Here is a 60948-nt window from a genome sequence, read left to right on the forward strand (position 1 = left end):
TGAGGTCAGTCAACTGTGGCAAAGCATGAGATGCCCAGATCAACTTGTGATACAAACACCTGTATCGACCGTCGATCACGGATCATAGCAAAGTCCAGACATGTATCTCACACTTCTCTAGGTGTAAAGATAAATATCAGGAGGGAGAGGAGACAAAAGTGTTGCGTTTATATTTTTGTTCAGTGTAGATAGTGAGAGTTCACCCAGTGTTGTGGGGGTTACCTATCCAGGGTAGACCCCAATCTTCCATCTTAATGTCAGTCAACATTAAAATACACTAGCTGTGTCTCAATTCAGGGGCTGCAGCCTTCAAGGACGCGGCCTTTGCGGCCCACGAAGGCCGGGTGGTTCATGGTTCATAACAAAGTCCAGACATGTATCTCACTCTTCCCAAGGTGTAAAGATCAATATAAGAAGGGAGAGGTTGACTCCTCACCAGAAGTTAGGGCAGGTGTCAGCAACCTTTACTATCAAAAGAGCTATTTTTTTACCGCAAAACACATTTGTGTCTTATAATGAAGGTAACACAGCCTAGAAAGTCGAACTTAGCTTTTCAGGAGTATTAATAGGCCTAAATGAGCAGTCATTTACATTTTCACATGATAGTACTTGAATCTTCGATTTCCATTTCAATGATGCCATGTTTTGGTGCATTTATGAAATAAAAGAACTAACCTATACAATAATAGAAATAGAGTAGTGTTACGTGTGGGCCTGTAGGGGCTCTGCTGCACCCGGCTGGTTGCTTTCTCTCTCCCTCTGCCTTTTTCTCTCTCGCTATCTCTTTCCCTCTGTTGCTCTCTGGCGCCCTCCCTTCCTTTGTCTGTGTTTTTATCTTCCAGGAAGACACACCTGCCCTGTGTTGCAATTATCTGATGACAGCATTTGAGGAGGATTGAGTGGAAAGCTCACTCTCTCTTGAGCCACTGTCCAGCTCACATCAGAAGGGGGATATTTTTCCCTTTTTCTCTTTGTTGTCTTTTTCCCCTGCAGGTTTTTCAGTGCTGGGGTTTTGTTTTGTTAGTTTGTTTTTAGTTTGGGTTGGAGATCACTGGTAGTCAAGTTTTAAGGTTTTCTTTGGTTCATTTAGGGTTAGATTACTTTGTTCTTTCCCTTTTTGATAGTTTAGAAGGGATAGCTGGGTGCGACGGCCCACTGCATGGCTGCCTCAGTGATTTCCCCTTCTTTTTATTTCAGCTTGGATCTCCATCCTCTTTTGGTAGGTACTTTGCTTGAGCTTCATTGATTGATTTAAAATAAACTTTTGTTTACTGTTCATCTGGTGTCTGTGTCTTTTAAAAATGTTACACCCTCTCTGCAAGCCTTTGTGTTAGAGGGTCCGCAACAAGTAGCAATACAGACGTACATATGCAGACCTACTTTAGTCCTCCCTATGTTTGTGAAAATGTACAAAAAGTAGCCTCATTTAACACATAGCAGCAGCCTAGATTTAAAAACAGTAAAAACAAAATATCGCTTGATCGCTGTATGTGTCCTCAGCCACATACAGCGATCAACCCTCGGGCTTGAGCAAAAACACAATGATATTAACTCAGGATCATTCGATTAATCACAACTTGATAGAACAGATACAATTCTGTGTGTATGCTGCAAATGTTTATTGTCAGAATATCATAATCACTGTAGGCTGTGACATTCTTTATAAAAGTAGTCCCCCTCAGTCGAGAGACGAGCAACACATGTGGTATGAAACCACATGGTGCATGTGGTGCACTCAATCTGAAAGGGAAACAGAAAAACATGTCAGATTTTGGCAAACAGGTAAGCATCACAGTCAGAGAAGGATGTGTACAATGAATGAAGTAGTCTAACACTGAGTACACATCAATACTGTGTATCAGTACTCAAGATATTGTGACAATGTGTGCTGGATTCTGGCTTTAAATCCTAGCTTGGGTCAGTCCTGTCAGTGTGGAGTCAGTGTTCCTTCAGTTGCATCAGTGTCCTCGGGAAGTGCAAAGACATGCAAGTGAGTTTATTTAAACTATGCATTTTCAATAGCCTTGTGATAGTGAGAGTTCACCTAGTAATGTGGAGGTAACCTATCCAGGGTGGATCCCAATCTTCCATCTTAATGTCAGTCAACATTAAAATACACTGTCTTACCCACTCATCCACATCAGCCCCTGAGCTCTCCTCCCCACAAGCCTGACACAGCTCTGACAGGTCATCTGTAAATACAGACAAAAAAAATGACAAGTATTTATGTATGTAATGTCAATACAGACACAATGTTTCAGTATATCTGGTGGAGTAGTACATACCAGTGTCAGTTATCAGGGCCGTTGCCATTTCCAGCCTCATGTGGTCCACACCCTGCTGGTCCACAGGGAAGTTAATTTAGTCCCCCTGCAGGATCTGCTCTGCAAGCTAAAAAGTGACTGCTCAGTATCAGAAAATTGACTCATCCTGATGATGGATTGGCAAAGACATAGTCAAATTGTTACCTTGCATACGAACACACCACATGATGTGGAGTCTACCTGTTTTGGGTGGTTCACTGAGGAGCAGGCCCATCGTCCAATTGCCAGACAATATCTACGGACCAATGCTCTACACAGACAAGACATTGATCACAGCTCATTATTTCTAACCTCAGCCCATTTAAGGTCTTCACCCATTCAGTGTCCATTAACTGATGTTAAAACAACTTCACAAGGACAAGCTCATGGTAGATAAGTTAAACAGTGGTCACTAAGGGAATGATGTAATGTGTTGTGTTGCTGCCACAATATCATCCAATGTGCAGGAATACATCATCATTAGAGTTAAACTTAAATTTAAACTTAAACTTTATTTATTTATATAGCACCTTTCATACATATAAAATGCAACACAAAGTGCTTTACAAGTTAAAAGACCCGACCCCCCGCCCCCCTCCACGGTTGTGGAGATGGCCGTGGTGCAGTGCCACCCCATCCATCCAGGCCAGGACAGCCCCCAGGGCATCTTTGTAATATTTTTAATATGAGGAATAAAATCAAGCTCAGAATCAAAAATGACGTCCAGGTTCTTGACACATTGTGAAGGTTTAAAGTCTTGTAGTTTTGGTAAAAGTTTCTCTTGCTTGGCTTCAGGACCAATAATTAAAACTTCTGTTTTGTCGCGGTTGAGCTGCAAGAAACTCTCTGCCATCCATGATTTTCTATCTAAAATGCAGTTAAGAAGAATGTCAACTGGCCTCGTGTCTTCAGGAGACACAGCGATATAGAGCTGTGTGTCATCAGCATAACTATGAAAATTTACGCCGTGTCTCCTGATGACGTCGCAAGTGGAAGCATATATATGTAGTGGTATGAGGCATCACTGCACCCTTAGCTTTGCTGCACCATCGCCCCTCTGGCTTATTGGCCAATAGTGGCTCATACAGAGGGGATAAAAGTAGGCCGTGTCCTCCCTCCTGACCTCTCGCTTCCTGCCTCTTCGGCCCGCCCACTTCCGGGTCGTTGGACTCGCCGATAGCAGCTGAGCACAGATCCGGCGTCTCCACCGCGGTTGTGGCGATGATCTGCGGTTGTTCGCCGCTGTCAACTAGAGCATTGTCGGCTGGTTGTGGGCTGCATGGTGGCTGTCTTCCCCTGCTGGGCATGTTTTCTTCACACCTCTCCCTCTTTGGATGGGACTACAATACACCCGGACAGATAACCGGAGTTATGGCTGCTAACGCTAATTAAGCTAAGTAAGCGCAGCTGCGCAATCACTGCTACTGGGCCACTGCTACGCTACTGCTGCTGCTTCGCCACTGAACTGTCACTGTACTGTTGCTGCTGCCGCTTTGCTGTCATTGTTTTGCTGCCGCTGCTTTGCTGTCGCTGCTCCGACGGCTTGGTTTGGTCGGCCGCCTTCGATCAGCCTGCTTCCTGCTACTGGCTCCACATACTGCTGCTACCTGTGGTGCTGCTGTGTGTGTGTGTGTGTGTGTGTGTGTGTGTTTGTGTTTGTGTTTTAAAGACAGTCTGCTGAGGTTTGGTGATGTTTATTTGTTTATCTTCTGTTTAATGGTTGAATTCCTTTTGGTAATCTCTTAGTAGTTTGGGTGGTTTTCTTTGGAGTAATTAATTGGTTTATTTTTGGGAGTTTCTGGTATTTTCGTCTGGGGAGGGAATTTCCCAAGAAATGTTTGAGCTCCCCTGTTATTTGTGTTAAGATCGATTTAATTATTATAAGTTGATATCTCTGGCCAGAGACTCTTTGATTTCTGTTGTGTGATTGATTTATAATTAATTCAATTCAATACTTAATTTATCTATTGATTATTTATATTTTGTTGGCACATGTTATGAAATAGTTTGGTTTTTCATAATTGTGGGCCCTCCTAATTGTGTTTTTCCTCTTCCCCTAGTGCTGAAGGCCGGTATTGGTGGTGGTGGTTCCCCTGGGTGGTGGTGATCCCTTGTGTGCTGTGTGCTGTGTGATCCCTGTTCAAGATTTTCTTTGTTGCACGTCACATTTTTGCTGTATGAGTGGGGTGCTCTCCTTTTTCTTTTGGATGTCACTCCCCTGATAAACCCCTCCTCCAGCCGGTAAGCCTCAGCCTGTACCCCCCTTTAAGTTGGGCTCTTTTCTTTCTTTTCTTTTCTTTTACAGTGCCAAACCATGTCTATTTAATAATAATAAAATTTTGTATCAAAATAATTGAACCACGTCTCCTGCTCTCCCTGAATGAACCAATCTGTGTCCTTTTATAATAGAGTAATTTACCTTTAGTACGGGTCCTTGGGCCCTAACCCAAGGTGGCGTTGTCGGTATTGAGTACATTAGTAGTAAACACCCTCGTGTTGCCACACTTGCCGTTGTCGGCAGGATTAATTCACTTGAGGCGGAGACGTGTGTTCCTTATCTAGGTATATATATATTTTGTTTTTTTTCATTCCCTTGATTTCAGTTGGATGAGCAGAGTGTATGGTGTGAGCGAATGTGTGTGAGTTAAAGGCGAAGCAGCAGTGAGTCTCTTCTTTGTAAGTATAATATTGGTGTCCGTAGTTTAAATCTCAGCAGCAGAAAACATGGAGGGAGAGATGCAGGAGTTGAGGGACCTAGTAGCTCAGTTGAGGGCGGACAATGAGAGGTTACAGAGGGAGCAGGCGGAAGTTTTGCCTGGTCCTAGTTCTGTACCTCCCATTGCCCGCGAACCTCCTTCAGCACCACCCCCTTCTAGCGCCTCTGTGACAGAGCGACTTATCTTAGTACCTAGAGACAGGAAGTGTCCTGTGTTTAGGGGTAGATCAGGCCTAGGGCTAGAAGAGTGGGTTGAGGAAATTCAGGCGTGCATGAGGGCCCGTCACCTGTCCACAGCTGATCAAGCCTTTTTCCTTTTTGACCACTTGGAGGGAGAAGCGCGTGAGGAGATAAAATATCGTTCGACCGCAGAAAGAAGCGACCCGGCCAAGATTATTACTGTATTGAGAGAGCTATACGGTTGTACCGACTCCTATGTTGCCTTGCAGGAGGCGTTCTTCTCAAGGCGACAGCAGGAAGGGGAGACGCTCCAAGAGTTCTCCCTTGCTCTGATGAGCTTGATGGCTTCCATAAAACAACAGGCTCCGAGCGACATGCCAAACACCGAGTTTTTGATGCGCGACCAGTTTGTCGAATATGTCACCAATGGTTCCCTCCGACGAGAGCTAAAACAGTTAGTGCACAGACAGCCTGCAGCCTCCCTCCTGGAGGTAAGGGCAGAGGCCATCAGGTGGGAGCGGGAGGGGCTACCAGGGGGTGCGCGCGGCCGTAGCCACTCAGTCCCCTCAGTCATGGGTTTGCAGTACGGTGTTCAGGGTGTTCCCCCAGCGGTTAGCTCAAGTTCAACTTCTGAATTGCTGGAAGTGAAGGAGATGTTGAAGCTTCAACAGGAGCAGTTAAACAGACTCACCGAATCTCCTTCTCAGCTGCAGAATAACTCTCAGCGTAATCACCCTCCTCCCTATGGTCCATTGATCTGCAGGCGGTGTCATCAACCTGGCCATTTTGCCAGGGAGTGCGGGGGGGCGCGTGGCCCTCCTCATCCCCGGTCCCTTGCGCCTGCTCCCTCCCGGCCGAGTAGGCAGCAAGGCCCCGCGCAGCATCTGGGAAACTAGCACCCACCGAACTGTGGAGCCAAAGTTCGGGGGGGGCAACCACCGGCTCATCAGACATTTCAGGCACTGAGGGGGGAGCTAAGCTAATTTCTGCTTGTCCGCACGTGGACGTAGTCATGGGGGGAGTGAAAATTCCTTGTTTAGTGGACACAGGATCAATGGTTTCCACTATTTCGGAAAGCTTCTTCCGACAGCACTTTCAGGCTGGAGTGCAGGGGAAGCTCCAACCTTGCCAGTGGCTGCAACTTCAAGCCGCCAATGGCTTGCCCATCCCATATCTCGGGTACTTGGAGCTTGAAGTCACACTCTGCGATAGATCGTTGCCAGGGTGTGGGTTACTGGTGGTCAAGGACCCCCCGGTGGGTGGATCACCTTACTCCCCTGGCATTTTGGGGATGAACATCCTACGCAGGTGTTACAGCACGCTTTTTGGGCAACATGGCAAAGCCTTGTTTGCTTTGCCCACGGTCATAGGGGCACCACAATCGGTGGTGCAGGCGCTGCAGAAATGCCACCGAACCTCCTTGGATCCTCCTCTCAAGGTCACCGGCAGAGTCAAAGTTCTTGGCAAGAAGGCTTGTCGGATTTCTGGTGGCACAATGCAAATCGTTTCAGCCACATGTTCAGCCCAGTATTCTGGGACTACTGTACTCTTTGAGCCTTTGGAGAAGGGCCTCCCTGCCGGACTGCTGGCCTCTCCAGCATTGGTTAGAGTCGAAGGTGGCACCGCCTACATCCCAGTCGTCAACGTGGGATCCTCTGATGTGCTGCTTTACCCACGAACAGTCGTTGGTGCTTTGAGTGAGGTTCATGTAGTGAGTCTGCCCTCTGGGGTGAAGGAGGTCCCATCTTACTTGGCCACAGTGGCATCACAAGCCGCGACTCCAACGCTTCAGGACCAAATAGGTGCGGTGGATCTGTCCGCCTTGCCCATTGACGAACAGAATGAGGCGCGTCTTCTTCTCTGGAAATATGCTTCCGTCTTTTCATCCTATGAGGGCGATTTAGGCTGTACTAGTCTAATTTCCCATGAAATTCCCCTTTTGGATGACACACCAATTCGCCAGCGCTATCGGCGCATACCACCATCAGACTATGAAGTGGTCAAGGAGCATATCAATCAGTTGGTTGAGACGCAGGTTATCAGGGAGAGCTGCAGCCCATTCGCCTCGCCAATTGTTTTGGTCAAGAAGAAAGATGGTAGCCTACGCCTATGCGTAGACTACAGACAACTCAATAGCCGGACCAGGAAAGATGCTTTTCCGCTTCCTCGTATCGAGGAGTCGCTGGATGCGCTTACTGGTGCCCGCTGGTTTTCCACCATGGATTTAGCCAGCGGGTACAACCAGGTTCCGGTCGCCGAAGTTGACAGCCCCAAGACGGCATTCTGCACTCCTTTCGGCCTTTTCGAGTGGAACAGAATGCCATTCGGGTTATGTAACGCACCTAGTACGTTCCAGCGGCTAATGCAGCGCATTTTCGGGGACCAGCAATGTCGGACTCTGCTGTTATACCTCGATGACATTGTGGTCTTCTCGTCCACCTTCCAACAACATCTGGAAAGACTGGAAGTGGTTTTGCAGCGGCTACAGCGAGAGGGTTTGAAGGCCAAATTGTCTAAATGCTCCTTTTTTCAGCAAGAAGTGCATTATTTGGGGCATGTCATCTCAGCCCAGGGCGTTTCAACTGACCCCGGCAAAGTGGAGGTGGTAGCCAGCTGGCAGCCCCCGACCACTATCTTGGAGCTGCGATCCTTCCTCGGGTTCGCAAGTTATTATCGCCGCTTTGTGGAGGGTTTCGCCAAGCTGGCTGCCCCTCTCCATCGCCTTGTTGCTGAGCTTGAGAGGTCAAAGGCCAAGCGGTCTGAACCCCGTGTTTCAGAAAGGTGGTTGATAGAGCATCAGCAGAGTTTCGACGCCCTAAAATCTAACCTTACCACCGCCCCCGTGCTTGCGTACGCCGATTTCTCCCTTCCCTTCATCTTGGAGGTCGACGCAAGTCACGGAGGTCTGGGCGCTGTACTCGCACAAGAGCAGGGAGGGGAAGTGCGGCCCATAGCATTTGCCAGCCGAAGCCTGAGACCACAAGAGCGTAACCCAGTCAACTACAGCTCCATGAAGCTGGAGTTTTTGGCATTAAAATGGGCTATGACGGAGAAATTCCGTGAGTACTTGTTGGGCCACAAGTGCGTTGTATTCACGGATAACAATCCTCTTAGCCATTTGTCCTCAGCTAAACTTGGAGCCTTGGAACAGCGTTGGGCAGCACAGTTGGCATCGTTCGATTTCGAAATTCGGTATCGGCCTGGCAAAAACAACACTAACGCAGATGCGTTGTCCCGCTTGCATCCACCGATGGACGCCGACTTGGGGGTATTAGTGTCTGGTACTCCACTTCCACACCCTCTAAAAGAGGCCCTTCAGGCCCAACGGCCTCCAGCGTGTCAGTCGGCTGTCTGGGCCTTGCCACAGTATCCGCCAGCTGACATTGGCGCACTTCAGCAAGCCGACCCAGTGATCCTTGAAGTGTTGGCTTTTTGGCGGCGGAAGCAATATCCGGGTCGTGAAGAACGCCAGCAACTGTCTCAGCGCTCTTTGGTTCTGCTCAAGCAGTGGGGCAGACTGATTGAGCAGGCCGGAGTTGTTTATAGAAAAGTCTTGCGCCCAGATGGGGGGGAAACGGTTCTGCAGGTACACCTGCCTGTTGCATTGCAGAAGACAGTTCTTACGGAGGTGCATCAAAACCATGGCCACCAAGTTGTCGAGAGGACTTTGGAGTTGCTGCGACAACGGTGTTACTGGCCAGGGATGTCTGAGGACGTGAGAGATTGGTGTCGGGCCTGTGAACGGTGCTTAGTGGCCAAGGATGGTGGGCCACCTGCCCGTAGCTTTATGGGACATCTGTTGGCTTCGGAGCCAAATGAGATCTTGGCGATGGATTATACCATGCTGGAGCCAACCCAAAATGGGTTGGAGAACGTCCTCGTCCTCACCGATGTGTTTAGTAAATACACCCTTGCTATCCCTACCCGTGACCAACGGGCCTCTACTGTTGCTCATGTCCTTGTCACTGAATGGTTTTCAAAGTTTGGCGTCCCAGTACGGATGCATTCCGATCAGGGCCGAAACTTTGAAAGCACCCTCGTCCGGCAGCTATGTTGTTTGTACGGCATTGAAAAATCCCGTACTACACCGTACCACCCAGCGGGTAACGGTCAGTGCGAGCGTGTTAACCGCACCCTGCACGACTTGCTGCGCACTCTACCAACATCACGAAAACGTGACTGGCACTCTTGTTTGCCACAGTTGTTGTACGCATACAACACCACCCCACACCAATCTACAGGAGAACCGCCCTTTTTCCTCCGTGAGGCCAGACTTCCAGTCGATTTCTTGCTTGGGCGAGTGAAGGACCCCATTAGTGGCTCGGTTAACGACTGGGTCCAGGAACATCAGACCCGGCTTCATCTGGCTTTCGAGGGTGTCCGCGACCGGCTGAAGGACGCGGCCCAGCGCCGGAAAGAACGCCACGATCAGACGGTGCGGTCAGAGCATTTGGCAGAAGGCCAATTAGTGTTGTTGCGGGAATTTGGTTGGAAAGGCCGACACAAGATTCAGGATAAGTGGAACCAGGTGGTACATCAGGTGGTTAAAGCTCCCTCTGGAGATGGTTCGGTGTACACAGTGGCACCAGCAGAGGACCTCGCTAAGGTCAAACGAGTGCATCGCACTCTGCTTAAAGCTCTGGCCGGGTTGCCTGCCCTGGACAACACTTCTGCTCCTTCGACCAGTTCAGCCACCAGTCTGCCAGTCAGGCCTGATGAACTGTCGGACGAAGAAGACTTGTTGGCCTTGGTAAGGGAACCCCCTCTTCCTCCAGCTGACTGTGGTGCTGGGGAGGGGCAATGTGCACCGGCGCTGACATTGCCTACCACCTCGATAGAACCCTTGCCCCCGGCACAATTCGCTCCTTCAATTGCCCCGCGGCAACTGATACCGCCATCAGCACCTTCCTCTGGCTCAGCGGTATCATTACCATCTCAGCCTGCTCCATCACGAGTCTCTCCCTCAGAAGAAGCCGTCTGGCGACGGACGACCCGATCTACAGCTGGTCAACATTCGAACCTTCATCACTTGCCCAGGCCTGCCAATGAGGTGGCTCAGGAGAGGCCTTCAGCCGTTCAGTCAAGGGCTGTGTCTGCTTTCTTTAGACCGTGGTCTGAGAGGTGATCTTTTAAGCGCATCGTTGGGTCGACGATGAAAATGGGGGGGATGGATTGTAGTGGTATGAGGCATCACTGCACCCTTAGCTTTGCTGCACCATCGCCCCTCTGGCTTATTGGCCAATAGTGGCTCATACAGAGGGGATAAAAGTAGGCCGTGTCCTCCCTCCTGACCTCTCGCTTCCTGCCTCTTCGGCCCGCCCACTTCCGGGTCGTTGGACTCGCCGATAGCAGCTGAGCACAGATCCGGCGTCTCCACCGCGGTTGTGGCGATTATCTGCGGTTGTTCGCCGCTGTCAACTAGAGCATTGTCGGCTGGTTGTGGGCTGCATGGTGGCTGTCTTCCCCTGCTGGGCATGTTTTCTTCGCACCTCTCCCTCTTTGGATGGGACTACAATACACCCGGACAGATAACCGGAGTTATGGCTGCTAACGCTAATTAAGCTAAGTAAGCGCAGCTGTGCAATCACTGCTACTGGGCCACTGCTACGCTACTGCTGCTGCTTCGCCACTGAACTGTCACTGTACTGTTGCTGCTGCCGCTTTGCTGTCATTGTTTTGCTGCCGCTGCTTTGCTGTCGCTGCTCCGACGGCTTGGTTTGGTCGGCCGCCTTCGATCAGCCTGCTTCCTGCTACTGGCTCCACATACTGCTGCTACCTGTGGTGCTGCTGTGTGTGTGTGTGTGTGTGTGTGTGTGTGTGTGTTTGTGTTTGTGTTTGTGTTTTAAAGACAGTCTGCTGAGGTTTGGTGATGTTTATTTGTTTATCTTCTGTTTAATGGTTGAATTCCTTTTGGTAATCTCTTAGTAGTTTGGGTGGTTTTCTTTGGAGTAATTAATTGGTTTATTTTTGGGAGTTTCTGGTATTTTCGTCTGGGGAGGGAATTTCCCAAGAAATGTTTGAGCTCCCCTGTTATTTGTGTTAAGATCGATTTAATTATTATAAGTTGATATCTCTGGCCAGAGACTCTTTGATTTCTGTTGTGTGATTGATTTATAATTAATTCAATTCAATACTTAATTTATCTATTGATTATTTATATTTTGTTGGCACATGTTATGAAATAGTTTGGTTTTTCATAATTGTGGGCCCTCCTAATTGTGTTTTTCCTCTTGGTAAGGGAACCCCCTCTTCCTCCAGCTGACTGTGGTGCTGGGGAGGGGCAATGTGCACCGGCGCTGACATTGCCTACCACCTCGATAGAACCCTTGCCCCCGGCACAATTCGCTCCTTCAATTGCCCCGCGGCAACTGATACCGCCATCAGCACCTTCCTCTGGCTCAGCGGTATCATTACCATCTCAGCCTGCTCCATCACGAGTCTCTCCCTCAGAAGAAGACATATAGATTAAAAAGTATTGGGCCTAAAATTGAGCCTTGGGGCACCCCACAGTTTATTTCATAGGTTTTTGAGGAACATGCATCCATACTTACAAAAAATTGTCGGTCATTAAGGTAGGAGTTGAACCAGTTTAAAACAGTGCCAGAGAGGCTCACCAGGTTTTTGAGTCTGTTTATCAAGGTGTGGTGATCTACTGTATCAAAGGCAGCGCTAAGATCCAGTAGCACCAGGATTGAAAGTTTCTATGAGTCCATGTTACACCCGATGTCATTAACAATTTTCAACAGGGCTGTCTCGGTGCTGTGGTTCAACCTAAAAGCCGACTGATCATTCTCTAAAATATTGTTTCTATTTAAAAATTCATTGAGTTGAATAAAAAACAGTTTTTCTAAAATTTTGCTTAAAAAAGGTAAGTTGGATAAAGGTCGGTAGTTGTTAAGAGTGTTGGGATCTAAGTTACTCTTCTTCAGAAAGGGCCTCACCACTGCTGTTTTGAAGGGAGCAGGGAAGACACCAATCTGGAGGGGTAATTTGACAATGCTTAACAACTCATCCTCAAAAAATCCATAAAATGTTTTAAAAAGTGATTTGGGAATGGGATCTAAAAGGCAGGTTGTTGGGTTAACTTGGGAGAAAACTCTACCAAGCATCCCTGCATCAACCAGGACAAAACACTCCAGTGTTTCCTCAGGTAAAAAGAATGGTTCAGAAGTGTCACACACTGTCTTCTGTTGGGATAAAAGATTGGATCTGATAAAATCGATCTTACTTCTGAAGTGGTCTGCAAAGTCCTCACATAGAGAGACACTGTTGGGACGCTAGAGGACTGTTTAAAATCAGGGTTGGTTTAAAGGTCAATAGTGGAAAAAATAATTTTGGGGTTGTTTTTGTGGTCTGTAATGAGTTTTGAAAAGTGGGATATTATTGCCTGTTTGACAGTGTTATTGTAGATTTTGAGTCGTTCACAGAGTATTTCAAGATGGATTGTCAACTTAGTGCTTCTCCATTTCCTTTCTGCACTCCTGCATTTTCTTTTCAGTTGTTTTATCTCATCATTTCTCCACGGGGGTATGAGTTTATGTTTAACTATTTTAGTTACTAGTGGAGCTACTGAGTCAAGGCTTGACTTCAGTTTACTGTTAAAATTATCAACAATAAAACCACAGGGTGCAGGTACAGTGACAGCGGGGGAGTTGTGTATGATCTCAATAAAATTTGCAGCCACTTCAGAAGTAGGATAGCGTTTCCTCACGGTTCTCACTGGGGCCTCCTCATGGCTAGAACAAGTGATATTAAAAAAGATGCAGTAGTGGTCGGACACAGCCAAGTCAACAACAGAGGACACATTGGTGGACAGGCCATGTGTTATGACCAGGTCCAGGGTGTGTCCTCTGTTGTGAGTGGGCTGTGAAGCATGTTGGTTAAAATCCAAGCAGATAAGAAGGTTTAAAAAATCATTTGAGATGGAGTCCGACTTGTTATCAATGTGTAAGTTAAAATCACCAGGTAAAATGATTCTGTTGTATGTAGGGTGCACAAGTGATAGTAAGTCAGAGAATTTGCTGATAAAACCAGTGGAATGCTTGGGTGGCCTAAAATAGGAGGGCTGCTAAAAACACTGGCGTGGTACTCAAAGGTGGTGTAGTGGTGTAGTGAAATTTCCTTGGATGTTAATGATTCTGAAATAATTGAGGCAGTACCACCGCCTTTTTTGTACATCCTAGGAGAAAATAAAAAATTAGAATAGAATAGAATAGAATAGAATAAACCTTTATTAATCCCCCAAGGGGGAAATTCACTTTGTCACAGCAGCAACAGATACAAAGACAAGGCACACAAAAAAGGTAACCTATCACTAATAGATAAAATAAATAGATAAAAAATAAATAAAAAATAAATAAAGGCTTATGAGTTGATAAAGTGCTCGGATCTCTCTGTGTGTGTGCGTGCATGTGTGCATGTCTCCATTTCATTCAATCACTATTGAACAGTCTGATGGCTGTGGGGAGAAAGGAGCGCCTAAACCGCTCCGTTCTGCACCTGGGGAGAGTGAGTCTCTGGCTGAAGGTGCTCCCCCTCAACCACAGCTCCTCGTAGAGGGGGTGGGAGGGGTTCTCCAGGATGTTGTTGATCTTGACCTTTGTCCTCCTCTCCGCCACTGCCTCCAAACTGTCCAGTTTGCAGCCCACCACACTGCTGGCCTTCCTCACCAGCCTGTTGATCCTATTCCGCTCTCCTTCCTTGATGCCTCCACCCCAGCACACCATGGCGAAAAACAACACACTGGCCACCATGGATTGATAAAAAGTGGCCAACAGATTGCTACACACATTAAAGGACCTGAGCCTCCGCAGGAAGTACATGCGGCTCTGTCCCTTCTTGTATGCAGCATCTGTGTTGTCCTTCCAGTCCAGCCTGTTGTTGATGTGGACCCCCAGAAACTTATAGGAGTCCACTATCTCCACCTCCTCCCCCTGGATGGTAATGGGGGCCCCCCATGCTTCTGGAAATCGATCACCAGCTCTTTGGTTTTGGTGATGTTGAGCCTGAGATGGTTCTCCTCTGACCAGCGGACAAATCTCTCCACCACACCTCTGTACTCCTCCTCATCTTCCTCGCTGACACAGCCAACAATAGAGGAGTCGTCAGAGAACTTCTGAAGGTGACACTTGCTGGAATTGTGCCTGAAGTCTGAGGTGTAGATGGTGAAGAGGAACGGTGACAGCACCGTTCCCTGGGGTGCACCAGTGCTTCCTGTCACGACATCTGACAGTGACGACTGTAGTTTGACATATTGTGGCCTGCCGGATAAGTAGTTGGTTATCCAGGCCACTATGTCATGGTCCACCTGCATGGCATTCTCTGCTAGCAGGGAGGGCTGGATGGTGTTGAATGCGCTGGAGAAGTCGAAGAACATCACTCTCACTGATGCCTCAGTGAGAAAAACTGGTGTGTCAGTGCCCAGCCAAGTTTCTGTTAAAAATAGACAGTCAATCTTATTGTCTACTATCAGATCGTTAATAATAAAAGTCTTGTTTAAAAGAGAGCGCACATTCAGAAGTGCCATGTTAATGGTCTGTGCTGGCTTGGGGTCCTTGGATGATAGTGTGATGGATGTCTGTGGTTTGATATGAACCAGATTTTTACTGGTCGCACTGCCAGTCCGGTACCGATGGAGTCTATTGGAGATGACGGGGGGAATGGGGAAAGAGTTACATGGCGGATGGCAAACAGAAGATGCGGTGGTTTGGAGGTCTGTGGTGGAAAGTGATGGTGGGTGAGAAGAAGTGGGCTGCTGGTGCCTGTAGGGGGGGCTGTTACAGGAGGGAGTACAGAGGGAGGGAACCATAGAAGAAGGATGACAGGGACAGGAAGGTGATGAGGGGGTTTGGCAGGTAAAGCACGTGGAGTTGTTTGGATGGCATGCTGAATATTAGCCGTAAGCATCTGGATACCTAAGGAGCTCAGATGGACTCCGTCCCTGCTAAAAAGGGTTGGGCGTTTCCAAAACAAATAAAAATTGTCAATAAAACCAAAGTTGTGGATCCTGCATGCGTGGAGAGCCACAGCCGCCTCGCTGTCTGGTGGTGGAGAGGGAGCCATGGAGCCCATGGGAGACGGTGGCACGGAGGGAGTCGCAGCAGCCACTGGAGCCAGGTCTGAGCTCCAGCACTGACCATCGCCCAGGTCCTCACCAAGCTGCGACAGAGCCTCGAAGCGATTGGAGAGCCGGAGGGGAGGCGAGCCAGCCCTGAGTGAGGTCCTCTTACAGCCGTGAGCAACCACCTCAGCCCATGATCGCTGGAGGTGGGGAGTGGAGCCGGTGGATGTCCTCCAACAGGTTAGCAATCTTCTTATGTGCTTTCTCGAGTTGAGAGTCATCTCCAGGGGGCACGGAGGTAGCCATAGCACATAGCTTAGCTGTGTAGCTTAGCTGTGTAGCTTAGCTTCAGACTCCCGTCTTTAAACTCTCAGCTTCCACTAACAATCTGCAACACTTATACAATTGGTCCTCTTTTTGCAACCAACTCTTTTGTTGCCCCAAATGGGTCCAAATACAGAGCCCTGTTCTCTTTGAGATACATGTTCTATGGAAATGCAATTGATGATTACAGCCAACCTCTTCTACACCAGATAGTCACATGATTTGTATCTACTCACTTAACAATTACTCACAGTAAGAGTCCAGTGTCCCTGGTGGCATACAGCTCCAGCTGCCACATCATGGTTAACAAGATCCAGCTAAAAACAAAAAAAAAACATTTTACACACAAACATCTCAATGTATAAAATGTCACTACATAGGATATGGTAGACATCGTACTACCTCTTTTATATTCCCTTTGTGATCCCTGCCAGACTGCAGACATGGTGTTATGACTCCACAACTCTTGTGGCTGTCCGCTTACCAATCATATTCAGATATGCATTGACAATCTGTGAGTACAAGAGTGACCGACGTTACACTTAGCTACCTGAGAGAAAAATATTCAAACGACAATGAGCACTTAAAACAAGACACTACTTCCGTCTCCAACTCCTTTCCTGGGGCCAGGTGTCTAAGTGTTTGGGAATAGACCTTGTATGGCCCAACCTTGGACCATAGGGCCTCCCTTCGCCACCTGCCCATATGTCTCTGATCAAGCCTGGATTAAGAGTTCAGAGGCCCTGAGGCCAGATTCTTAGAGGCCCTCACGCGCGCGCACACACACACACACACACAACAGACAACTAGTTTACTAGTGCACAAGTGTGGATGTAGTAGTTGTTGGAAACTCCTATACTTACACAGGATTCACACTGACTGATAAATTCAACACAAGACTCTCAGCACATGCAGTGTACAGTACCTGTGTATTATCAAAACAGTCTACACTCAGATATGCAGACACACTTCAAAGAATAGTAAACAACCTGTTTTTAGGATCTCCACAATATCAAACATCCCAACAACAAATGTTTTCTGAGTCATAAAAAAACAATGCACATTAACAACACTTGGGAGGCAAGAATACACACACACATTAGAGTAGCTCCCTTATCACTGGCAGGTCCCTGCTGTCATCTGTTGCATCATACGCAGCATTGTCCGCAGGATCACTCACCGGATCCTCCGCCGCATTATTGGCCTCACCACGGCCTTCAGGCGGGCCCTCCAGGCTGGTCAAAGATGCGAGTGGGGCCGCTGATGAACAGGTAACTGTCACTGTCTCAGTCAAGGCACCCCGCTGTGGATGAGCTGGTGAAGTGGAGGCATCTGCCGGATAACGGTCCTGACCGTCCTGCTCTTCACTGTCGCTGATGCCGTCAACATTCTCATCCTCTACTGCTGGCTCTCCACTAACGGTTAAGCTCCCACAAGACTTAAAGTTAGATGCGGTGAAAAAGCTTGAGATGTTCAGAATGCTCTGCCGGAGTTGCGACTGTCTTTTATCCCTCTCCTGTTTTACTTTTAATTTAGAGGCCCCACTCTCCCACTGTTTTAATTTTTTTTCCATGTTTTTCCTTTTAGACTAGCTAACAATCATCTCAACAGCAATAAGTGTCTAGATTCAAATTTCGTGGTCATCTGTCATCTGTCTCTTTTTTTCTTTTTCTTTTTATCTGTCATCTGTCATCTGTGTGTACGTGCGTACGTGTGTGTGTGTACGTGCCTACGTATGTGTGTACATAGCGTCCCATAGACTGTGTAAAAGAGGTGCCTACGTCCCCGTCATTATCACCCTGTTATCGCCCGGACACAGACAGCAAAACAAACAATCATTCATATTTTTATTTGCAAATAAATCGGGTAGGCTATAACTTTGTAATTCATCACACACTTAATGAGGTCTACTCACAAGAAAAAAAAAAACACTAAGTGACGGAGGCCTCTGGGAGCTCAAGGCCCCCCGGAGCTCGAGGCCCAGATGGCCCGGTTCAGGGATCCGGGCTTGTCTCTGATTACTGCAAGGATGAAGATCAATGACCGTTATTTGTGAAATGCATGATTTATGTTGTACTTTAATGAATCATTACTCACAATGCTTGGCATCCTTTGCAGGTCCTGGGACTTTTTGGCAGCCTGGTGTCCCTGTGGATGGCTGGTCATATGTGATGCATGAATGTGTGCTGTGTGTGTGTTTGTTGTGCAGTTGTCTGTGATGGACCAGCCAGAGGAGAGGAAACCAACACTTTTCTTAGTTTGGCAGGGACCCTCTCCTCTGGCTGGACATAATGTGTGAGCTGGTCAATGTTTATGTTTATTTTCTTCTTTCCTTTCTGGGACAACAGGTCTGCACTTTTCCCCTCGATTCTCACCATTTTCAGGGCGCCAAGCAAATCGGCCTCCAGCTTGCCCCCTTTCCTTTGCTCCTGCCTGACATTTTTTCAGAGGACAAGCTCTCCCACTCTGAAATGGTCCTCCTGGCCTTGGTCCTCCCTTCGCCTGCAGACCTTGTCTTGACTTTTCTTGATGTTTTGAACCTCCTTGTACACGTCGACCTGCCTCTGAAGGCCATCGCATGGTTCCTCCACCTTAAGCAGGCTGGTGACCCTGTCTTCTGTGACCTGCGACAAATCATGTGTAATACTTAGACACACACACACACAGTTATAATTTAACAATCTTACTTCATAGTGTTGTGGCACCACTGAGGGGTACCTCGCCTCCCTCCCAAACATCAAGAAGTACGGGCTGTACTTTGTGGTCAGTTGCTTTTTTGTACGCAGGGCAAACATGGTGGACTGCAGGTACTGGTCCCACTGCTTGTGATTATCAGCCACCATTTTGCTCAGGGACCTTTTAAAATGCAGAAATCACATTCATGTGCATAATAAAGCTGCTGTGCCAGCAACAGCAACTCACTGTTATATTAAGGAGCTACAACTCATTCCAGTATTGAAACAAATCATACCTCTGTATTGTTCCGTTTAACTTCTCCACAAGGCCGTTGGTCTGTGGATGGTATGGTGAGCAAAGGCTTCTTTCAATGCCCAGCCGCTCACACAGTTCATAGTTGACCTTCGAATGATTAGTTGGATAAAACATAACATGTTTGCTCTGTGCAGCTTGACGCGGGAATCCGACTGACCTTCATTTCTCATGCTTCTGTGTTGGAAAGCTGCATCACCAGTGTACGGAGTGACTGATGCCCATGCAGATTGGTTGGTGATGTCTGGACACAAAAATCTGATCCAATCAGTTGCAAATAATAGTGTGGACAGTCTGTCTTAAAGATCTGATTGGATAAACATAACAGATTTTCCAGGAGTCTGAACAAGGCTTAAGATTTCCATTGTCTATGTTGAAATCCTCAAGCTTACACCCCTTATCATAACTGAGTCCTCTCTTTCTGATGACTTGTACTGTATCCACAACATGCACTTGCACTTGATGTTTCTGTCTGACTTGTTCCCGTTGAGAGGCAAATATGCTTCGGCGTAGGTCTGATTATCCACACTTGTTTCATGTTCATGTGTGCTGGTGGATGCGTCTCCAATCTTTCATGCCACTGATGATTGCCAAGTGTAACCCGCCTTAGCTCTAATTATTGGTTTTTAAAACTAGGAGATACAGATATTTTATCAGTGCATTAACTACCTTGTGGACCAGGAGAATCAGAAGTCTAGATCGCTATAGGAGAAAGGGGCATTAGCAATATGCATTGAGTGACAGAGTTAAGAATTCACACGACCAGCAGGTAAGTTTTAAGTGTGTTATATTGTTTTGATTAAAGAAATAAAATAAATAAAAAATGAATAAAAAAGTAAAAAAAAAATGTTTTACAGTGTCAACACACACATGAGATATCGACCACAGTTTCCAATAAATTCAGTCTCTGAATAAATCACAGTCTCTGTTTTGGGTAGCTCGCCACAACCACTGAGGTCCCTTCTACCTTTACAGAACAGGAGGGATCCCCAGCAGAAGAAGTAGTCTTTGTGCAGATCTCAAACCCAGGAATCCATACACAAGAAAAAAAAGACCCGGCCAGAGGCTCAAACTTCACATACACACACACACTCCGGGCACAAGGAAGAATACACGGCTCGTCTGTCCAGGTTCCGGTTCTCCTCTGTCTCCGTCACAAAACACAAGGTCCGCTTCAACCCAGGGCAAAAGAAAAAGGCTTCGCTCTCTGCGCCGACGATATAAAGTTAACTCAGACTTTTGGAATATCTGGCTTTCTTTCACAAACAGTAATATCTGCAGCCGAAGCTTAGCATGCAGCTATCTCGACGACGGTCCGGCAGGGAGAGAGAAAAAAAAACAACACGCCTGCACGTACAGCCTGACGGCGTCTGATTGGTTACTCTACTTCACATCACGTGAACTCCTCGTCACCCGAACCTTTTACACTTCCAGAAAGGCACATTCCCACACTTGAAATAAACAAAACATTCTTTTAGACAGATGTAAATAAACGTGTGTATATTAATCTTTTTAATCTATTTATTGACATATTTATGATTTTATCATAAATCCTATTTATTCATTTTATGTAAGATTATTTTAAATCAAACTCTATTTATTTATTTATCTGTCACAAAAAATATGAATTTATTAATTTATTGACCTAATCAATTAATTGATAGCTGGACTAGGATAAGGGCCTAGTAACCTGGGTTACACCCTCCCCTTCTAAAGGTGTGTATGTCCCATTACACCCACATGACTATGAATTGGCCTTGGGGTTACTTGGAGGATGTCTGCATAGCCAGGGTTCTGGATTGCATCGGCAAAAGCAAGGTTGAGGCCTTGGAAGAGTGACTGGACTATAGACAGCAAGGGATTTCCCAGTTGACCATACTGTAGTCGTTCAGGCTGTTCTCTACGCCTCTGGGAACGTCTGGGAACACCGTCACCCTCACTCTCTCCCACGATGACTGGAGAGGTTCCTCTTCCAGATGTCCCAGCTGCAGTTCCCTCATTGGTCCTGTCCACTGACACATCCTCACAAGGGTTATTGACAGAGCATCCTTCATCCTTGCTGCTGTCACTGAATGACAGGTCTGAGAAAACAGGAAGGCTTTCATCCATAATGTTTGGTTCTGAGGGAGACTCAGAAATGCTCAGCTGAACAGGTAAGGTCTCATCCTCTTGTCTTGAAATGTCAGAGGGGGTGTCCTGAGAGTTTCCAAACAGAGCTCTTCTCACTTTGGGGGGATCAGTTTTTCTGTGCCTTGAGGTGACCTCAGCCTCCGGATCAACAACTGCTGAGGTTCCTTTCCATCCAGAACAGCTTTGTCTGTCAGAGCTTGGCTCATTTGAGGTGTCATCCCCGGAAGCTGGAGGTTTCTCTGACTCGGATGGAATGATCTCCACAGGCATCCACTGTACTGTCCCTCTTTCAGGTGCACATCTCTTTCCTCTGTCTTGTTTTTCCATGATTAATGTCTCTGTCTTTTCTTCCAGGTCAACAGGAGCAGGAAGCCAACCAGCTGAAGACAAGGTGGGTAGTTTTGTCTCTCCAAGATGTCTCTCCCTAGCAGGTGCTGTCTCTGGCCGGGTCAAAAGTCTTGTTTCAATGAAGTCAGAGTTCAATGTCTCTCCAGGTAAGTAGTAGTAGTAGTCACTGTCTTCCGACTCTGAATTGTCATCTGCCACCTCAGACTCGGCTGCGGCTTCCATTCTCAACTGTCTCCTTGTTCTAGTTTTGCTGATTGTCGGCTTCGGAGGTTGCTCGGACTCTGCCACAGGTAAGAACCCACACGGCAGCAAGAGGTCACGGTGTAAGGTGCGAAGTGGTCCATCTTTTCCCTCTGGCTTGACAGAGTACACAGGTAGGTCACCAGCACGTCTGACCACTACGTGAACGTCTGGTTCCCATTTATCGGCCAACTTGTGTTTCCCTCTTATCCGAACATTCCTCACAAGGACGCGATCTCCTGCCTCAAGAGTGGACTCGACGACTCTCTTGTCAAACCGTTGCTTGTTGCGCTCAGCTGTCTTTGAGGCATTCTCCGTGGCGACTCGGTAGCTTTCCTCTAGGCGGCCCTTTAAGTCATGCACATACTGGGAATGTGACTTGGGTTCACAGTTGGAAGGGAGGCCGAACGCCAAATCAACTGGGAGCCGGGGTTGTCTGCCGAACATTAGTTCGTAGGGACTGAATCCGGTCACGTCATTCCGCGTGCAGTTATAGGCGTGCACTAAAGGCTTGACAAATTCTCGCCAGCAAGACTTGTCCTTGTTCTCGAGAGTGCCCAACATCTGGAGGAGGGTCCTATTGAATCTCTCCACTGGATTCCCCCTGGGGTGGTAAGGGGTAGTCCTGACCTTTTGAATGCCAGCGATGGAGCACAGTTCTTTGATGGTGCGAGATTCAAAATCTGGACCCTGGTCACTCAGAAGCTTTTCCGGAAATCCATAATGCACCAGAAAGTTTTCCCATAAGCACTTAGCCACAGTCTGCGCTTTCTGGTTTCGAGTTGGTATCGCGACTGCGTACTTAGTGAAATGGTCTGTCAGTACCAGTATATCTTTTGTGTTGCTCCGATCAGGCTCCATCGATAGAAAATCCATGCAGACCAGCTCCAAGGGCCTGCTGGCCTTGATGTTACACAAAGGAGCTGCTCTTTCGTTTGGAGTCTTTCGGCGCACACAACGTTCACACCTCTTGATCTTCTGCTCTACATATGCGGACATTCTAGGCCAATAGAATCGTGACCTCACGAGGTCAAGGGTCCGCTCTATGCCTAGATGGCCTAAATCATCATGTAGGCCTCTCAGTGCTGTGGCTCTGAGTTCAGTTGGTAGAACAAGCTGGTGTGTGACTCGTCCATTTTCTTGCCGTGCTCTGTACAACACTCTACCTCTCAGCTCTAGACGCTTCCATTCTCGGAGCCACAAAACAAGTTCTGGAAGCTCTTGTCTCAGGGTGGGTGAGGGCATGTCTCCAGACTCCTTGTGCTCAATGACCACTCTGAGATCAGGGTCGGCCTGTTGCTTTGCTCTCATCTCCTCTTCAGTCCAATGACCAATCACAGGGAGTCCATGATCCTCCTCCTGCTGGAAACCACTGGGCAGAGCATCGGAATGGACGGCGAGAGACTCGACCAGTGCGACTGATGGACATGTGGAGTTTTTGTGGGACCACTCAACATCATGCCTCTCACATATGGCCTTCACTGCATCTGGGAGAACAACATCTGGACTCTCCTGATCCTTCAGGTAATGTAGAGTGAACTGTTTAATCCTTTCACGCTCTTTCCTCGACACAGCATCATCTTGGAGCTCCCCATGTGGTCGACGAGAGAGTCCGTCTGCATCTTGATTCTGAGTTCCTGCTCTATACTGGAGCTTGAAGTTGAATGTCGATAGAGCTGATAACCACCTGTAACTCGTGGCATCCAACTTCGCGGAGGTCAGGATGTAAGTTAAGGGATTACTGTCGGTGACGACAGTGAAGTCGGTACCGTACAAGTAATCACTAAACTTAGCAGTGACAGCCCACTTTAGCGCGAGGAATTCCAATTTGTGAGCAGGGTATTTCGCCTCACTCTTCGTCAAACCTCTGCTTGCGAAAGCGATGGCCCTCATCCGTCCATCTTGCTCTTGATACAAAGCCGCACCAAGCCCTGTCGTGCTCGCGTCAGTGTGAAGGACGTATGAGAGTTTGGGGTCTGCAAATCCTAAGACAGGCGCGGTGGTGAGCTTGTCAATGATCTCCTCGAACGCGCTCTGACATTCTGGAGTCCACCTCGTCCCAAAGGATTCCTTCGGATGGAAGTACAGGTGAGTTTTTCCTCTTCCTTGACTGTGTTTCCTGAGGGGTGGGTACCCTGCTGTGAGGTCATTTAGAGGTTTGGTGATCTTTGAGTAGTTCTTCACAAACCGTCTATAGTACCCAGAAAAGCCCAGGAAAGAGCGCAGCTGTTTGAGATTCTCAGGTACTGGCCAGGTCTTTAAGGCTTCAGTCTTCTGCGGATCCGTCTCGACCCCGTGCTGAGAGACAATATGACCAAGATACTTAACGGAGGTTTGGAAAAACATGCATTTTTCTGATGACAATTTTAAACCATACTCTTTAAGTCGGTGGAGGACCTGTAGTAATCTTGACTCATGTTGCTCCAAGGTATCCGAGAAGATGATGAGATCATCGATGAAGACCAGCGCCTCCTTGCGGTTGAGATCTCCTACACCTCTCCATCAATCGCTGAAACGTACTCGGCGCGTTGGTAACCCCCTGTGGCATTCTATTAAATTCCCAGAAGCCCAGGGGGCACACAAACGCTGTCTTCTGTTTATCAGCCTCTTCCATTTCGACTTGGTAATAGCCCGATTTTAAATCTAGGACTGAGAACCATTTCGAGCCAGTCAAGAGGGAGAACACTTCCTCTAAGTTTGGTAGAGCGTATGCATCTCTTATGGTCTGTGAGTTGAGTTTCCGGAAGTCGATGCACAACCTCACAGACCCATTTTTCTTCCGCACGACAACAATGGGAGATGCGAAGGGGGACTCGGACTCACGTATGACACCAGAATCTAGCAGCTCTTGAAGATGTTTCTTAACTGCATCTACATCGTGTGGATGGATGGGTCTGGGTCGGTGCTTGAAGGGAGTGTTGTCGCTCAGCTTGATGTGATGCTTTACTTTGTTGGTATGACCAAAGTCCATGTCGTGCTGAGAGAAAACCTCAGGCATGCTATTGAGCAGCCTTGTGATTCGCTCTTTCCACTCCGGTGGTAACGGGGAATCCCCAAAATCAAACTCCATCTTTTTGGTTTCAGGAGCGGTCAAGTCGGGGGAGGGCTCCTTTCCCATCACCTGTTGAACGGCGTGAATTTCAGCCAACACTGTCCTCGGAGGGATGGTGACGTCATGTTGGGTCTCATTCCTCAGCAGGATTGACATCGAGCAAGGGCGCTTGACAGGTAAAGTGCACAGGGAGCTAGCAACCAGCAATCCGCCAGGAAGGGACGACACAGATGCGGCCTCTACAACTGCCCACTTATCCTGGTGAGCACCACTCATGTGGACCTGCCCTTCCACAACGGCTGTGCTGCCCGCTGGCTCCCTGTGCACTTTACCTGTCTAGGTTCGACTCCTGGCTGGCTCGCCAAATTCTGTAACCCGCCTTAGCTCTAATTATTGGTTTTTAAAACTAGGAGATACAGATATTTTATCAGTGCATTAATTACCTTGTGGACCAGGAGAATCAGAAGTCTAGATCGCTATAGGAGAAAGGGGCATTAGCAATATGCATTGAGTGACAGAGTTAAGAATTCACACGACCAGCAGGTAAGTTTTAAGTGTGTTATATTGTTTTGATTAAAGAAATAAAATAAATAAAAAATGAATAAAAAAGTTTAAAAAAAAATGTTTTACAGTGTCAACACACACATGAGATATCGACCACAGTTTCCAATAAATTCAGTCTCTGAATAAATCACAGTCTCTGTTTTGGGTAGCTCGCCACAACCACTGAGGTCCCTTCTACCTTTACAGAACAGGAGGGATCCCCAGCAGAAGAAGTAGTCTTTGTGCAGATCTCAAACCCAGGAATCCATACACAAGAAAAAAAAGACCCGGCCAGAGGCTCAAACTTCACATACACACACACACTCCGGGCACAAGGAAGAATACACGGCTCGTCTGTCCAGGTTCCGGTTCTCCTCTGTCTCCGTCACAAAACACACGGTCCGCTTCAACCCAGGGCAAAAGAAAAAGGCTTCGCTCTCTGCGCCGACGATAAAAAGTTAACTCAGACTTTTGGAATATCTGGCTTTCTTTCACAAACAGTAATATCTGCAGCCGAAGCTTAGCATGCAGCTATCTCGACGACGGTCCGGCAGGGAGAGAGAAAAAAAAACAACACGCCTGCACGTACAGCCTGACGGCGTCTGATTGGTTACTCTACTTCACATCACATGAACTCCTCATGTCACCCGAATCTTTTACACTTCCAGAAAGGCACATTCCCACACTTGAAATAAACAAAACATTCTTTTAGACAGATGTAAATAAACGTGTGTATATTAATCTTTTTAATCTATTTATTGACATATTTATGATTTTATCATAAATCCTATTTATTCATTTTATGTAAGATTATTTTAAATCAAACTCTATTTATTTATTTATCTGTCACAAAAAATATGAATTTATTAATTTATTGACCTAATCAATTAATTGATAGCTGGACTAGGATAAGGGCCTAGTAACCTGGGTTACACAAGCCTTCACTGGACTTGCCAAAGGGCATGCAAATGAAACAATGTAGTGTGTGACACATTGTTGTGTGCTTCAGTCTTTTCTATTGCCCCTTTTCTCTCTCCTCTTCTGTTAATACATTCTCTTCACACCTCTCAAACATTCTCTTTCCCATTCTTCTCTTATTCTCCTCTGTGCGCTCCCTCTGTCCTTCTCCTCTGCCCTCTTTGCTCTCACATCCTTCCATCTTTCTACCGCTATATTTTTCCTCTTCAAACCCCCTCTCTTCTCTCTGCTGGTGACACACAGGGCATAGCTGCACATGAATACAAACATAGCTGCACATGAATACAAACAGAGCTGCACATGAATACAAACAGAGCTGCACATGAATACAAACATAGCTGCACATGAATACAAATATCAGATGCAGAATGTGAGATTACTTTGTGAATATCAGGGTCAACAATGCCACCTGGGGGAATTTCACCCCCAGATATTCAGTTATCAGCTCAACCACCTAAGGTGCTGTTAATATCACACAGGTTCGAATATACACTGGGATGCAATTTCTATAAAAGCAAATTTTTTTTTGAATATACTGCATGTATTAAAATAAGTTTAAATGTGCACTATGTAGTTTTAGTGAAGAGATCTTAATCAGAAGACAAAGATCTTCACTGACTGATTATTTTTCTGCCTAAACAAACTAAATAAACAAACTCTTTGTTTTCATGACTGAATAAACTGAATAGACAAACTGACCTTAAAGGACAACACGGTTTCATACTGTTTAACTTTGGTTATATGTTACACCTCTCTAGCTTCAAACAGTGTTCTGGGACCTTATTTTCCTCTGAGAACAGCTTGTTTATTCACCTATGGAAAAAATTAACATTTCTTTGTATTATTACCTCATTAATAATATGTTTGTTCTTTTTGTATGTTTTGTGTTAAAACTGTTTTTTACTAAAGGGACACTGTGTTGTTTTGGAGAACTAGTTAGTGATATACGCAAAATACCCTATTGGCCCATTAGCTATTGATTCACTGTATGTTAACAGAGGTGAGCATGGCCGTAAACTCAGTGGTTTGCAGGTTTATGCTGTATACCCACTAAAAAGCTGTAAGATTTCTGTGTACCCACCTAAACCAGGTCAAGAGATGTGACAGCAAACTGAACAAATATTGCCTCGAGGTGTGTGAACAATACACTAATGCACAAAAATGAAGGATGAGGTCTTTATGGGTTAAGGTTAGTATTATTTTATCTCAGCATAGTTAGAACAAGTTACTGATTCAACGCAGCACCCAAGGGTGTGACTGACAGCTGCACGCTGGGTTTGGCAAAATACTAAAATGCTGTGATTTCTACATTTGCTACATTGCTGAGGAACCTTTACCTTCCTGGAGTTATGTGAGGCCTTTCTGCTCTTTTTGATTTTTGTCACAGCTGTGACAGCAGAGCCTCTGTCAGCTCAAATGTTTAATGACTTTGAGGAAGCAGAAATTGAAGGAGCGGCTGGAGGACTGGTCAGAGGGAGACAAAGACAATAAGTGGACAGATTATAAAATTAACTGAGAATGGTCAGGCAAGAAGTATAACCTAGAGCAGATTGTTTATGACTTCTTGGTGCACAAGGCTAACAGAACAACATTCAGGCAGGTGTGGCGGCTCATCCACTAAGTCCTTGAGTGCATTGTCATCAAGGCTGAGAGTGGTGGCCATGGCCCTCAACACAGAGAGAGGCTTGACTGTTATTATTCTGTGAATATTCTTTAGTGCTTGTTCAAGGCTCCTATTTTTACCTTGCAAACCAGGCACACCCCAATTAAGTAACAATTTCACCATCGTGCTGTATTACCATGTAATAACAATATTTGCAGCATTAGTATCCAGAATACTCTGACCAATTGAGTATGGGGAAAAAACTGCATTCAAACACACAACTTACATCAAATATGTTGATTTATTAACAATTTTAATCACAAAAGTAGTTTTGACAGAGTCTTGTCATTTAAATCTGGGTGCGTCACTCCTTGGACCACTGCGGCTGCTCCTGTCAATCATATCAGACCAGTATGCGGTCCGACCTGTCAACCACAGGATGATCTGTGCCATTAGAACAAGCTGCATACAAAAAAAATATATTCAATCTTTTCAAGTTCTAAATGATATCCAACACAAACTATCAAGAAAAGTTGTCACAGAGTTTTGTCAGCTACTGTAAATCCATTTGCGTCGCACCTGGGTCCACCACTTTTTGATAGTCTCTTCTTCAGCAGAAAACATGCAAAAAAACTCAACAAAATTGCATTAAAACACACAACCTACATTCAACCTGTCGAGTTCTAAACAATATCCAACACAAACAAGAAAACTCAGATTTCACCAAATTTTGTCATCTAAATCCAAGTCACTCACACCTGGGGCCACAACGGGTATGGTGGTATTTAAGTCGAGTTTGATACAATAAACAACACAAAGTAACCACGAAACAGGGTTAAATTTCTCCTGGTAAAGATGGAAAAACATCCAGGAAGGTTCAATAAAGTCCTCCACCTTGTGCTGTCTGATGTCCCTCTTCTCCTCTCATTGCTTCTGCTGAACATGCCGTGATTGGCAAGTTATCCAACCAGATAACAGAAAAATGTAATTGTTAGAACAGAAGCAGGAGAGGATGAAACTGTTAATGTTGCCTCTAGACCAATGAAAAACAATGACTCCTTCTCTTATTCTTTTTTTAACATTAAAGAACACACATGATGAACAGTGGAACCATACACACTGACACCGAGAATATCAGACTCAGGACTGTTGACCTAAACGTCCTATGTGAAGATCAGCCCATTCTCAGGTTGCAGGAGTTACACATGCTTTAAGCTTTTGTGAACTTTTGTGTTCATGACCACAGCCACAGGACACACGGCTAGTGTTGGTCATGTTGCATGAGAATGTATCAGCCTTACTAACGATTGATTTGTGCTTATATATTGATTTTCTCTGTGAACTCTGTGAAGGCATATGAACTGAACATTGTGCTCTTCACTTGTCAACAGCTGCAGGTCTTCATACATACAGAACCATCCCATATCCTTTTGTTCACACAGCAGATACAATGTAAGTCTGGTGTGACCATTAAGATAAATTGTTGCCATGTAAGCACTAGAGGAAGGTTGATGTAGGTCATACTCATCTAAATCAGTTTGTACTCTGCTGAGGAACAACAAACCAAGACCGGTACAGATAACCAACAACACCATGTCACGAAGTCAGCAGACGGCATGTATAAAAACTCATTCTTCTCCTTGAGATGACTCACAGTATATGCATATGTCTGCTTCTGGGAACCAGAATAAATCTTTTGAAAGTCAGGAGGCTGATGAATCTGCAAGGTCAAAAGATGATTAAATATATTCCTGTCCTGTACTTAATTCTTTCACATCTTTAGGCATTTATCTCAGGAGGTGAAACGTTTGGTCAGTCCTCTGAGTGTCTGTGGAGTAGCACTACTTTTATTAATCTATTATTGTATAAATTCATGCACATTGCATTAAGAGGCTGTTGGTCAGCTGGTCCCAGGTCAGATGGAGCGCTGTTATTCTACCACCGCCACACACACTGTTCAAAGCAGCATAATGACAGAATCTGCAGCAGGAGGATGGCTTTCAAATCACACTGACCGCTAATATTTCATATCTACAGACGAATTACCAGCACACAGTGCAGCAGGCTGCAGCTGTGAAGTCATCAGAGAACCCTGGGTCAAGCTGGGTCATCTATACTGGATTCATCAAAGTTTAAGGACCCTGTTGACTCTCTTTATCTCTCCCTCTATATATATATATATATATATATATATATATATATATATATATATATATATATATGTCAGACATAACAGACATGATCTATTAGGCACATACACACAATTTGCTCATTTATTTTTAATATAATATATAATATAATCCAGTAGACAACAAGCACACAATCTAATTTTAGCTTGATAAAGTATAATAATGATGTAATATGTGTTCACACTTGAGAGATACAGAATGTGTATATGTGGCATTTGGTCTGATCAGGAGATGATGATTCGTCATTTCATCACAAATAAATACAGACATCTGCTCACCTCTTTACCTGAAGAAGAACATCTGTGTTTGAAATAATCAGATCAGTCAGATCCCCATCAAATAAAGACAGTAGTGTGCTTGGTGTTTTTTATTTTCTATTTGTGAAGTGACTCATGACTGGAGTCACTTTCATACTCTACTTTAAGTAGTTATTTTGATCACTACCTTTACTTCTACTTGTTTTTGCAAAGTAACAGTACTTATACTTGAGTACAGTTTTTGGCTACTCAACCCACCTCTCCATATTAAACTGACAGCTCTCAGTAAGACAGCTAACTGTGTGGGAGAGACTGAATGTATAACATAGATGAGGAAACCTGACTGTGGATTTGTTTCACTGAAGAATTAGACAACAGGTACAGTATCAACATATAATGGCTCCATTAAAAATTCTGGACCTCACTAATTTCTAAACCCTGGCTACAGCTCTGCACCTACAGTCCACTTGACAGGTTCAGAAAACCATCCAGAGGCACACTGCACGGAGCATTTACCCTTCAGGACCTAAAGCGTGCGGTCGACTCACTTGACATGGAGCTGCTGCTGTCACTCACTGTGCATCTGTTCTGTCGGGTGGTTAAATCATTTTCGTGATCTGTTATATCACAGTTTGAGAGTCTGTCAGCAGGAAACACTTCTCACACCATTTTATCGCGGTTTCCATTCGGTCGACTTGAGAGGATGACAATTCCTTTCATATTCTGAATTATCAAGTAGCGTTTTTCACATTCACAATATCAATGAAAACAGATGTAAATGATGAATAAGTGCCTCTGAGCAGGACACTGTACACTATATAAATACAGGATGCATCTTGTTATTCATGTGCAGGTGTGTGTTAAACAGTTAACAGCTGACAGAGAGAAGACACTACAGCTCTGCTGACAGTCTGCACTTCACTTCTCTCTCCTCGTGTGGTTTCCTTGTGTCTCTCCTTCCTGCTGGGTGCTGAGAGAGAGCTTGTTTCTATTGAATGTGCATCGTGCACTCCACCTACATGATGGTGTTAACATTGTCATTTGTAATATTACTGATTTATTTATGAATGAGTACCTTACCAACATTAGAATAAGCTCCTTATTTGATGTGCACTGAGTAGATGCTCATCTTAACATACAAACAGAGGGTCTGACACATCTGTTGAAAACATTCAGTTGTGTTTCATAGAGATCCAGCTCCCAGAGGACACCGGGAAGCTCCTATGCTCCTATCCTGCCAACACAACTCTGAGGCCAGTTGTCCAACACAGGGTCAAACCAGACACCAGAGCTCTCCACGTCCCCTCTGTGGGAGTGTGGAAGTTAGACTGATGGCTCCCAAAACTCCTATTTATGATATCTTTCAGTCTCTGTTGGAACAAATCCCCTGAGCGTAAATGAGTGGTGTCATCTTCTGTGACATAAACCCCAGACTCATTGAAAGTTACCACTAAAAACTGAAATGAAATGATCCAGTTATCCAGTCAGGTTCAGATGGATGAATAATGATACATATTGCTGACAGCAGCAGGTGGAGTTTAAAGAGCCAAGATTTCAGAGGAAAACAGCTCAACCAAAGACAAAAACAAGCTGCTCCCTAAATGTTAGTGTATAGTGCCCCCTATATGAATATAAAGCACAGCACATTTATTATACACCATCCTAAATATGGCATTTTGTTTCAGGATGCCCTGGAAACCTGGTCAGCTCAGGCTGTGTGCACATTTGTTAGGAGACAGTTTTACCTGTGGACCACAAGCTGATGATACTTTGATGTTTAATTTGTCATTAGAGCAAAGTCTGTCTGTGTGAAAGCATGTAGCAGTGTGCATCCTCACACAAGCCCCCACAGCACCTTTAGCCCCAGATCCTCAGTGTGAGGAGAAGTGCCTCAGTGTCTGTGTTTGATGAAGAGTGACTGTAACTGTAAAATGTTGCCAACGTGTGTGGATCACATTAATGAACTGGAGTTGACTGAACAAAGTGTGTTTTTAAATTAGTATAAGCTTTGAATGCCATCATAAATCAAACTGACTTGAGACTTTATAAGCAGCATTTTTTTCCTCATAGAATATTAAAAGTGACGAAAAAATACATTCATCTTATTTCACTGGTCTCATCATCATACAGATTTCAGAGGAAAACAGCTCATCCAAAGACAAAAACAAGCTGCTCCTTAAATGTTAGTGTATAGCGCCCCCTATATGAATATAAAGCATAGCACATATATTATGGGATGTAGTGATGAGTGAGCACAAACCTCTACAGACAGCCTGAGTGAGGACAGTCAGAGCTGGACATTTCCTCAGTTAGATATGGACCTGAGCTCAGCTCTTTTACAGGCTGATCAGATGAGTTTAAATACCAGAGTATTTAAACTCATCTGATCTGCGGTAGGTATCGACACTCGTACCGATGCATCAGCTGTGTGAAGACAAGTGTTTCATAAAAGTGTTTCATGAATAAAACTACATATAAACAGTTGAGATTATAGTTAAAAAAATTATTTTGTGGGAAATCTGAGATCCAGAACAAAGTGAAAGAGGTCAAAATCAACATGAATTGTGGAGAGGGCTGTGTGTGTGTGTGTGTGTGTGTGTGTGTGTGTGTGTGTGTGTGTATGCGTGTGTGTGTGTGTGTGAGTGTGTGTGCGTGTGTGTGTGCGCGTGTGTGTGTGTGTGTGGCCTTGTTCTTCTATGTTTGTGAAGTCCCTGAACCTTTGAACCAAACTGAACTTTGTAATTATATAGCTGTAGGGCCACATTGTGAATTAGATCTTTGGTTCCCCTTGAGTAAATGAAGGTTCTCTGGTTGCTGATGCTGCCACCTCAGTCTCATTTGAAACAATTTCCCCCCGGGGATTAATAAAGTATTCTGATTCTGATTCTGATTCTGATTCATCCTGCCATATATTTGTCTGATACTGCCATCTGGTGGTCTCATAATGGTATTACTCACCACAAACCACCAGAGGGCAGCATGTGTCCACAGACTTCTTCCAAAACAAGTGGAGAACAACAGCCACAACATTAAAACCGCTGACAGGTGACGTGAATAACATTGATCATCTCATCGAAATGCGATGTTCTGCTGGGAAACCTTTGGTGCTGGTTTCATGTGAATGCCACTTGACACGCACCACCCATCCATACATCCATACCCATCCATACCCCTCATCACAACAACACTACCCGATGGCAGTGGCCCCCCAGCAGGACAATGTGCCCTGACACACTGCAAACACTGCTCAAGAACAGCTCGAGGAACACAATAAAGGGCCCAAGGTGTTGACCGGGCCTCCAAATGCCCAGATCCCAATCTGATCAAGCATCTGTAAGACGTGCTGGAGCAGGTCTGATCCATGGAGGCCCCAACATACAGGACCCAGAGGATCCACTATAAAACGCCCTCAGAGGTCTTAAGTCCATGTCTTCACAGGTCAAAGCTGTTTTGGCTGCACAAGGGGAACCTTCACAATGTTAGGCAGGTGGTCATAATGTTATGCCTGATCGGTGTATATCATATATATGTATACATATGAATAAAATATATCAGTACTGCTGTCTGCTGTCCCCTTACCAACCAGTGTGCAGCCAAAGATCCTCAGGAACTGGGAGGGGACCACTACCTGCTGTTAGAGCTCCTGTTAGGGAACAACCTGCCTGAGGAACCACAGCTGAATGCATCAGTCTCTTCCATTAAATCACTTTTAAAGACTTTTTTTTATCAGAAGGCTTTTCTAAGGTGTTTACATTTTTAGGATTATTTTATCCTTTTAAATACACTGGACTTTATTCTTGACATCTTGGCTCTTATTACTGTGTATTTTGTTTGTTGTGAGGCACTTTGTAAGGCTGGTTTTGATAAGTGCTATAGAAATAAATATATGATCATTATGATTAATATTATTATAAAATGTTTGAAATGAATACCAGGACTCAAGGTTTCCCAGCAGAGTACTTGAGATGAGATTCAACTGTGTCAAATAAAGACTTATTATATTAATATTAGTTAATCCAGAGGAGAGCTGCACATCTCACGGTAACAAAAGACCTAACACCATCAGATTGTGGTGGGTTTTCTCTGCTCTGTTTTATAAGAAATATTTCATTGTTTAAAATCCCAAATGTTCTGTACCATCAACTTTCATATAGTACTGATGGTCTGAGCTTTAATACAAGGCATGCAACGAGAGCTTATTTACTCATAGTTTACCATCAGACATTACACATCTAAACAGCAACACTGTTTGAAAAGAGGAGTTTGAAAACAGAACACCAGCCCCTCTCCAAACAGGACAGGTTTTGATCCGTAATATCTGACTATATGATCAAAACAATTTCACTGTGCTTTCCAAACTTTATCAAATGTTTTAATGACTACAGATATAATGTGGGTGCTGCTGTCACTGTTGTCATTAGTAGCTTTAATGTTGTGAATTAATACTTTTTATAGTTTGTTTTGTTCCCTTGTGCTTTTTAATTGTTTTATATTATGACGTAATATTTTTACTTGCGTGGACCCCAGGAAGAGTAGCTTCTACCTCGGTGGTGGCTAATGGAGATCTGAATAAATAAATAAATAAATAAATGTAGAGACTGTATAGGTCCTGCATTAAGCTGTAAAATAAGAACAATTGCAACATTCAAGATAAGTCACAATATATCAAATAAGGAACAAGGAGTAATGTAGTGAACTTTATTTGTTAGGAATTTTTAAGATACAGTGCTTCACAACGACGAACAGGAAACAAAAATATACATACATACATAAATACATACGCACCACAGAAAAAACACTACAACTGTAAAATAAAAGTGAAGGTATTGGATCGACTTTCTTTTTTAAAACTAACTCAAAGGTTTCACAATTCAGAGAGCAAATAAGCACATGAGCTGGACTATTCCTTTAATGTGACAAGTTATTACACTATCTACTACAAACGAGCCTCTGGTGTTCCCATGGTAACTGAAGCCCTGAGCCGATTACATGTGGCGGCTGGAGCCAGGCAGCAGGTCATGTTTGTGGCCACCGCATCTGCTATGCATGCAGGGTAGAGGCCTCTCATCTCCTCCATGCAGCTGCCCAATCACAGCTGCCGTAGGGCTCCATGTGACCTGCCACACCTAGGACAGGCTCGTCTGTCGGAGTTCACTGTGGGGTTTGGTTCAACACTGAGGAGGGCAGGGAGACCGGGGTGGTGGCGTTCTCACTGAGGCTCTGGACCGTCACTGATGACTAGCACAGAGAACACATGTGTGAGGTACATTCATTATATATAGATATAGATATAGATAACTTTAACTTTCTCAGACTTTCATATAATAAGTCTATTGAAACACAAAAATTGAAGGTACACAAGTTAAATTTTGCTGTTGGGAAATGTTGTTAAAGGCTGGGCGGAGGGCAGGATGTGTCAGTGGGTGGAGCCATCCAACCACATCTAACCACAGTTGTTCAGAACGCAAGTTAACTTATGGCTCTGTGAGATTGTTGTGAGATTCAGCAGTTTATTGCAAGTCACACTGCGCAACATTGACCAAGTGAACTCGGGTACAACTTTAAATTGATGTAGGTAGACTGTATGATGATAACACCTACTGAATCATAAGCCATGACACAAGCCAAGAATAAAATGCCATCAGTGTGCACGCACCATCCATCTGCAACGCATTAGCAATGAACAGTGAAGCTAATGCTGCATTCCTATTGGTTTGTTATTATATGTTGCACCAAAATTTCTGATAGTGTCAGTGTCAGGCTATATTTTGTCACAAGACCGTGACCATTTTTTAAACCTTTCTCACAGTGTGATGTAAGATCATTGTTTGGGAGCCCTGACTGAAGATATCATCACATTTCTTTAACACTGGTCATCGCAGTGTATACTGGTTTTGAGAGGCAAAATTGAAAATTGAAGTGATAAAAATAATTTTGGCACAAATTCTTAGAGCATCTTAGGGCCATAAGCTAGCAAACAAGCTTACTTGACAGCCAAGTCTTTCCATCACCTTAACTTGCAATCACTGCTGTGGTGGCATTAAAAGCCCTGAGACACCAGGCCAACTGGTGTCAGTGCTATCACCAGCCGTCAATGAGCATCTGTGGCTTTAGTTGAGCTGTGTGCCAACCACCGTTGGCGCTGGACGGCCCTTTGTCTGGTTTTTTTTGGCCGACTGAGCATGTAGAATTGACGGCGGCTCATCAAATTGATTGGCTGTTCATTTTGCTCTGCAGGTAAGTGGATTACTGCTCCAGAAGAGAAACAGATAGACAGTGTAGTATCTGTGATTTCACCCATTTAGCGTTGTCTCTCCTTTATTTTTCACCTCTGCCTTTTCACCAGTGGTATTCGCAAATTTTATCAGATGTATTCTTCATTAGAATCAGCTATGTTATCAAGAGTGGTGTCAAAAAATGCTGCTTTATCATAATAACGGTTTGTATATTGGCAGAGAGGTATTTCCTTCCACACAGGCACAGAACGCACAAACTTGTTGGCCGCCAGCTGTAGTCTTGGCAGTGTGTTTAGGTGCAACCTTTTGGCCAAGACCCAGGAGACATGAGACAACAGTCGGCCTTTGTCGCAGCTAATTCTTTCATGTCAGTTTAGTTTGTCATGCCCTTAGGGTACATTCAGATGAAATCCAATGGTGTGGGAGTGTCACTCCATGGTCCGTGACTGTGACCTGTTGGGAACCCCTGCTGATCAGTTTGCCGAAAGTGATTCTTTAGTGATCGTTAGTCCTCATTGACAGATTGAGAATAACAGTAAACAACCAGGACATGAGCAGATCATTACTGTGTCTTTTAAACTGGAGCACAAGACCAAACCGAGTGATCACAAGTGAAACATCGTGCCACACAGAGAAATGTTCGTTGAGTTCCCTCTGTAGCATTTAGCCATGCTAAATAACATGCCCTGCTACTGACCCATTCTGCTCTGTTTATGATCTGCTGTCATGTCTCTGCCACAGTAGGTTAAGCATGCCGGTCCTACAGTTAACGTCAGCATCCACAGGTGGGTTTTAAAGTAGTGTACAAAACCAAACTGAGTGAATACACATGACACACTAGGTTACAATCCACTGTGGTTTCAGTCATTCATGCTGTGAGTCTGATCTCCAGCTAATGCGAGAGGCCAACGTGACATCGCCAAAATTCTCATCTCATCTAAAACATTGTTGTTTGTTCTGCATAATAATAATGATTGAAACATATAATATTTCTACAAATCCAGCAGACAACACATGAAGATGAAACTATGAAAATTGAGAATTTACATAATGACATGGATGTGTCAAGCCAAACAATTACAAGGATATCTGTAGTGAAACAGCAAAGGCACAGTGGACCAAAGTCTTCACATAAAAGTACAGTACAAAAGTACAACCCTGATTCCAAATAAGCTGTGTAAAACGTAAAGAAAATCACAATGCAATGAGTTGCAAATAACTGTGTTTACAGACAAACAAACAAAAGCCAGAACTCTAAAATATGGAGGATAATACAGGACAGGGACAAACAGGCAATAGATCCCCTTGAATGGAAAAACTAAACCAGTTCAACTCACATTGCCCACAGAGACTTCACTGCCCACCGCTGTCTTCTTCTTTCTGGCCATGTTGGGATTCCAGTGGCAAACCAGACTGTCATTCTGCACGCTGTAGTTCTTATGGCCAACCAGCCAGTACGTGTTCATTTTGCCTTTGCCCTGGCAGGAGAAGGAAAGACTTGAGGAAAAGTGACACTTACCAAACCTTCAGGGTGATTAACTGTTAATGGGAAATCTAACTTACAGGCTCTTTTTTTAACCAAAATTACAAAAAATAACAGAACTATGAGTAAGCCATCCAGATAGTTTTGTCTTTATATGCTGATTTTGTGAACTTTGCTTTCTAAATATGAATTTACTGTCCTTGGGCAAAAAATGACAAACTGTAACAACTGTGACTGGACTTAAAGGTTTTACATTCAGTCTGAGCTGATCTAAAAGGCCGAACAAACAGACTAATCAACAGCTTCCTTCCACAAGCTGTTAGATTGCTGAACTGCTGATCTGGAGCATGCGCACTACTGCACTTCATAAGCCTTAGTCATAGTTTTAGTTTTAAATTATTATAGTAATATATTGTGTGTATTTATTGTGTTCGTGTTATAGGATCCCGGGGAAACGCAATCTCATTTTTGCTGCACTACTTTTGTAGATACAGCTAAATGACAATAAAGCTCGATTGATTGATTGATTTATGCTTGAGTCTATTATTGCATAGCTGTATATTTTCATCCAACTGTTGAGCTTATTTTAATTTACCATTTATATAAAACAAAAAAGGTGTATAAAAGGTGCCTATCAAACTTTAAAATGACATTCAAATAGTAAACGGCCTGCACAATGTCACAACAAACCTAAAGGTAAGATTTACTCACTACTACACAGAAAATGAATTGCACAGCATGGCTTGTTTACCTTCACCTCAATCTCTCCACGAAGCTGCAGCTCGTAGGCGTTGTCTCTGATCAGAGCCAAGTAGGTTTCTGAACTGGCATGGATTTTCTGTGCTAACAAACAAAGAAAAACACACACTGTAAAACAGGTTTGGCCAAACTCAAGCTAGGCGTGGATGTCAGTAGCATCCCTGTTTTCCCAACCTTTCTCAGAATACCACTTTGTATCTAAAGAGGCGATAGTCTGACAGAGCAGCCCTGACCTCCGGAGTTGGGCGATGATTGATGTCCAGCCTCTCGTACTTCATGCCTCTCCTGTCCCCACCTTAACCTGCCTCATTTTTCTGGTTCCAAGAGTCGGACGTCCTGGTCGAAGCCACTGTCGACCGCTAGCTGCATGGCTAACTAAGCCAACTAGCTAATTGTATTTACAGTTAGCTGTTAATCTGGTGATATGTGCTCCTACCTGTTTGGATTGTGAATTTGACAGGTGGCCGTAGGCGGAGTTTGCGGGGAGGCGGGAGGGAGCATTACCCCCCCACACCCCCCTAGTGGCTGAAAATGTAACTACATTGAGTCTAAAATAGGTCCAATAAAAATATTTCTTGTGTATATAAAAATATTGTAAGTGATTCAATAAAATATGAATGATTTTAAGAAATAAATCTTAATTCTAATGTTTGTTTTAGTAATAAATTCATTTTGTACAACCACTAAATAGTTCAAAAGCCTCACTGTATCATATAGGCCTCAACAAATTGATATGTCACTTAAGAAACCTTATGGTTGTCAGTGTGCTTTAACAGTGTGCCTTATATAGTACGAAGTGTCAGAAACTAATTTTATGCATTTTGGCATTATAGCAAGTTTGGCACTATTGTCTTTCTGTTGCTGTCGCCTATATGTAACACACCAATAATAAATTAGGCTTATATAGTTCTTATCTTGATACTCAAATATGCTTAACAAAGGGTGGTTGGATTGTGTGCCCTCCCAAAAAAGTATGTATGAAGGTGGTCAGTTCTTACATATTGTACCTTTGTATATCTAGATTCCACTATAACTGTCTTTCTGTGTGGTCTGTAGATGTGTGTGTTGTTTATCGTGTGTGTGTATTTATACATACGCAGGCTGGTGGACTCCATTCTGGAGGCCGTGTTGACAGTATCTCCAAACAGACAGTATCTTGGCATCTTGTAGCCCACGATTCCTGCCACACATGGACCTATAGAGAAGGAGATCAAACGTTCAGTACATTCCACAATGCAACAGGGCTGCAGAAAAAGAACACCATACGGACTGTTGTGTCACTTTGATAGCCTTATCAGTAAAGGATTCAAATAGATATTCATATTGAATTTAAAAGACCCACGGAGCTGCAACTGTAGACAGCTCACAACATCAGCATGCTGACTGTTCACAATGACAATGCTAACATGCTGCTGTTTAGCATTTATGTAATGTTTATCATTGTTGCTATCTTACTTTAGCATGTTAGTATTGATTATGATTTGATGTTCTGGAGACTGGAGTGGGGACCTAAGGGATGCGATGATGCTGTGTGTTCACATCATGCTGCTCTGTATCATTTCTGAGAAGCATCTTTCCATTTGTTGAGCTGCTGTCTTCATGTGTCGCCCTGATTGGCTGAGCTGTTTCAAAGCTATGAGACCAGTGATGTGATTGGCCGAGAATGTATTTATTAACCAGGACACCCTCTGATCTATATCCACTTTATGCAGCCCTTTGTGCTGCTGCACATACATGAACCAAAATATCGGGTGGCTTGGAAACAACAACACAGTCTGTGTTCACTTGTGTTTTTAAAAGTTGGGCCGATGGTGCCCAATGGATTATGTGACATGTGGCAAATTTTATCATAATTTATGCTGCAGTGGAACAAGATGAAAGCTCACTGAGTATGCAGAATTTAAATGAACCTTTAATATCCATCACAAATTTAATGTAAATCTAGAGGTTAGTTTGCTAGTTTTGGCTCCTCTCACCTGTGTGGATGCCGGCTCGGAGCTGCAGCCTCTGGTTGGGCATGTGAGGGATGGAGACCTGTCTGACGGCCGCCACCAGATCCAGAGCCATCTTGGCGATCTCGTCAGCATGTCTGTCCCCGTTCCTCTCAGGCAGGCCGCTCACTACCATGTAGGCATCCCCAATCGTCTCCACCTGGTTTGACAGTGTGGTAACAATTTGTAAAAGAAAAGAAGAAATTCAATTCTGACATCTGAATTATTCCATGAAGATACATGGAGCAATCAGGGAATGACTTTCATGATGGCATGACCGGTGAAAAACTATTAAGATTAATAGTGTTTTTATAGAGCCGATTTGATGTTTTTCAAGTTTAAGAGAAAACCAGAAAGGGTTAACATTGTTGTCTGAGTGAAGATAAATGTCAATATTCTATATAGCACTTCTATATAAACATCTTACTGGAAGCTAATTCAAGCTAATTAGTCTCAAGCTAATTCATACAGGGCATTCCTACATTGTGATGTTTCACCGCGTGCAGCTGGGTAAAAAGTCAAACTAATTTGACTCAGGGGTAATAATTCCTTGGACAAATGTTATTGCTTTCTTTCAGCATGTTCATTATTATGGAGCAAGTACCCTTTAAAAAATGTTATTCAAGCAAAGTATTGTAATAAATGTACAGGTACATTGCAAAGAAATACATTCGTATAATGAGAAGAAGAAATGGCTAAAGAGAGTGCACTTTCATAATTGGCAAATATAATTTGTAGCACTGGAGTAAAATTTGGACTTCTCACTGAAAGAAGTACAGTGGTTAGACCTCACAGGAAAAAGGTTCTGGGTTCAAACCCGATGGACCATTTTTTTAATCTTTAAGGTACTCCTGCTCCCTCCATCAGTCAAAAGACAGGCAAGTTAGGTTAACTGGTGACTCTAAGTTGCTTGCCAGTGTGAATGGTGTGATGAACTGGCAACCTGTCCAGGGCGTACCACACTTCTCACCCAATGTCAGCTGGGATCGGCTCCAGCTCCCCCACGACCCACTAAAAGATAAGCGGGTATGATGGATGGATTGAGAAGCACAGGTATAACTAAAGCTTTGCTCTTTATTTGTTCATTGGATCCTGATTAGCTTCTACAAAGTGGCTGCTCGTCTTCCTTCACACACAAAAACAAGCAACCGTTTCAAATCACACAGTGTCAGGCCAAATACACACTTTCACATTGGTTTCATAATGTTCTTCGATAAAACTGCACGTTCTAGTGAGGCCTTTAATTGTGACCAGTCCAACACACACCTGTGCACTAATCATGCTGTTTAATCAGCATCTTGATAGGCCACACCTGTCAGGTGGATGGATTATCTTGGCAACAGTGATTTTAACAAATTGATAATTATCAAAGACAAACTCAATGTACACAGATAGGAGCCACTGTGCAGCAGCAATGCTCCCTATGTGAACACAAACATGCTCAGCAACGTAGCCGCCATGCACTGCAAGCAGCCAATAAGTATAGTTAGATAAACCAACAGGGCTTACGTCTCAGCTGTATGTCTCACCCAACAAACTGAACCATTTTCTCTCCTCTGACAATGACCAGATACTTCAGACTGCAGAAAACCCTCAACACATTTAACAGACTGCCAGTTATGTTAATGTGTACTGAATGTAACAATCGATGTAGTTCTTCACTGTGGCAGAGAGGTGTGATTTCAGAGCTGAATGCAGGTGGAGAACCAGAGAGGCTCAGCTGCATCTTATCAGACCAATCAGCAGTCTCAGAGACAGGCTGGTCACATGCTCTATCTCTGCTGCACTGATACTGCAGGGACACATACAGCAACTAAAACATAGTTTAACATGGGACTGAGCAGGACATTATTTCTGCTTGGTTTACACTTGAATAAAAAATGTGTGTGCGTTACCCAACTACTGTATATACTGCTCTTAATCTGATCACAGCACATTTTGTGTTACACTTAAACCAGAGGTATTCAAAGTGGAGGGCGAGCACCCAGGGCGGATCCAACAGTTTCAGGGGAGGCTAGGTGATTGCAAGTGAAAACAATATTTCATTAGTTATCAAAAGGAGATCACATAGAATAGCCTAAGTGTGTGTGATTTTGTTGAGTGATTTCAGTGAATTCAGATAGTTTACAGATGTTTTGAGGAGTTTACTGTTTCCCACATTCCAACAGTTTTTTTCAAATATGGATGCAAATGCAGTGTGAGTGTGTGTGTGTGTGTGTGTGTGTGTGTGTGTTTCATTTTAGTTTTACCTTGTAGACGTCATAGGAGTCGATGCGTGTGTCAAAACACATGTAGAGGTTGTTGAGCATCTCCACCACTTGCAGAGGAGTACAGGACGCAGAGATGGAGGTGAAGCCAACGATGTCCGAGAAAAAAATGGTCACCTGGAACCAAACTGATTATAGTAAGTGATTGGTTGGACGAGAGAAAACTGGTCAAACATACACCCTGTATCCAGTTTAACTATCTTAATCAAAACTAAGTTCTTTCAACCAGAATGGAACTCTGTAGAGTGCATACCTCCACCAGGGCCCAACAGTCCCCTTTTATTCAGTCAATCCTAATCCAATATCCAATTTGTTTCCATTTAGCAGCTGAAAAAACTACCCTATGAAACAAGTTTAAATCTGCTTGATCCAGATTTTCATTTGGATCCATGTCAAACTGTACTCACTCATAGATACCAGCCACCTAAATAGGCCTGTTTTTCTTTTATCAAGATCTATGTATTATTCCCTGAGAAATTAACCAAAGTGTTAAAAAACAAACAAAAAAAACAAACGCCCAATCTCTCAATAGTGTTTCTATTATTATGTCCACCCAATTATAACTATGAGGGTAGACTTCATAACAAAAATGTTTTTCTAGATAACGCAATACAATTCCACAGCACTACAAAGTACATCCACATCATAACTTTCATGAAGGGAGGATTTATTGTGGCTTTTATTGGACTGCATTAGCTTTAGCTAGGTGGTCATACTACCCCGGAGTGTAAATACTGCTGAGAAAGGAATTTAATGTTCTATTGAACTTATATTTAATTACAAGCAACTAGAAGTAAAGGGACAAAAGCGTCAATAGAATAAACAAACAAGCTTTACCATACAGCTCCCTCCAAATCTTTGATAATAAATGTTTTTTGTGATGCAAGAGCTGTGTGCCTGCATATATTTAGTACAGCTCAGTTATTGTCAGGGAACACCTATAATTTCACCTATGGTTAGCCCATTACAGGAGTTACATTGGCTGCTGCAGACCAGCAGTATCAGTGAGGTCTTTACCAGGCAGCATCCTTCAGGATTTAGTAAGTCATGTTATACTTTTCCATTCAGTTTGGGGAAAGAAGAAGAAGAAGAAGAAGAAGAAGAAGATTCTGTGGCAAAATGAGAGTAAAAATGATCCAGATCCTATTCAGTGCTGGCCTCCCCCCTCCCCCCTGTGCTTTTGGTACAGCTGCTTCAACCCTCTTCAATAAGCCAGACGCAATTTTCACTCGTATAACTTGTTTTATCTCCTGATGAATATGGAACAGGGCAATTATAGGCAATTATGACGACAATAGCAACAAAGGTAGCAAACACACAAATTCATTCATTATGTTTGCAGATCTTGCAGAGGCAGCCTTCTCGCAGCAGCACCCCACAACATCATATGCTCTGAATTTTTTTGTCTAAATATTAAAAGTGAACAGGGAGGAGTGTAGTGAGGACGCTTTATTGTCTCATGTGTCTTCACAGTGTCTGTTTCTACCTGTCAAACCTCAGACCTTGTACTTGTATTGAATGTGTGCTGCAGTTGTTTTTTTGTTGTGCCTTGTTGCAGGAGTTTCTCTCATAGTCATTAAAGCAAAATACTTTTATACCCTTTGGTTTCCATTGCCTTGTTAGTCATGGAAAATTTTAATTTCTTGGGTATGAAATCCAGAGTTAAACTTTATATTGAAAACATTTTTATGTAGACACATTTTTTTTTTTAAATAAAACATCTACAGGGCATGTAGAAAGGTGCACAATACAAGTATCTCTTTTCCTTAAAAACATTATTATGATTGTGAATCAATAATTTAAAAAAGATTGTGGGTCCAAAATGATTGCTTTGTTACATCTGTGTAAGAATGCTGATGATTGGTTTCAGCTTCTACCAAAGTTTGTGAGCCAAAAGTATAACGCTGTTGGTAACACATGGTATCCCTGTCTGTGTCCATCAACAGCATTCATAGTTGCTGGTTTGTGGAAAAAACACAAGACTGGAGTTCTTCATTATGTGCCCAGCATACTGTACTGCCCTAATGTTAATTTGTTAACATTAGCAACATTAATGTTAGCTAGCATTAACAACGCTAACATTTGCCAGCTAATGTTAGCAACAGCTAACATTTGCAACTTTAACTAGAGCACAGACTGGCAACCACTTAAGGGGGCAGATGATTCGAACAACAGTGGTGTTGTGATTTGACTGAACTGGTAAAAGTGCGATGGAAGGACGCGTTTAATGGCTGAATGCTATCAGTAACAATAACAAGTACCAAGTCAAAACCAAGAAGTCCCTAGTCAGTAGTTACAGGTCCAGGTCAAGTCCCAAAGTCAACACCTACAAGTCCTAGGTGATGTTTCAAAGTCAAGACCACCAATCCCCAAGTCCAGACTAACAAGTCTCAAGTCATGTCCCAAAGTCCAGACAACTGAGCCCCAAGTTCATACAAATAAGTCCTAGGAGAAGGTTCAAAGTCAGGACCGCCAAGGACCCCTAAAAAGGGTTTGAGCGTATACTGTATAACCTGTCCTAGCTGAACACCTACTTGAGCCATACTTAACCACAATGTGATAAGCATAAATTACACTAACCTTTTCGTAGCTCTCGGCCTCGACATGTTTTTGCTTGCGGAGCTGCTTGGCAACTGACTTGGGCAGCATTTGGTGCAGCAGATCCTCAGCCAGCTGCCTCTGGCGCTTCAGGTCCTCCGTCTTCTCCTTCAGGGTCAGGGCATAGTTTTGTATCCACTCAGTCATCTGCTTGAAAGAGAACATCACCACTGGGTAGATGAGGCAGGCCAAGGCCAGCAGGCAAACCCTCATGCTGAGCCCCGAAGACACAGATCGAGACGCCAACCTGAGAGCCGGAACCGCACGATCAAACAAGCACTGCTGAGTGTTCGTCAGAGCTTGAACTCCAGTGTGTGACCCAGACAGAAGGTCTGTTCCTGCTCCAGAGATCTGCCACAGACTTGTGTCAAAAATATAAGAATGTTTGACATGCTGGCTTGAGTTTAACTTGAGATCTACATTTTCGAACCAGCAGTCATTTAGTCGTTCTGTCATAACCCTGGCAAACCCGAGGTAGCTTAGTATATAAGTCCACTTGTGCTGGAAGTCAGTCAGAGTTGCCATGTGGTCTAAGTCCATCAACTGGTGGTTGAGCTCTATGAATGTAACCAGAAGTCTCGCAGACAGTACATCTCTCCAGTAAAAATTATTTTTAACTTTGACAAGAGTATCTTCTACTGTTCCCCAGATGTCAAGAAGTCTTCCGATGGCCAGGGAGTGAGCACAGGTGACATTTTCACTGCTACTTGTATCCAATGAAGCATTTAGAAGTCCTTGAACACTCCGCCTCATCTCCTGGCAAAATCCAGCCAACTCAATACTGCAAGGAACCCCATGGCCGTTACTGTGACCCACCATTTCACCACAGAGATGACCGAACACAGGTAACACAACTTCTGAAAGACTTGCATCCAATGTCTCATTGCCCATGTCTTTGGAAATTAAACGCCTCATCTTTTGAAGCTTACTGACGAGTTTCAGGATTGCTATCGTCTTGCATGAAGTCAATTCACCGTAAGCGGCCTCTGTAGTGTGCAACAAGTCAAAGTTGGAGCTGAGGTCAATAGATACAGAGCCAAGCAGGGCCAGGAAAGACAAGAGGCAGGCTGTCAGAATCCGACGAACAGTGCGACTACTGCCAGACAGGAGAAATATGGAACACCTGGAAAAACAGGAATACAACTGGTGAATTATTGAACTAGGTTTAAGGTAAGCTTCAAACAAACTACCTAGTACAAAGTGTCATCCAAACATATCTAAGGGCAAAACTGCATACTTTCTCACCTTCACATCTGGCAAATTATGCACATCAGATTCTGCTCTGACCAGGAGCAGTTTACCCACAGGAGGAGAGCTCACAGATTATTTTTTAACTTTTTGAATTAAGGACTGGATTTGTCTTCACTCCTGTTTATCAACCTGACTGCAGCAGTGATCAACGGAGGTGACCTCCATTGTCGGGTGTTTATGTTCTGTGATGTTGACTGCTGACTGGAGCTGGAGGGGAAATGTACTTTACTTTATGAACGTAACATTACAGAGAGGAGAGGGGGAAAGTGGAGAGAGAACCGGAGTGTCCTGAATTCAAACACACAGAAACGCACCCTCTTGGTGCATGCTGTTGCTTGTTAGTTTACAGTTAACACACGGTAAAGTAATCTGGCTGTTCGGGGTGAATAACACAAATGATCCTGCGGTCAACTCACCCAACACAAGGCGATAATTCCCTTTGCTGGTGAACACACCATTAAACAGCCACCATGTCATTCCTAGACTTCCTTCCTCATTCTCTGACTCTCTCCTGGAAGTTATAGCGGCAGGCAACCAAATGAAACGCTCCGTTACCTTGAGTAAACTTGTGGATTTCTCTGAGTTTGAACATTGGTGGAAACATTTGGGATAATGTAAGGACACAACAAAATATATAACAAAGGTCTAGCTGTTTTTAGACGTTTAATGTTGAAATGTTACATATAATGTCTTTAAGTGGTCATATCACTGCATTGCTGGTTTTGGAAAGTTACAATAAATAAATACATGTAACCTTTTGATGGATACATTATGTACTTTTTCTAAGTCTCTATTTTGCTGAATATTTACTCTCATTAGTCTCAGTTACCTTAAAAATTAAGGTATTTATTAAAGTCCTGGCCAGGAAGCAAGACTCTCCGCAACAATGTTACAGACGTTTTTGCTCGACAAACAATCATCTAGCAGTCTGGTTATGCCCAAGAAAACAAAGTCATAAAGAATCCAGTGCAAAGCTCTTCTGAGCTATCTTGTCTTGACCAAAGTCACATCAAACCAAGGTCTTATCATTTTTCTATCTGGACAGTCTGAATGAAGTGAAGAGTCATAGACTGAATGAAGGCTGCAGTTATCCTTTTGAATTATTCATTAGGCCATGTACAAATGCATATTCAGTCATGTTCTACCACAAAGGTTATATGAATGAATACAGAGTCATCAGTTTAGAGTCAGATATACAACTTCAGTTTCATCAGTTTCCCTCGGGATCAATAAAGTATCTGTCTATCTAACAAAAACGGACACAGACACAGACAGTAGAGATGCTTCTATGTCTGCAAGGCTGGACAAACCTGTACACGTGGGTTATCGGTTTCTGTTACTACGGGAACAGGACATTGTTGCTTTCAGCAAAATAACAGTGTAGTCACACACTGACGACATAAGTTATCATCAAGGGCTAAACATGAAAAAGATAAGAGCTGTAATGATTATTTTATCAGATGACTGATGATCAGCAAAAATACAAATTCAGAAATATGTATTTTTTCCATAACTGAATAAGACTAGAACACTGTTTGAAGCTAGAAAGGTGGCAGGGTCCACCACATATAAACAAAGTAAACAGGATGAAATTGTGTTGTCCTTTAAGGTCAGTTTGTTTATTCAGTTTATTCAGTCATGAAAACAAAGAGAGTTGTTTATGCATAAATATCAGTCAATGAAGGTCTATTTCTTCTCATTTAAATTTCTTCTCTAAAATTACATAGTGCACCTTTAAAGAGCATAATTCCCCAAGTAAAAAATACATCTGCCGTGTATGTTATATTTAAGACAGTTTTCACTCCTGAACATGCCATCAAAAAGTCATATCAGTGAAAGAGGATGTGCTCATCCTGACATGAGGAGCGTGTCTGTGTGAAATACACCTTCACACTAACACAAATCAAAGTTTACTGCAGCCAGGCCAAACCCTCTGTGTGTGTGTGTGTGTGTGTGTGTGTGTGTGTCTCACCTGCACAGCTGACAGTCGCTGCCCGCATCCCGCTGCGCCCTCGGAGCGACCCTCCTCTTCTTAATGAATCTTCTCTTGAGAGAGGCCGAGGACAGGGTCCCAGATGCGAAACACTCTTTTTTCATCAAGTCCAGCGATGACATGAGACTCGAGCTGAAGTTCGTCTACTACCTCACACGGTGGCTCACAGGACGGAGGGAGGACCGCACTGTGCACAGGTCCCGTTAGTGGAAGTCAGTGGAGGTACCAAGTCAGCAGCAGTGACTACTCCACTTCCGGCTGCATACTTCAAAATAAAAGTATTAATGCTATTTATTAAAAATATATATATTATATATATACACATTAACTGTGTTTACAGGTCTTGGGGAGCACTTCTGAATATGCGAAATAAGCATGAAGCCTATTTGTGGCTCTGAATGTAATCTGATAATACAGCATTGTGCAAGTTGCATTGTGGGTCATTTAGGCACCAGGGTTTTTTTTAAAGGTGGAAGATTGGGTGAATTGAGCAATTGTGCAATTGTTTTTAAACTGTCCACAATGAGTCCAACAGTGTTACAGGACTGGAACGTTGGACCAGAGGACTGAATTACAAAACCTGGGAACCTTCCTAAAAGGTCATTTTTAGAGCTTTTACAGAGCCTTTTAAAACATTCCCATGCATTTTGAAGTGAAAGGCAGTAAGTGACTGTGCTGCTTCAAGCACCTTAGGACCACAGTGGCCTTCATCTCTTTAATCTGGTTTAATTTAGTAACTTTCATTCATTGCCACTGTATCAGAGACATGTTATCCATCTTTAAAATGAGTGGACATAAAACACAACATTTATTTTCATATAAAATGTGAATATAAGCTATACAACACAGAACTATAATGCAGTGAAAATTGCTCATATAGGTTTCATCTGAACATTCATTTAACATCAGTCTTATATTATCTTATTGTATCTGACCTCAGGTGGTTTGTGTCAGGTCAGAATTGACATTCACTTCCCATTCATCACCTTTAACCGGAAGTGGACAGTATTAAATAGTGTTTTCTCAGCTTAAAGATATTTGTACATGTTAGTTGAGGTTGTTTCACTTGGAAACTAACTAAATGAACATCTCCCTCAGTCTGGATTTCTGCCTGTTTCCCACACAGTAGGATGGCACCATGTGTGTGTGTGTGTGTGTGTGTGTGTGTGTGTGTGTGTGTGTGTGTGTGTGTGTCTTTAATTTTTACGGTTGTTGCCGGAAGTCCTTCATGTGAAACTCTCGGGATTGATCATAGCACACACACACACACATACACACGCGCACACACGCACACACACCGAGAGGTTTGCCGTGTGTGCAGCTCGAGGAGGCAGAAAGTGCAGACATAGTGAGGATATGAATCAGTCGCTAACTTCGCGGGTCCTCGTGTAACGTGCTGGCTCCGCGCCTCGCCTCGCCTCGCCTCGCCCAGCTGCCCCACCATCAGTCGGTCAGAGGCGGACTGGCTCCTCGCCGTTGAGGCGGAGGGAGTGTGAGTAAATGAAAGCGTTGTTTGGAGCCGTTGAACAAAGAGCTTTTCTTCCCTCTACCATTGTTACTGAGCGGAGCGCCTGCTTTCTAACTCACTCAGAGGTGGTTTCGGACTGTTAAAGTAAGTTAAGCCAGCTTCTCTGAGGTTTCTCTGGGTTTAAAAAGTGGCGCTTAAAGCTGTGTACTTTCATTCATTCACATGTTGAAGTAGTAAATCCCTGTAAGCACTGGGCTGACTGATGTGTTGCTGGGCTAGCGATAACATTACGCAACAGTGGTAATGGCAGATAACTAATGTATAAGAAGTGCTCCGTGTCCATACACTCCAGTAAATGTGTTCAAGTTAGCTTGACGGAAACAAGGACAGTGGTAAAGGCTTTCTCCTCGTCAGCTAGTTTGAATTTAACCGGTTTGTTAACGCTCTTTAAGTAATAAGTCTTTTTAAAAATAAGCTGTGTGTCCCACAGTCATAACGGCACCAGATAAAGTAGTAAGGGCTCAGTTATTATCAGACTCGGGGTTTAATAATCAGAGCTTTGTGTTCAGTCCAAGGGTTTGCACAACAACAATACACACAAGTCCTGGTTAGCCTAACGGACTGATGCTGTGTGAGGCGCTTGTCACGCCAGACTGCATTCTGAAATCTGGCAATTCAAGCTGTTTTTGCTTATCGCAACAAATACACAAGTCATAAAATACGACTGGAAACGGAATGGGACACATTATGACCCACTCTTTACATCGGCACAAAACTCCTTGTAGAACTGAACCCCCATGTGTACAACTAACTGCAGGAAGACTGCTAACTTTGGCCAAAACACTGGGCGACATTAAACTGCCATGTTCAGATAATGTGACCACTGCTTTGTGTGTTTACTTGAACAGCAGCCATTGTGGACCAGGTCCAAGTGGTCAGCGCTTGTTGAGTTTGCCTTGCTGGTTGTGTTGACAGGTGAGGGGCGGCCATTGCTCCAGTCATGACCTCAGGGAATGGGAACACTAACAGCAGCCAGCACAATGGAGAGAGCAAACCAGCCCAGGCCTTAGTCAAGTCCCACATCCTCACCCATCTGATAGAAGGCTTCGTCATCCAGGAGGGTGCTGAGCCTTTCCCTGTGAGTACCAGAGCTCTGCGTCTGTGGAGTCATTAGACACAGACACAAAATATGATCAACTCATCAGGACACTGTCCTTATCGACTGGCTGATTACAGATCTGATCAGTGGACTGCTCGTGTTTCTTTACCCGCTCATAGTGATGCCTCTCACTGAATTCTCACATATGAACACTTAACTTGTTGAGTGCAGTGTTATTATCACAAATGGAAATGATGGCCAAAGCTTTGAAAGTAAAACCAAAGTCATGATAAACAAAGAGCATCCTTTTTAAAATAGATATCTAAATTAGATAAGTAGATAAGATTTAAATATATTTTACCTGCAAATACCTCAGTTCTGTGTGACCTTTTGAACTAAAGGTCCCATTTGCCCACTCCAAGTATTTCCACTGCATCTGAAGAAACATGAACATTTAACAATTCGGTCTGATAATGGCTCAAAAGATATAAGATTCCATTTTCACACACATAGAAACAACATAAAGTCATTCTGTTTTTCATTGTACTTATTGTTACTCTGATGTGATCAGTGAAGTCAAGCTGAGGTGGGGGTGTTTGTGTAGGACAGCAACAAACGATCAGTTTCATTGTCAACTGATCAATTATTTTTTACACTGAATCGTTTAGTCTATAAAATGTCAAAAATTGTGGGGAAATGTTCCGCATAATATCTCATATTGCTTTTTTGTTCAACCAGCAGTCCAGAACCCAAAGACTTTTCCAATGAGTTAATCAACTCATTTGCACAGGTCTTATTTTTAGTACTTAGAACTTAAGCAACTTACTTGAAACCAGTTAAAATCCTGGTTTTTATTTCCTTTTTTCTGAAAACATGTAAATGTAACAACAGGCTAACTATACTGATGATGGATTAAACAGACATTTTGGACACAAAACAAAACAGTCATCCTGTCATTTTGTATGTACTGTGGTGAACTCTGACGTTGGAGTAGATTAAAGGAAACATAATATGCTCATTTTCAAGTTCATCAGTTTATTTTGGGTTACTGCTGAAAAAGGGTTGCTCAACACATTAGTTTTCTCATACTGTCAAAACCTTAACCTTAAACCTGCAGGGGAGAATGTTTGTCTCTCCCTTTTTGCAGTAAAAGTAATTACAATTTAAAAAAACCTTAATTTGTTCATGACTCATAGCTCATAAGCTATGAGCTAGCACTGGAAGGTCACCACAGACACCAGATTTAAAAAACCTGTTATACTGTGAAACACAGAGGAACATACATGGAAGTGATAGACTTCATCAGCATTACATGAACTTAGCCATCAAGGGCTAACTCGAAAAGTAATTGAAATGACCATTCAGTTATGATCATCAAAGTCAAAGGCAGGATCTGCTCCCCCACAATGAGTTTTTTTCTCTACATACACACCTACTTGCATGCATCTGAAGAAAAAAAAAACCTTCAAAGACATCACAGCTAGCTACCGTTAGCCTGCAGCTGTAATTCCAGACACTTATCCTTTGTGCACAAAGATCAGCTGACTGGTGCCATAGTTACAGTCAGTTGATCTACTACTGTGTGAACAAACAGGATCAAACAGAACATTAGAGGGTCTTGACCACCTAATGAAAGAAGCATTTGTTGTTAATATTTCTGGGCGCACTCACCTCCTCTTTACTTCCATGTGTCCTGACATTCTTTACTGACAGCTATCAGAAAATAAAAGCCACCTCTCTAACCAGCTGTCCATTATCCATTCACAATTATACCATTCAAGCACAGGACCAGACTATATATTTCCACATTGTGTTCTTTTAGTAGTCAGTGATTATTTTCAGTCTTTTGTAGCGGTATCAGCTGCAGTGATGAAGTCTGTCTGTTCTATCTGCAGGTTGAACGTCCATCTTTCTCAATTGAGAGCCTCAGGAGACACACGGGAGACTCAAAGATGGACGGCCTCTCATCAAAGGGTAAACTTCTTCATATTCTAAGTTCTCAGAACAGTATTACAGCTTAATTATTTCTGCACTGGAGGCGCACATTTCTCTTGTTCATGTACGGATGCGATACTGTGCAAAACACTATGTTGTCACAGGGCTGCACCTCCTACATGTATTGGCATATTTCTGGTTGATTTATTATAGAATTAAAAAGAAGAAAAAAAAACAGCGGAAAGAGAAGTTCAAAGCCGACTTACTTTGACACCCTTCTGAACCCGTCCAATCACTGAAAAATGACTGAAGGTGTCTGCCCCGACATGCTGTCAGACAGTTGGAGAAGCACTTTGTTTGCAGCATATTGAGGCCCTAAGGCTGATCCCACACATCCTGAGAATTCTGGCCTCTTGTATGTGATCTCATTTGTGAGACCATGAAAGTGTGACAGACAGACTGGATGACTGTGTGCCACATCTTGCACTACATAGTCCTTGTCCCTACACGGATGTGTTTTCTGTGGATGTTGTTGCAATGTGGCGTCCTGCAGAAAGGACGCAGTAAACTAACTACAGCAGCACACAGGGCACGCACCATATTTGTTCCCAACCATCTGCACACTGTGTGCACGTAGTCTCAGTTAATCTCCACACTAAACTTCTTTATCAGCCAACATCAGTGTGTCTTACCTGCAGCCTCAGACTTGCGTTTTAACACTTTTCTTCGTCATCTGTGATGTGAAAACATCAGATTTCTACACAGTCAGAAAGTAAAAGTGATCATAGTGCAGTAATAAAATGGCAGTGCAGCACAGGGTGTCTCTCCTGCTGGCTGCTGATAGAGCTGTCAGAGCGGGGCGATGTCAGGATCTGGTGCCCTTAAGTTTTAAAGTTATAAAGCTCCTGCGTTGCTCTGTGTACAGTGACACAGCTAACAGAAAGAGCTGAAACTGGTTTGCCAATCACTCCACCTCAGGTTTCACTTTCTCTCATCTGTTAGCCCCTCTGGGTCGTGGGGACTCACTACATGGAAAACCTCTCATCAGCTTCACTGGTTGTTTGTGGCTCTCCTGTGTGTTGCTGTTTGCCTGCATCCAGCTGACTGTGTGTTGACTGTGTTCCCTCAGAGTTAAAGGCCCAGCAGGAGCCCATGCTGACCTGTGAGCTGTGTGGCAGAGTTGACTTCGCCTATATCTTCAAGAGGTCCAAGAGGTTCTGTTCTACAGTGTGTGCCAAACGGTAAGGGCAGGCAGGGAACACATTACTGTCTCTTCATTTGCTTGATTTCCATAATTTACCCTGGGGTGGAAAATAGGAAGATCCTGAGCAAGTTTTTTGCCCCGATCCGAATCCTTATTTTCTTTATCGGTTACCTTCTTTTTTTAGCACAGTTGGCTATGCCATTGGTAGACTCACATCTAGATTCACAGAGACAACAGATCAGCTTGACTTCTATGACTATTGACTATCCTAAAGACCTTTTGCAAGTCCCAAACTAATCAATAAAGGATTTCTTAAAGAGATGCTGTTGGAGTTAGCTCTGGTACAAGTCAATCTAGGTAAGTTAGCTGTGTCGTCCTTTAAGTGTTGTTTGTGTTTTTTTCCTTTGGAGGGACACCAGAAGGTGGAGGTAGGGAGAAAAGAAATGCTGCAAGAATCACAGATCCTGCTTTTGATTTTGATGATTGAAATTGAACGCTCCTTTTGATCAACTGTCAATTTAGAATCTGAATTGTAACTCCCCTAATTCTTGTATGAGTTGCAAAGCAGCAGCCTGACTATGTGATGGAGAGTTGTGGAGAACAGAATGAGGCAGGTCAAAAAAAATCTCAACACAGACTGGTGGTAAAAAGAAAGCATAACTAAAATCACCCAGCTCAGATTCACTATCAGGCTCAGCTGACCATGTTAACTTTCTTTGTAGCTACAATGTGGGATGCACAAAGAGGATGGGTCTCTTCCCAAACCGCAAAACCAGCCTGGAGAACGTGAAGAAACAAAGAGCATTGAACGGAAACCACAAAAACTACAGTTTAGACTCTAAAAAGAAGGTGAGACTGCACCCAGCTTTCCACTTTTAATGTGAGTTATTTTATGAAAGGATTCCTTACCTTAGTGAGAGTGAAGGAGGACTGCCGTCTGTGTGTGATAGAACAAAGACTGAGGTCTTTGAACTCATTCTAGTGCATCCTTATCTGTCTTATAACATTCTACATTTGATCCAATCATGATGTGAGAGGCACATATCATCATATTTTCTCCTCTTGGCTCAGTGTTGTGTTTATCTCTTGTGACAGACTGCTCCCTCTGTGCAGAAGCCTGCTGCTACTGCTCTGTCCCCCAGTCACTCAGTCCACCCTGCGCAGGGAGAGTCCAGCCAATGTTCAGACTTGTCTGGCTACAAAAGAACCCCGCCCCCCCTGTTGACCACCCAGCGGGTGCCTGTGGTGCAAGGCTCTGAGCTGCCCCTGTTACCCTACAGCTTCCTGCCCAGTGACCCCGGCCAGTGGAACATTGAGGATGTCTACGAGTTCATCTCCTCTCTACCAGGTGGGTGCTGCCTCAGCTGTTACAGTGTCACTTCTGTTCACTTTCAAATGTCGTGCTGAGTCTTGTTGCCACCTTTTTTTATTTCTTTTTATTTATTTCTTTATTCACATCAGTTAAAACCATGTATAACATACTCTTTTAAATCTGTAATAATCTTATGTGAAATGGGACATCCTAGGAAGCTTAAAAAGCTTATTAAGAGGGGCCCAGGCACAACGTAGATACAAGAACGATATACATACGTACACGTTTACATACATACGTATAAAATAAAAATTGAACAAAACAAAAGAAAAAAACTAAAACAAACAAACAACATAAAAATAAAATGAAAAACATATTCATACATGTACACATAACACTCTCAACTATACAAACCAAACAAAAGATACCCTAACCTAAGGCTAAACCTAACCTAAGCCCTATTCCTAACCAGGTCCAAGTGGTCACTTCACCAACAGTCCAAGAAGAATTATGCTACATTGACGAAATGAGTAATTGCTACATAAGGATCATGACTGAGAATATTTCAGCAACAGGTGCCTCCTAAGTCGATATTTAAAAGCAGGTATAGATGGGGACATTTGCAAGTCTCTATCCAGATTGTTCCACACCTGTGGACCTTTACAAACAATACTGAGGCTGGTACATTTGAGTTTCCGATTTTTGCCCTTAATAAGATGCTTCTTCCTAGTCTGATATGAATGCATAGGAAAAGAAATTGGAATCAGGTCACAAAATCTTTCATTGAGCTTGTTAACAACACAAAACATAGTACAAGCATTATAATAATAATTTTCAGGAGGCCATAGCGATGGCCATTGATAGTGATAATGGACAGGTGAAAGAGAGCAGACATGCAACCAAGACTTGAACCCGGTACCCTGATAGCACTGATCAGTAATGTGTGAGGATTGTCATTGTGCTCTTTGCCAAGAGAGGGCAGTTCTAATGAATTTAAAAACTGTTCCATTGTTTGTTCACTAGCTTTGTCTAGGATATTAATATGTGTCAAATGATTTCTCAATACCTTTGAATGGGTTTGTTATTTTGTTTGTAAAAGGCTCACTAATGAATCTCCTCACTGAATCTGATCAGTTTACTGCTCAACAGATCTCATTGGAGCTTTGTGTCTGTTCCATATCCCAAAGTTGATCTTGTGGATCAAGCAGTTTTTTTTTTTCTTCGGACTTTTAACAGTTTTAAGAGAGCACTCTGAACTATCATTTGTCTTCAAATGACAGCTTTGGCTGCATCCCATAAAACTTCCAGGATTGGAGGATTCATTCCTCATTATCAACGTGCTACATGCGCCTTTAATTCCTCTGCCAAGCCAGTTCTTAATGTGGCACTATTTCAACCTGGACCCCTATTTTCCTGTTTTTGTGTCTAAGTGACTAATGGGGACAACAATTTTTTTGACTGAAACAGTCAATAACAGCACAACGGGCTGTAATGCAATCTCTGCCAACAATTACTACGTGTATGTTCACACTAGCAGCCCAAATCTGTTTTTATGGCACATTCAGATTGTATCTACCGTAGATTGATTTTAGGAAGTCTGGACAGCCCCTATGTCCCTCCGACATACCTCCTACATAAGTAATGTAAACCTAATGTCCACCCAGAATTCAAAGCATGGAAGCAACGTCGTGACATAACCAGCTGAGGCCGGACAATCAACATAAGCAGCAGACTCTGTGTTATGCTCTGTCTCTGCATGGATGCAGAATCCTCCACGTCCACATTGTGATACATCTCATAATCGAGAAATTTCCACAGCTCTAGTACCGACCATGTAAATAAAATTTGGATGACAAATGAATATGGTTATGGTGCGTTCTGTTGGAAGTTGGAAGTTGAATTTCCTAGTTGTCGGTATTCTCGACTTCCAATCTAAAAGAGTCTCAGTGCATCTGCTCGGAAAAACATAGATGCTCGCTGCAAAGGGGTGTTTGAATGTAAAGTCTGCCAACTTCACAAGCAACTACAGCAGCTGATTGAACTGTTATGGGCACTTTCAAAAAAGACAGGAGGAGGCGGCTCCACTGGCATACTCTCAGAGACTTCTGTTCAGCACAGATGAACTGAATGAAAGTGGAAATGACAACTGCAAAGTTACTTACTGCATGTTTTATTAAACAAACACTATAAAGTAAAAAAAAAGGTAAAAGGTAATTGTTCACTATGTGTGCTGTCATACTGTTGTGATGTCATGTGTGTTTATGTCGGGCTATGTGGATCCTGTCTGAGTTTACTCACTCTTCAATTGCACCTTTCTGTGTCAGATGTCGTTTTTTCCCCATGTTCTGAGTGCAATTGAACGCACCATTAGCCATTATGATTATGATGAGCCAATGTTCTGTGCAGTGCTGTGGTTCAGCTGACTGTTGGTGGTGTGTGTGTGTGTGTGTGGCTACAGGTTGTCTGGAGATTGCTGAGGAGTTCCGTTCTCAGGAGATCGATGGACAGGCCCTGCTGCTACTGAAAGAGGACCATCTCATGGGAACCATGAACATCAAACTGGGCCCTGCGCTCAAGATCTTTGCCCAGATTAGCATGCTCAAAGACTCGTAGCCCACCTCACCCCTGACACACACACACACACACACACACACACACACACACACACACACACACACACACAAACACACACACTGCTCTCAAAAGCTGTGACTGGACAAACACAATGTGCTCAGGATCCCACTTGTTAACTGACTGTGAATAGAGTGCAGGTACCGGGCCAGAAGTGTTTGATGGATGTTTTGTCGTGGCCTGCTGAACACGAGGACATCAGCTGGGACTGTTCGACTCACCTTTACACTGATAACTTCACTGTGACACTACTTCAGGAAAACTTCACCCCTTAGTTTGATAAGAATGTTGTGTTCGGTAGGATGTGTTGAGAAGTGTTTCATTGAGAGCGTATCGTTTTCATAATGTAGTTCTGCACCTTCCCTAGGTTCCTGCAGGAGAGGTTTAAGGTTAGCAGTTGATTTGTTCTAGCATTTCTCACAGGAAAATGCCTGTGAAAATTTCAGATGTGCATTTGCCAGTTCAGCCCAACATTTTGGAAAAACAACCCTGTTTGGTGAGGAGAGTCATCTCTGAGCAGAGCTACAGTTAGTCTTAATCCAGGACTTTTTATTACCTATTCAGGTCCTGTACCAATTTCTTTGTAAACTCTGGATGGATATTTTTGTCACTGAGCAACTCTTTGCAATTCTTCAAAGGGCTGGGCGATATGAACATAAAATAACATTGGACAGGCCGGAACTCAATATACTGTATTTTTTAGCAAATTAAAATGTGTCAAATCAGGCAGGAGCAGAGTAACAAAACATGACTGTGCTCTGACCAAGAAAGGTCTCTTCCATTGACAATACAAACCATGACAAATCAAAGATGCCTAATGAAAGTGAAGGAAGGAATGTAAAGCAACAAACTGACCATTTAATACAGCTGTATTGCTGCAATATTCCTGCCAGCCACCAGGGGCAGCAGAGCTCACATCTGTCCAGTTAATGAGTTAAAAGATTTGAGTGTTTACCTCAGTGGAAGTTTTTCTTGTGATGTTTTCATTTAGTGTTAAAATTCTTGGCCGCGTGTCTGTCTGTCTGTCTGTCTGTCTGTCTGTGTGTGTGAGAGAGAGAGAGAGAGTGACTCAGGCCAATTTTGGGGAGGCAGACAATTGTAAAGCAGCTTGTTTCGTGTCGGTGGTTTAGGCTGGGGTTACAGTTGGGGTAAGAAACCAGAAAACTAATGTAAGTCTGTGTAGTGACCAAAATAAGTTTGCATGCATGTGTGTGTGTGCATTTTATGAGGTGCTCAGTGACTGAAATGTTGGACTTCCAGGAGATGGCAACACAGGACCATGATGCGCAGTACACTAGTCCTGTATCAGGGGTAAGATACAGCAAGTCCAGAATCAGTGTTAGACTGGGACTCCATCAGCTGTGTGGAGTAAAGCCATCCAACAACTCAGAAAGACTTTTTGACCTGAGATGGACCAGGCTTCATGTAGCTCTGCTTCCAGTCTTTGTGCTGTGCTAAAGATGTCCTGAGACAGTCTCTGCTGGCATGACGTTAATTAACTCCTGATTTTGGCACAGCACAAAAGCTGATCTCCCTAAATGTCCCACTTTAGAAAACACCTTGATTGAATGGCCAGTTGCTAAATTGTTATAATTTAAAAACACTTGGACTGAAAACAGACTATTTTTACAAGATTTTGGGCACAATGGCAATCAGTGCCATCACACCTACTTCATAAACTTCTAGAAGCAGAAAAACTGTTGTTTCCATGTCAAGGCTGATTTATACTTCTGTGTCAGTGTCTCTGTACAGGGGCTGGACATGACCATGTAAACACACAAAAAATGTAATGTGGCCAGTGACATGCTGGCCACATTAGTGGTGATATGCTGCCCCCTATTTGTTTAGTGTATAAATCCCACAAGAGGCCATTTCTTACATATTGCACCTTTAAGAGGCTGGGGGGATGTTGTCCTACGGTTTATTAGGTGATTCAGTTCAGATTTATTCATGTAAATTGGCTCAGGCTACTTCTGTTCACTCTTTAATGTGTCTGGTGCTTGTTCATTGTGGACAAATAGCTTTTTTTCATGTAAACATTTTAATGCACCGTTGACTCCCACTGATACAACTCTGTGTGAATGAGAATGAACGTTACACAATACCTGATGACTGTACTCTCACAGGAGCGGTGGAGTCCATGCACATGAGGAATGGCTGCCATAAGTGCCTATTGTGACATTTTGACGCAGATGTATAATTCAGGCTTGACAAATCAAAAAGTGTGAAAGCTGTGGATAGTTCGTCATTTCATTCTACTTCTACCAAAGTCAAGTGAGTCTCTCTGCTGTCACGAGAAACATGTTAAAGCTGAGCAACAGTAATGATGTTCTGTTGGTTTTTTTAAGTACAGATGCCATAAAAATGTCTGAAAAGTTGTATTCCAAAGTATAGTATTCTATTTTTTTAAAGGCTACATGTACAATTCATTAACATCATGAAAACTGAAGTGCCCATTTCACGATACCCCTTCAGATTTTTGAGTAGTTGTATTTTCAAAAATGGCTGGGACCTGTTTGTTGAAAGGTAAAGCTCACTGTAATTTACCGGTCAGCATTCAAACACAGTTAAACATCTGCTTTACAATCCCTTTGTGAGCAAGGCTGTCATTTATTGACAGTGTGTTCTGTTGGAAGAAAACTGGTTCTTTAGTTGCAGTTGAAATTTGATGGCTGAGACATCACAAACGTTTACAAGCAACCAAAAACATCCTGAAAAGCATCTGTGGTATAGAAATGATTGCTAGTGTCACTGTATTAAAAAAACAACTTTGCAGGCCAAAAATGTTTAGAAGCCGGATTTAAACCCAA

General features: G+C 43.6%; 2 protein-coding genes across 5 annotated transcripts; one reads left to right on the forward strand and one right to left on the reverse strand.

Moving 5' to 3' along the window:
- Nucleotides 1-34595: 34595 nt before the first annotated feature.
- LOC311265010 (uncharacterized protein) lies at nt 34596-48648 on the reverse strand. 2 transcript variants are annotated; one of them, XM_084366291.1, is made up of 8 exons: nt 48469-48648; nt 45228-46368; nt 42630-42764; nt 40366-40540; nt 39486-39584; nt 38382-38473; nt 37485-37625; nt 34596-35149 (listed from the first exon to the last, which is right to left on the reverse strand). In XM_084366291.1, exons 1-8 carry the CDS (start codon nt 48609-48611, stop codon nt 35063-35065), a joined length of 2013 nt encoding a protein of 670 aa, XP_084222417.1. In that variant the 5' UTR covers nt 48612-48648; the 3' UTR covers nt 34596-35062. The 2 variants fall into 2 exon arrangements, with proteins under 2 accessions (XP_084222417.1, XP_084222418.1); XM_084366292.1 differs by lacking the exon at nt 34596-35149 and having other exon boundaries at nt 37538-37625; nt 38382-38468.
- Nucleotides 48649-49750: 1102 nt separating this feature from the next.
- LOC311265337 (polyhomeotic-like protein 2) lies at nt 49751-60519 on the forward strand. Of its 3 annotated transcripts, none has more exons than XM_084366884.1 (7): nt 49751-50101; nt 50933-51095; nt 52952-53030; nt 54121-54232; nt 54918-55044; nt 55291-55543; nt 57966-60519. In XM_084366884.1, the coding sequence occupies exons 2-7, from the start codon at nt 50958-50960 to the stop codon at nt 58118-58120; spliced, it is 864 nt and encodes a 287-aa protein (XP_084223010.1). In that variant the 5' UTR covers nt 49751-50101; nt 50933-50957; the 3' UTR covers nt 58121-60519. The 3 variants fall into 3 exon arrangements, with proteins under 3 accessions (XP_084223010.1, XP_084223012.1, XP_084223011.1); XM_084366886.1 differs by having other exon boundaries at nt 55309-55543; XM_084366885.1 differs by having other exon boundaries at nt 49751-49981.
- The last annotated feature ends 429 nt before the right edge of the window (nt 60520-60948 follow it).

This window comes from Pagrus pagrus, assembly GCF_965226575.1.
Source record: "Pagrus pagrus genome assembly, chromosome: 11".
Lineage (NCBI taxonomy): Eukaryota > Metazoa > Chordata > Actinopteri > Spariformes > Sparidae > Pagrus > Pagrus pagrus.

What these genes read in the sequence shown, in the direction of transcription:
- LOC311265337 (XM_084366884.1), top strand. Translation starts at nt 50,958, where the DNA reads ATGACCTCAGGGAATGGGAACACTAACAGCAGCCAGCACAATGGAGAG. An exon ending in GTTTAGACTCTAAAAAGAAG is followed by an intron (nt 55,045 to 55,290) that starts GTGAGACTGCAC and finishes CTCTTGTGACAG; the next exon opens with ACTGCTCCCTCTGTGCAGAA. An exon ending in GTTCATCTCCTCTCTACCAG is followed by an intron (nt 55,544 to 57,965) that starts GTGGGTGCTGCC and finishes GTGTGGCTACAG; the next exon opens with GTTGTCTGGAGATTGCTGAG.
- LOC311265010 (XM_084366291.1), bottom strand. Translation starts at nt 48,611, where the DNA reads ATGTCATCGCTGGACTTGATGAAAAAAGAGTGTTTCGCATCTGGGACC. An exon ending in ACTCCTATGACGTCTACAAG is followed by an intron (nt 40,541 to 42,629) that starts GTAAAACTAAAA and finishes CTGTCAAACCAG; the next exon opens with GTGGAGACGATTGGGGATGC. An exon ending in CCGAGCCGGCATCCACACAG is followed by an intron (nt 39,585 to 40,365) that starts GTGAGAGGAGCC and finishes CCTTCTCTATAG; the next exon opens with GTCCATGTGTGGCAGGAATC.